The 61482-nt window shown below is 44.6% G+C and overlaps 1 protein-coding gene and 1 non-coding gene across 4 annotated transcripts; both read right to left on the bottom strand.

Moving 5' to 3' along the window:
* Positions 1 to 3378: 3378 nt before the first annotated feature.
* CDK1 (cyclin dependent kinase 1) lies at positions 3379 to 18856 on the bottom strand. Of its 3 annotated transcripts, XM_040975815.1 has the most exons (9): positions 18759 to 18833; positions 16949 to 17005; positions 12316 to 12472; positions 10723 to 10846; positions 9188 to 9358; positions 7372 to 7535; positions 7117 to 7258; positions 5244 to 5248; positions 3379 to 3591 (listed from the first exon to the last, which is right to left on the bottom strand). In XM_040975815.1, the coding sequence occupies exons 2-9, from the start codon at positions 16983 to 16985 to the stop codon at positions 3585 to 3587; spliced, it is 807 nt and encodes a 268-aa protein (XP_040831749.1). In that variant the 5' UTR covers positions 16986 to 17005; positions 18759 to 18833; the 3' UTR covers positions 3379 to 3584. The 3 variants fall into 3 exon arrangements, with proteins under 3 accessions (XP_040831749.1, XP_040831747.1, XP_040831748.1); XM_040975813.1 differs by lacking the exon at positions 3379 to 3591 and having other exon boundaries at positions 3735 to 5248; positions 18759 to 18856; XM_040975814.1 differs by lacking the exon at positions 3379 to 3591 and having other exon boundaries at positions 3735 to 5248; positions 18801 to 18812.
* Positions 18857 to 22140: 3284 nt separating this feature from the next.
* On the bottom strand, positions 22141 to 22304 carry LOC121153524. The gene has a single exon (XR_005883409.1). It is a non-coding gene; the product is annotated as a U1 spliceosomal RNA (small nuclear RNA).
* Between the last annotated feature and the right edge of the window lie 39178 nt (positions 22305 to 61482).

Below are 61482 nucleotides of genomic sequence, written 5' to 3'. Positions count from 1 at the left end.
GACCAAGCTCTTTGCTTTTGTCCTCCGCTGTGCAGTTAGGCATTTCTGTGTCGGCGGCCTTATGAATAGGTAATATTCACCGTGACAACGGATTTCTTATTATCCGACACATTCTTCTTAAATTGAAGTTAGATGTTAGTTTTGTTTGCAGGATGGCCATTTAAAAATATAGTGGCCCTCTGTAGAGAATACGTATTATTATCTATCATAGAATATTAATACCATATAATACATATTTTTACCACATAATTGCTTTATAGCTATTTTATTCTCAGCTTATTTACTGATAGTCTAGGAATGAAAACCTATTCTATGCAAATTTTTTTGATCCAATTTTTATTTTCTTCATATTGTTCGCTTGGCTCTTTAACTCCGTTATTGTCTCCAAATTCTTTCTTAGAGATCGTTGAAGACAGCTTTAGCCAGCTTTAAGAGAGGCAGAAGATTCAGGTGCTGCTTCTCATCCCCTTGCTCAAACAGGCAGTGTGTTCTTTGGGAAAATAAACATTGAAGTGAATGGTGTCCCACATGCCTGTTAACTTCTAAAATTTTAAGATTCCACTAAGAATTGAGATTTATTGCCTAACGTAGGTGAGTGACATATAGAAATCCAAAATTTGGGGAAAGGGTGATGAGGCGTTTGCGCTTTGGGGTGATTAACCTGCTATACCCTGCCATTAGCATGAGTAGTTAAAACCTTCCACATGCTGCATTTATTCTCTTTCATGGAGCTTTGGACAAAAAAGGCAACATTTTACGCTCAGAGAGAATTCTTTTTATGTTCCCAGGCATCTTCCATCAGAAGCCAAAGAACATTTCTAAAATTGCTTAGATTCTAGCAAGATTTAAATGGAGCACTGCTCTGCTTCCCACTTGGATCTTGGAACACACTGCCTTAAGAAGGCGTTCATACTCTCCCGCTTGGAGACACATTCGTCATGATGCTAGTGTCATCGAGACAAACGGGTACTTTTACTAAGGATATGTAGCTTTTCTGTCCTTATTGCAAAGTATGTTATGGCACAATATTGTTTGTGGTTTTATAATGAAGCATTTTATAGTATAGGAAACTTCTCTTTACTGAAAAAGCATATGCCACTTAATTATTATAAAGCTCTTTACAAATATAAAGAATTCCTAATGCCCATTAGCAAATAAACTGCTTGAATACTTTCAGCTTCTTGGAGTGCATTATTTTCTCAGCAGACAAAGCAGGATTTGGAAATCTTAGCTCAAGGGAAGGAACGACTGCCTAGAGTGTATTTTGCAGGTTTCTACTCCTACTGGTAGTGCAGGTGGCATATGTAAATATTCCTCAAAAGGATGCTGCTCCTCTGAAAGCCCAACAGGCACACATTTCCACAAGTAACCTTACATACAATCATACTACAGACGCATAGCTGTGAGCAATAAAAATCAAGAAGATATTTAATCATGAAAGGATTTATATTCTACAAGGATACTTAAACTAAAGGTATCTTTAAATTATTTAACTAAATCTTACCGCCTTATTGACCACTATATTGATGAGGACTATTGAGACTGAAATGACAGAAATACAACTCCAACTAGATTAAGAAAAGCAAAACCAAACTCTCATGCAATTAGGAGGCAAGCTGGGTGGCTCACAATTTTTGAGTATTGCAGGAACTCGGAACCAGGAACATCCCTGAGCAATCTTGTCTTGGCTCACTGCAGTCTTTCAGCTATGTGGGCAGAATATCACCCTTACCAGTTTTCTACAACCGAGAGCTCAAGGTCCTTTACCTGCTGCAAAATTATTATATGTTGTGACCAGTCCAATCTGGGTGGATCCTTATGAATGGTGATCTGAATTAATTATCCCATTAAGATCTCACATGGAAGTATCTTTCCCAAATAGAAGAGAATATGGCTAGGTGGAATAGGAAAACAAACTACACTTAAGATTCTGTTTGGTAACCTTACCCATGTCAACCTTGAGGCAGAGATTTATGCTAAGCTGGTGGGAGCCTCAGAGTAACTTAGTCTATGGTTCTGGTCTTCACAACCTTGAGTTTGGTGCTCCTTGGCTAGTCTGACGCATTAGCTTTACATGTTACCTATTTATTTGAATTCTTTCTGCATAAACCTTGGAAAAGAAGTATCGTAAGAAATCTGTCTTCAACATGACGCCGTGAAGAAAACAGTTGACGCAGAAAGACCCCTTCCCACATCATTGCTCTGCCACTTACTAGCCCTGTGACTTGCAGCAAGACACGTAAGCTCCATGCACTTTAACCCCATCATCTGCGCAGTGGAAGCATCCATGCCCACACAGCGTCCACAAAGCCCACTCATCAGATGCTCACCAACTGGCAGCTCCAGTGCTGCACATGGTTTCTCCCGGACCCTACCTTTTCATCTCATTTCACATTAATGAATGGAAAGTTGGATCAGATTAAGGAGAAAAAAAAAGGAAAACATTGCTCTTGTCATGTGATACATCCTAGGGGGCCTTTGAAGAGCCTGTATTACACACTGCTTGGACCTCCAGTCTCCTTTACACGATAGCCTGTCAGGTCCTTCATTACAGTGTCTAGAAGCTAACACAGTAACTATTACTGAAAATGACACGCCTCTACTTTGCACAATCTAAAGAATCAGGACAGTGCTTAATGTTCACAATACTAGAACAAGACAGTGAGGATTAAAAAAACAAGACATTATCCCTGCCACACTGGATTTAAAACAGGGGAAAAATGAAAAAACCAAACAAATGGTTAAAAAAAAAATGAGAAAAATGTATGACAGTCCAAAAGAAGTTGCCATGTGGCAAACATGATACAATGGCCTTGCGTTCAGAAACACTGAACGCAAGGCCATTTGAGGCATTAAGTGGAAGCACTCTCACTTCCTCTGCAAATATTTCAAGCAAATAAAACCCTCAATCTTTGTTCTTTAAAGCAGACAGAGTACTCCAGTCCTGTGTGCAAGTGTAACAAAGCGATATCGGTGACTATGTGTGAAGCATTCAGCCCTTTCCTGCCTCCAAAAAGGGCAGACAACATTGGAATAATTTATTTCATGATGCCATGATGTTTTGACACAACTAAAACTGTATGTTGGCCAAGCAGTCACAATCAAAACCAGTACCTGGCATCACTAGAATTAGCTTGGACAATATCTCAACCAACAGCTTTCCTGTGTGTGTGTGTGTGTGCATTCCCCAATTTTCAAATTCAGAATTGTTTTAATATAGTATGAGTTAGTTCCTAAGTATACCCAAGGCACAACAGATTTAACCAACTAGTAGCTTAGGAAAAAAAACTCTAAATTTTAGAATTCATCCAAAGCAGCATAGCTCAACTAAGCGAGACCAGGATCTGACTAGTACCTTTTCATCTGCTCACTAAAGTTGAAATAAACACTCCACAGAAAACCTCACAGATGTTCTAAGCAGAAACAAGCAGGTCACTCACTCCAGCAGTTGAGGTTAGTATGCAAACACTGATCTCATTTCCTTAATAGTTTTGACACATTAATTTTTGAAACAACCCAACTCCATGTGAAGCTGTCGCCTTTGACCTTGGCTATAAGGTCAACACATGGTCACTCGGGTTTCTCTAAACACTAAAACAAAAGCATCACGAACACCCAGAAAAATTAGTTTAAGAGGTAAGCTTATACTGATGTAAAAAATATTCACCAAATAAAACTTAATCATTCAAACATTCCAAATCAGCATACCATTAAAAAGTACATGAATTTCAAAGTCTTGCACCAAAATAACTTTAATTGCATTATTTCCTAACTACATAGGAAATGCTGAGTTTCTATCCCGCAATGGGATTGAGGTCCCAAGAAACTAAAGGGTTGTAATCTACCACTTGAAGGACAGTATCCATCTAGTTCAATGCCTCACTCTGAGGAAACACAAGCTATTGACATGCATTGCATTTTTCTTAAATCTTTTATACTACCTTTTATTCACCAAATCCCTACCATGAAATCTTAACCTTCTAAGATGTCCCCAAATAACTTCCATCCACTGAGTTACAGCAGATCATATTCACCAAAAGCCCTTGGTAAACAATACACTCCTTACCCTGCCAAAGGGGACCCCCACATGGCCTCTAAATGACAGAATTTCCAAGGTAACAGGGATTAGATAGGTTTTCTGACTACATATCCAATCACCAGGATTTAAAAACCTGTATTTAAAGTCACTTGCACAGGAATGACCATTCTAGCCATAGGTGAAAAAAAAAAAATTGAAACGGTCAGTCATACAGTAAATCCAAGCTACTATCAGATCCTTCTCACGATTATTCCAGGTAATTTAAATCAGGCTGTTTACAGAGTAAGAATCACAAACAGCAGCATTATCAATTAGACCATTTAATTACTAAACCTAGTGATTTCAGCCAAATACATGTTTCGTACATCAGAAACTTTGTTGAAGGCTGCTAATAAACACTGTCAAAATTTCGAAGTTAAGTCATGCTTGAAAGCCAAGATAAGCAACTCCTTCCAATGGTTATTACTTCTGACCAAGGCACAAAAATTCACTTTGACAGTAGCTTTCATAACACTCCTAAAAATAGGATAGCTCATAAATGTTCCAAACTGTTCTTCCGTGCTGTAGACAGCCCTTGTTGGCATACTCTAATGTGAGTTCCTGGAGACTCCTTGAAATCTAGCATCATGTCGCAATATACCGTTTAGTGTTCTCACCAATAAAAATACCAGCAGAAAAATATTTGCCTTCAGGCAGGCTATACGGGAAGTAACCGACACAAAGATTCAAAGCATATGTATGCTTCAGGAATTAATGAAATTTGAACTTAGCACACTTTCCCAAATTTTAATAGTTCTAACTACAGCAAACCTGCTCTAAGGATCGAAACGCTGCAAGCTTCCTCAAATTCTCCCCAATTCCTAAGAACATTGGATTTATAGCTTTATTATAGTAACAAATCGTTGTCACAGTGAGATCTACACACATTTACAGGTTTTATAAATTCATATAGAACAATATTTACATTTTTAAGTTACAGTTTTGAAATTAGAAGTAAAGAACAGCTTAAGTTTTACAACAAAGAAACATATATAAGACAAAAACAGAGTTAACAGTAAAAACACAACTATTCATTCTTGATAGAATATGTGGAAACTTGTCGTCGGGGAGCTAAATCTTCTTAATTTGATTTTCCACATCATGAAAATATGGATGATTTAGTGCCATTTTGCCAGAAATCCGTTTGGCAGGATCGTAGACTAACATTTTCTGGAGGAAAAAAAAAAAGAAAAAGACATTTCTTTACCATAAAGCATTAACTCTTCTAATGAGTACATGCTAAATGAATATTTCAACCAGTTTAATACTAAGCCAGTCATGTCTCATCTTTTCATGTTCCATTCACCTTGTAGCTCTAGAATAACTCATTGCTGAAATCATAAACATTGCCATAACTTTTTTTTTTTTTAATAATTTTCACAAGGCACAAGTATTCAAAAATAGCTTCAAGAGCAACACAAATTTAGGAAACACATCCAGCTAATTATATTTCCTTTGATAATTAAATGATCATCTGAGATATTTACAACATTTCTGAAATGGTGGCAATTAACTCCAGTGGTTTCTGATCTAGTTTTCTACAGAGAAAACCCATAGTATATTGTTCTATAAACATGGCTACAAATCAGTCATTACATAAACCACAAACAACCTGACATTAAATTTAATCAGAAAAGCTGAAGAAAAGTGAGGACTGATTTTAAATTTGATCTGAAAGAAATGAATCTTAAAGTGGAGTCAATAAGCAGACGACAGATACTGTCACCAACAAGTCATCATCGCCACAGTTAGGTAGCCAGGACTCTGTGAAGCTCTCGGAGCAGACCTACTTCCTCCAAGGAGGACACTGAGGCTCAAAGAAACGAATATCCCAAGTTCCCAAAGCCAAAGAACACTGAAGCCAGGTCTAGTTTATGATGTACGAAGACGGTTCTCAACTGGGAAGGCTTCGCTGCCGAGGGGACAACTGACAACATTCAGAGACAGATTTGGCTGTCCTAAAAGAGGAAGAGTGGATTATCTAGAGGGTAGAGGACGGCGATACTGCTAAACATGTATACAATACGGATGATTCTAGCAAAACTTTAGCGGGCCCAGGGGTCAATGTGACTAGACAGAGGAATAAAATATACAGTATTTGGGTTTTTGCTTCATTACAACTTAGAAATCACAGAAGTCAAAACAGCAGACTGGCCCAGAACTGCAGAAGACCCTTTAAGGGAAATCAACGATGCTGGCATCCTTGCACCAAGGGTCTTTGCAACTTGCCTGGAGGAAGCTGTTTTTTCGTTTTGTTTTGAATCCTAACAGGTTCTTTTAAAAATATTAACAGGTTCTACTTTGTTTCTTTGTCTTATTTGTAACTATTACTGACAACAGAAATTTAACACAGGAGGATAATTTTTAAGGAGTGCATCAATCCTAACCTTTATAATGGAGAAACTACATAAAAAGAGTTAATGCTGTAAACTACTTTAATAACTAAAAATAAGAAGCAGTAAGAGGCTGTACAACCCGGTGGCCTAGCAGCTAAAGTCCTCAGCTTGCATGCACCAGGATCATATACAGGCGCTAGTTCATGTCCCAGCCGCTTCCCATCCAGTTCTCTGCTTATGGCCTGGGAAAGCAGTCAAGGACGGAGCAAAGCCTTGGGACCCTGCACCCACATGGGAGACCTGGAAGAGGTTCTAGGCTCCTCGCTTTGGATCGGCGCAGCTCCCAGCTGTTGGGGCTGCTTGGGGAGTGAATTAACAGACCGAAGATGTTCCTTTCTGTATATCTGACTTTTAAATCAATCACTCAATCAATCAATCTTTAAAACAAAATGCAGCAATAAAATCCCTTGAAGGTAAATTAAAAAGGAGATTTAATAGTCAAAGTTGAGTTGCTTGCTTTTCCTTCAGTTATGCAACAGCAAAACAAACCCCAAAATTCTTTTCTCAAAACCACCAGAGTTTCCTGATGACTGAGACAGGACCAGTAACACAACAAAACTTTCCCCAGAGGAAGGCAAGGATTTAAGGAACACATTCCGAATCACCAGTAAGGGCCAAGGGAGTATAAGGGGTACTCCTTACTGAGAGCAAATCTAAGCCGTTTTCATCCAAATTCTTGACGTGGGATGCTAAGCTTCCTGGTTTCCACTTTGGAAATGTATTCTTGTAGTCCTGTAAAGATTCCACTTCCGGCCACACTTCATTATTGGGAGTGCCCAAAGCTCTAAAAGTCGGAGCAAAATAAAACATTAATTAAGGCATAAACAACACTTTCTACATACATATTGCCTTACTACTTCAAGCACAGCATGTTTGGGTCAGTATGTACATATATACCTGAAAATCCTGAAGAGTTGATCAATTTCTGAATCTCCATGGAAAAGTGGTTTCTTGGTTGCCAACTCTGCAAATATGGTGCCTATACTCCAAATGTCAACTGGAGTTGAATACCGAGCTGACCCCAACAGTACTTCTGGAGATCTATACCAGAGTGTTACTACCTATGAAGCAAATTTTTACACTGAATAAGCATGGTGCATAAAATTGCCCGTATTTAAACATTTGTACTGTATTAGGACGATTGTTCAGGAAGTTGTATGAATACAAGTGATAATACAAAGTTAATAAAACATTAAATTGAAGATACCATCACTTCAAACTTCCATATAGCAGCATAAAAACAAAAAGCATACTAAATCTTTTCTTAACATTAAGAGATCAAAACAGCCTTACCTTTTTAAAAGTAAAATGACAATGAAATGGGCTTACGGGTGATATCATACAAGGTGCTGGACTACTTACCGCCAGCATGCACTATGAACTAGCCAAAGAACAATTTACAGTAATCTAAAATTAAGCAACCAATTCAGTGCATGTAATTTATCCTAATGATCTAAAACAAAGCCTGTGAGGTCAGGTATGGGCGATGCAGTCCCAAGGCTGGCAGCCACGGGGGGCAGCTGGCAGCCCTTGGTTCGAGCACCCGCTACCCTGCACTTCCAATCCAGCTTCCTGTTCATGTGTCCGGAGGCAACAAGACTGCCAGAGCAGCTGGACTCCTACACCCACACTGAGCTCCTACTCCAGATTTCACCTGCTCTGGCCCTGAATACTGCACACATCTGAGTAGCAAACTGGCAGATGGAAGATCTTTCTAGTCACTCTTCGTTCCAAATAAACAAGCTGGTGAGATCAGTTGCATTTGTTTAAGTCGCATAGAATCATGGAAAGTAACAAGTCAAGATGTCTAACCAAATGAGCGCAGTTAAGTTCTGCTCTGGAGACAACCTTCCCCCCGGAGGACACCTAGTTCCAGAGCAAAGCATGTTCCCTTTCTCTCCACAACAGGAACTGAAATCCCAAGCCATCAAATGTAACAGGGACCAACCACTATCAAACGCACATTTTTTTTTAGTAGCTTGAAATAGTGCCTTCCTCCCCCAAAATGTAAAATCTGTTATCTGGCATACTAGATAGGGTCCAATTAGGTGACAGAAACCCCATGTTAATATTAAATGCGGCGTGGTGGCGCAAGTGGTTAAGGCCCTCGCCTTGCATGCCCGGGATCCCATATGGGCGCCGGTTCTAATCCTGGCAGCCCCGCTTCCCTTCCAGCTCCCTGCCTGTGGCCCGGGAAAGCAGTCGAGGATGGCCCAAAGCCTTGGGAACCTGCACCCGCATGGGAAACCCAGAAGAGGCTCCTGGCTTCGGATCAGCATAGCATTGGCCGTTGTGCTCACTTGGGGAGTGAATCATCGAACGGAAGATCTTCCTCTCTGTCTCTCCTCCTCTCTGTATATCCGCCTTTCCAATAAAAAAAAGTAATAATAAAAATAAATCTTTAAAATTAAAAAAAAAAAGTAAGTTTAACATGAAGAGTAAGACTGACGTGTAAGAAACTTCTGTGAAAGCTACAGGGTAGCAGAACTTGTTTCTCCCGCCATGCCTGTCTTGTATCCTCCACTGACTAATCTGAACACAGCAGCTGGCAGAGAAGACCATTCTACGGCTCCTGCTCCACTGTCACACAGCACACACCGCAATAACCAAGACACTGTTACAAAGTAGACGTTTTCATAGGTTTGTTTTTTTTTCATTTGACTTAAACACAACTACAAACATTCTAAGCAGCAAAACCCATTTTGCTACTTACCTCATGTGTATACACTCTAATAGGTATTCCAAAAGCCCTGGCAAGGCCAAAATCAGCCAGCTTAATAGTTCCCTTGTCATCAATCAACAGATTTTGAGGTTTTAAGTCTCTATGAAGAACTCTTCTAGAGTGACAAAACACAATCCCCTGTAGGATCTGGTACAAGTAACTCTGAAAACAGAAATCATGTTAGACAATTTAGATCATACAAGATTTTCTAAAACTAAGTTTTGCCAAAACAATAACGGTTACACAACATGAGTACTTAACAAGAGACATATGCAAAGATATTCCTTGCAGCTCTCATCCTATTTGTCCATCAACTTGGAAATGGTCTAAGCAATTATATCCAAAAGACTGGAAAAGATGCATTTTTATGTCAACCCTTTATAAAGTAGTAAAGTAGCATGCGTGTACAAGGATATCTCAAAAGTAAGAGAAAAAAATTAAATGAAAACTTAAAAGGTTAGGGGTGGATTTGAGGCTAAGCTGCTTAGGACACCCAACGTGGAATACCACTTTCAATTCCAGCTGCTTGGCTTCTGATCAGGTGCTCTGCCAGTGAGCCTGGCAAGCAGCACATGACGGCTCCAGGGCCTGAGACCTGCATGCAGTGAGCTCCAGGCTTCAGCCTCAGCCAGCCCACACTGTGCAGCCAACTGCGGGGGAGGAAAATCAGCAATGGCAGAACTTCCTCTGTCACTCTGCCCTTCAAACAAATAAACATTTTTTGGTACAAAAGATTATTCACTTTCCATAACAACTTCTTGTATTTATAAGATGCCATTCATCAAAGTACAAAATTATGAGTAAAACTCTCATCAGCTAACTCTAAGGAGTGGTTCAGTAGAGCTGGATATAATAAATGTCCACAATAAACTAGCTGAAATATTTCTGAAATACTGATCGAATCCCCCATCTTCACCCTACCCTTGGCTTTTGGTGCTTTGCCGTACACACATTTGACAAAGACCAGAAGTACCCTGTGCTTTTGATAGTCTGGGTACTACATGTCACCAAAAGGCCCATGTTTTAAGGTTTGGTTCATAAAACCTTGGATTAACAACATTAACAGCACAAAAACTTAATCTAATTATAGTCGCTGAAAATGGAGCACTTGGGAAAAGATGAGATTGTCAGTGCGAAACCTCCATGTTCAGATTGCAGGCCTGTGAGGCCCTGTGCCACCTGGAACTGCTAGCAAGAACATCATAAGCTCAACAGGAGTCCAGCTAAGGGCCCTCCCTCCAGAAGTGCCTTATCCTAGGCATGTTATCACCCAAAAGTTGACTAATACATTTAATTTCCAACAATATATACTTAGCAGTTTTATATTATCTTGGACACTGTTTAGTAGTAAGATGGCTGTTAATTTATTTAGTCTATATGGACAATTAGGGGAAGATAAATACTTTTTTCATTGTTCTACTTTCTGACACTTCCTCCAAGTAAATTCCCACAAAATTCACAGACTTGTAGAGTAGGCTCTTCACATTCACAGAGCATAAATATTAGAAGTCAGGTCAGACTCTTACCTTAACAAGTGAGGAATCCATAAACTGACCAGGAGGAATTGAGTCCAAGTATTTCTTAAGATCCATGGAAAGGAATTCAAAGATGAGATACAACCTGGAATCCTGCATGAGCACATCCTGGAGGCTGAGAAAGAAAATAACTGTATGAGCAAAAAAAGTCCAGCATGCATTTTTTTCACTTCACTCTTCCACAAAATAAAACTACTTCTGTAAGCCTCAGTGACTACCATAAAAAGTGAGGAAGAGACTGATGGCTTCCCTAATGGAGAAAAACTTAAACACAAACAGAGAATTTCAGGAAGAAATCCGAGGACAGCGACAGGCAGGGAACACTTCTGTTTAGGACACCTGCAATCCACATCAGAATTCCTGCTTTCAGTTTGTTCTGCCTGCTACTGAGCACTCTTTGGGAAGTAGTGGTGACAGCTCCAGGGCCTGGATGGAACACTCCCTGGGGAGTTAGTGGTGACAGCTCCAGGGACTGGACAGCCAGCCACCCACGTGGGAGACCTGGACTGAGTTCCTGATACGGGGGTTTTGACCCCTGCAGTCACTGCAGGTATTTGTGTGGAGCTCACCAACAGACACAATCATTTTCCACCTTTCAATGTTTTTTTTAAAGATTTTTATTTGAAAGGCAGAGTTATGTAGGGAGCGGAGAGGCCCAGAGAGACAGAAATCTCCCAACTGCTGGTTCACTACTCAGACTGGGTCAACTAGGAGAGCTGGGTTAACCAGAAAGTTCATCCAGGTCTCCCATGCTGGTGGTAGGGGACTGAGGACTTGAACCAGTGCCCACAAGGGATGCTGACATTGCAGGTGACAGCTGAAGCCACTACACCACAACACCAGCCACTCAAATAACCTTTGTCTTCCCACTGAAGAACACGAGAGTATAATCTCACCTAATTCCAGCCTCGCAAAATGCCAACTAGCCACTATCTTAGATTGTCCCTATAATATCCAATTGAAATACTTTAAAAAGTTATTTCTCATCTAATTAGGCTACCTGTCATAGGGCTCCCGTTAAGGCTTCTTTGGAGCCTAGAGCACCCAGGCTGGGAGAGTTAACAAAGCTTTATTTTCTATCATGGCTGCTTTACCTTGCTTTTCAGACCTTAGTACTAATTCACATCACCAGGCTACTACAATCACATTCCTTGCTTTGTTTTAAAGATTTTTAAAATTTATTTGTAAGGCCATGTTATAGAGGGAGAGACAGATCTTAGATCTACTACTGCTTCACTCCCCAGATGGCCCCAACAGCCAGTGCTGGGCCAGGCCAAAGCCAGGAACTTCATACAGGCCTCCCAAGTGGACGGCAAGGGCCAAAGCACTTGGGTCACCAATCCGCTGCTACGCATCAGCAGGACGCTGGATCGGAAGTGCAGCAGGAGCAGCCAGGACTCACACCAGCGCTCGTATGGCATGTCAGCATCGTCTAGCAGCCACTTCCACATATGCAGAGAATTCAATAAATCAATAGGTCTCCATCTTCTGTAGCAAGACTAGACCAGAAATTAAGCAATCAACACAAGGAAATTCACATTTGAAATTGTCTGCAGTAAAGGCTTAAATTCAGAAATACCATACCTGACTATATTTGGATGGCGAAGTTCTTTTAATAAAGAAATTTCCCGAATTGCAGTGCTAGGAACCCCTTCCTCTTCACTTTCTAGTCTGATTTTCTTCATAGCTACCACTTGACCTGTGGTTTTGTGTCTGCCCTTATAAACAACTCCATAGGTACCTGAAACAGACAAAGTGAATTTCTACCATTTGATACACCCCCAAACCTAACATCTTCAAATGATTACAACCCACAAGGTGTCATACAACAGAAATGATTGCTGTGGGCAGACGGAAAAATATCTATTATCCCTTCATCGCTCCCAAAAACAATCTGATAGCAACAACCTATCACGTATACAGTTAAGAAATAAAATTCATATAGTCCTAAGTTTCCCACACATTCAAACTACCATTTAATACTCCAGCACATTTAACACAAGCAGAGAACTTTCACAGATCTATCAAACATCACAACCAACATAAATGAGGTCCCAAACAGTGTAAAGATTTGGATTCAGAAATTCTTGACATTACCTTCATGCTTTTGAAGGTACTTTACAGATATATCACAAAAATAGTCACAAACTTCATCCAGAAAAGAATGGAAGTTTTAAACACTTTTGATTTGTATTTATATTTATGAGCGACAGGAAGCACAACTGGTAACAAGTAAATAAGCTCCAAATGATGCAATGATGTCAAGGGAAGAAACTAAGTTCAGAGTTGGATATAAGAGGCAAAAATAAAGGAGACTGACTAGTTAGCTAAAACAACTTTATATACATGCTACAAGTGCTTTTTAAACTGAGGTGTCAGTTTAAGGAGGTCTTAAAATCCTTAACTGCATAAGATTTTAATAGCTTTTACTTTGCATAATATCAATATAATTTAAAAAGGTCATTGGACTTCATCATTTCCCTAGGGAGGTGTATATTCTCCAGTTTTATCAGTTTTTCCAGAAGGTAGCAATAAAACCGGCTAAGAACCACTACAAATTACCAACTGCTTAGGTAAGACCATCAGGCAGTTTACACAGCTGCAAACTGATGTTACATAATTTATTCTAAAAATTTTAAAAGAAAATTCTGCCTAATAGTTTATCTTCCTAAATACCACTGACACTAAAGACAGAAGATAAAATTCAGGCATCAGTGTGATAGCTCAACTGGCTGATTTTCCACCTACAAGCATTATCCCAGATGGGCACCCTGACTCATGTCCTGTTGTTCCATTTCCATCCAACTCTTTGCTGTGGTCTGGGAAAACAGAGAAGGACGGCCCAAAGTCTTGGAACCCTGCACCTGCATGGGAGAGCTGGAAGAAGCTCCTGGATCCTGGTTTCGGATCAGCTCAGCTCTAGCCATTGTGGCCATTTGGGGAGTGAATTAATAAATGGGAGATCTCTCTGTAAATCTGTCTTTCCAATAAAAATAAATAAATGGTTTTTTTTAAAAAAAAAACTGGATAAAATCCATTCCAGGCCATTTATGACTGAATTTTGGGTTGTACCTTGGAATGAGAAAAGTTATTTCCATTATTAACCACATTTGCCCCTCAGTCATCCTACAGGTAAGGAGCTTGCTGTGCGATTCACCTTTTAGAGTAGATGTATCACACTTCCAGTGAACACTAAAGGTATGCAAGCCAGAGGCACGCTCAGCTGGCATGTCACCCTGGGAAGATCAACATTTGCATAATATAATCAAACAGCTCGTGCTAATTTCAGAATAATGTTCCTCCAATATTCTTCCCTTTCCCTTATGTATACAATCTCTTTTGGTCCTAATCCACACAATTTAGTCAGGATCAGCCAGGGGCCAACGCTCCACGTGTACTAAACTGTATTCCGGAGATTCAGTGCCCCATATCCGTGCGTTATCTATCAATGATCGCTCCTTCTGATGTAATGAAATAAGAGTTAAAGCAAAGTATACTATTGGCTTGTCATCAAAGAGGATTTAAAAAACTTACAATATATGCTCTAAAATGAAGTTTCCATTCTATATATAGAAAACTTTCCAAATAATTGACTTGCCATGAACAATTCTACCACCACAGATACAGCTACTGTCCCTTACCCAAAAACCTTTTTCTCAAGACCAGGAATCCAAAGACTGGCATGACAAAATGAAAGTCACTTCACAATGCATGAAACGAAAAGAGCATGAATGTATTTAGGAAGCAAATTTCACCCTTAAAACACCAAGGTCAGGGCCCGGTAGCGTGGCCTAGCGGCTAAAGTCCTCGCCTTGAATGCCCCGGGATCCCATATGGGCGCCGGTTCTAATCCCAGCAGCCCCACTTGCCACCCAGCTCCCTGCTTGTGGCCCAGCAAAGCAGTTGAGGACGGCCCAAAGCTTTGGGACCGTGCACTCCTGTGGGATACCCAGAAGAAGTTCCTGGATCCTGGCTTCAGAATGGCACAGCATCGTCCATCCGTTGCGCTCACTTGGGGAGTGAATCGTCAGACGGAAGATCTTCCTCTCTATCTCTCCTCCTCTCTGAATATTTGACTTTAAAATAAATCTTAAAAAACAAAAAGCCACCAAGGTCAGGAGGGAGAAAAAGCAAGAATGTTCAAAATGTATTAAATGCCAAATGAGACTCACAAACTTGGGTGGAGTTTTGTAACTGCATTTAAAATAATTTATTTACTTTTATTGCAAAGTCAGATTTAAAGAGAGAAGGAGGAAGAGAGAAAGATTTTGGATCCACTGGTTCACTCCCCAAGTGGTCATAATAGCCAGAGCTGAGTCGATCTGGAGCCAGGAGCCAGGAGCTTCCTCAGGATCTCTCATGTGGGCGCAGGGGCCCACGGCTTTGGGCTGTCCTCTACTGCTTTCCCAGACCACAAGCAGGGAGCTGGAAGGGAAGTGGAGCAGCCAGGACACAAACCAGTGCCCATATGGAGTCCCAGTGCATGTAAGGTGAGAACTTCAGCCAATAGGTTACTGCACCGGGCACATAAATGCATTTTGCACAACGTATTTGAAGTGGATCAAAAAGAAAATCGGCAGCTAACAAGACAGTGTGACAAAACACTAACATCCCGATAAAGGTATTACAGGTTCATTGGAGAAGTCTTTCGCCTTATCCACAGTTTTAGAAAGCTAACATAGCACAGGGGGTTAAGCTCCTCCTGGAGACACTGGTCATCTCACATGGGCGCTGGCTGGAGTTTCTGGCTGTTCCACTTGCCACTGGCTTCTTGCTAATGCACCTGGGAAAGCACCAGATTGCCAAGTGCCTGGGCCCCTGCACCAATGTGGGAAATTTGGACAGAAGTAAACCAGCAGACAGAATGATCTCTTTCCTCCTCCCTCTTTCTAACTCTTGCTTTCAAGTAAACAAATCATAAAAAAAAAATGTTTAAAATAAAAGTTGAGGTGGTGGGAAACACTCAGCTTTGACCAGGCACCTCGTAGAACTAAAGTAAAATTCCACACAGACAGTGTCATATTGGCCTCAAGCTATTTCCATGAAATTTTCAAAAACAATGTCCAGTATGTAATCCGCAACAGCTGGGCGCTGGAGTAGCCGAACTATACCAACCATGAAAGAGGGAAACAGAGTTTAAGCACAGACACAAAGAGAAACAGCTAACAGGGTTATCAAGTATTCCAATGTCTTCTGTGGACTGAACACTACTGCCAAGTTGTGGGCAAACAATTATGAACAAGACAAAAATCCCAGCTCTTATGGAGCTAAAATTTGGCATAAAAAAAAAAAAAACCCACAGAATACTTTTGGACTAGACAAAAAATTAACACAATGGAATGTTGTTGTTCCAGGGAGAAAGAACAGCCACTGCCAAAGGTTCACAGGCCAAGCAGCAGGGCCCACTGAGGGAACAGCCAGCCTTGTGGGTTTAACAGGATTAAGGTGCTGCCTGCGATGCTGGTTCAAGTCCCAGCTGCTCCATTTCTAATCCAGCTCCCTGCTACTGCACCTGGGAAGGCAGCAGCAGACAGCCTGCCTTTGCCTGGCCCAGTCCTAGCTGCTGCCACCATCTGAAAGTGAACCAGCAGAGATCTTTCTATCTCTGCCTTTCAAATAAATAAATCTTTTGAGCGGCATCAGATGAGGCTGCCAGTGGACTACCCTAACAAAAAGACAGGTACAGAGACGGTGATCCCAAGGGCAAATGGTTACAGTCTGACAGTTTTTCGAGATTGAAGCAGATGCTATCCACAGCTCACGTCACAGTACAGCCCATACATTATGTCACATTTTGTGGTGAGAACAGTTACCCTGTTTACGGGGGCAGAGAGCTGTGATGCATCACTACGCCACGCTGTTAGGACCACGAGAGGGGGCTCTGTGACTCCACTGAGTGTGTTCAACACTCCAAACTTAAAGGTACATTCTTAACTGCTGTTTCAGTAACAGAAATATGTTAGAATTATGGGAGGAAGGGAAAGGAAATCCATCCTAGAGTCAGAAGAATTTCAATTCTCTTGGTAATAGCTTTGTGTCGAAAAGTTATTTTATAAAGAACATATAGTACTGCACATCAGTATTAAACCATAACTTAATGGTCAATTTCAAAATGTATATTTGTTCACGTCATAGACTTAGCGGCATTTTTCTATAATTTTAAAAGAACTTGTATTATTAAAAACAAACAAAAAATCGTATTTTTAAGGTTACTCACCCTCTCCAATTTTCTCAATTTTGGTGTAGTCCTCCATTCTTGAAGGTACGGTAGATCCTAAAATGAGAGGAAAATATGACCTGATGACATGCCAATAACTCAAAGGTATATAAGCATTGATCAGATACTGTATGTTAAACATTGTCAACAGTGCTTCCTGCAGTGCACAGTTAAGTACCACAAATATTCTCACGTTACAATATTTACAAAGACAAGACTCTAAGACTTTCCCACCCTCTTAACATCTAAAACACTGGCAACGCCTCATTACGATATAGCATTAACTCCTTCCATTCCAATTAATCCTCAAATCATGTATCTATTGTTCTCGGACAAAATCAGGACTGTTTTTGCAGAACCAGAGTGTATTTCAAGGAATGCTAATTTACGATATTTCTACAAAGATCCTGCAAAACAAACTACTTCTAGTTATATGGAGAAAGCAAAACTGTATGAAGCTATTCACACTTGAAAATGAGTTTCAGCTTGTGTTTTTAGCAGTCAACCATGTAAGCTGGTTGTGTGTGTGTGTATTATTTTTGCAGGAATATTAACACTAAGGATGCTACAAGAGAATGAAAAATGGACTTCCGGAAAGTCTAAATTGCACCCTACATGGTGTCAAGTATCATCAAGAATGGCTTAAAAATAATCCAGGTAGCTCCACCTTCCAACTTTGCCAAACTTGAGCCCTCATCATTAACTCCTATGATTCTCTAACACCTTTTCGCTGAGGACAAAAAACATTTTAAAGCTGACCCTGCTTAACAGGTCCCTGAAGATTTCCATTTCTCAAACTCCCTGGCAAAAAAATCTATCTAAGTAGTGGCAATGAAAAATAATGTTGAACTACTGTTGTTCGGGGCTTATCAGCGCCCATCTTACTTAGGACATCCCTAAAGCAGAAAACTCAACTCACTTCAACCAATAGCAAAGGAATTAACCCAGATTTCAGAGCTTAGCTCAGTGGTCCTCCCATCACTCCCCAGCTCAATGATCCTCAGCAAAAACGGCTTTGCATGCCTTTCGCTATTTCTCCCAACAGCTGCAGGACGTAAAACACCAACTGGGTTAGTCACCCTCCTCCCCACCAAGCCCTCCAGGTCACGCAGTGCAAGCCAGCATGAGACTTTTTAAAAACGACCAAAGCTTACTAGAACACAAACGTCCTTTTTTTTTTCCATCCCCTGTCACTCTCGGCACCTTTTAGCTTTCTATAAACCCACCGGCTGGAAAACCTCAGCGACCTCAAATTCGTGTCCCAGGGTTCCCAAGTTCACGGGTCGCCTTCCCCATGCAAGTCTGGGTTTCGGGATTCCTGCAGGGCCCCTCACCCCTCAGCAGGTGCGGCCGGGCCTCCCACCCTCCAGGCCGGAAGGGTCTGCGCCGCCGTCCGGCCGGCGCTCGGAGTGCTCAGCGTGCATTTCTGCTTCAGCCCCAGCCCGGAGCCGCCTGCACCGGCTGGGGGGACCTCGGGCTGACCGCGGCGGCCACCACGGCGGCCTCACTCCGAGGCCACTGGCATCTCCGGCCCGCCCCAGGTAACGCCGCCAGCGGGACCCCCTCCTCGCCCACTGCGCCCACGTGCGCCCCTCTCCAGCCAGGCCCCGCCGAGGCTCACAGACCCGAGGCCCGGCCAGGCTGAACGTCCCTCCTGGCCCCACCGCCGCCCCTGCTCCGCAGCCCGGACCCGAGGACCACCCCCATCCTTCGGGACCGTCCTCCCGGCTCCCGAGGGACTCCAGGCCGGCCCGCGGTGCGCGGACCCCGGCCCCGACCCCGGCCCCTCCAGGGACTCTGCCCGGCTTACTCTCTCCGCCGTGGCCGCGACCCCAGGTAACAAGTTCCTAACCTCCCAGAGCCAGCCTTGAAACTTCAGTGCCAGCAGTTTCAAACTCACCGCGCTATAGGAACTCAGATCCACCAATCAGACAGCTCGTAGACTTTCAAAGAAGCCAATCAGGGGGCCAGCTGGGCTTGGGCGGGGCTTCCCGGCCAGGCAGAGCGCGAAAGCGGGAGGAAACGGCGGCTGGGGAAAAAGCAGGAGGGCGGGCGCCAACTGAATCGGAACGCACGCGCCGTCTTTCTTTCCTGGAGCGCGTCGTCCTCCTGTTTCTAGTCACTGGGAATCTCGTGTTCGTAAGCTTTTGATTCTCTCCCAGTCTTGGTTTCGGGTTCGTGGACACTGAGGCTTCTCTGAGCGAGTAAAGTACTGGCTAGGGTAAAGGAGTATCTTTTGGTAACCTTAACAAAGTAATGTGAAAATTCAGCTGTGCACCAAGATGTCAACAACAAATTCCGCTTTTTCATTCATATATGCATACATATGTAGCTGTGGTTTGTTTTGGACCCATTTTTAAACTTTGTGAACTTAACATTTTTAGTTCAATGTTTACTTATTGAAACAAGTTAATTTGGCTTTATTTGAGATGGAGAGGGAGAGAGATCCTCCATCTGCAAGCCGGGAAATCGATCCCACCTGGGTGGCAAGGGCCCCAGGACTTGAAACCTGCAGAATGCGCATTAGCCAGAAGGTCAACAGGGTGGGACCGAAACCTAGGCACGCCTGCACGGCATGCAGGCATTCTAACCTCTGGGTCAAATACTGCCCTATTTGTTGAAATTCTCACAAGAGTTTAGGTGCTTTAAGTTTTCAAGTACTTTCACATCAGAATTTTAAACATTCTTATTATTATTGCAAAGTCAGATCTATACAGAGAGGAGGAGAGACAGAGAGAAATATCTTCTGTCCAATGATTCACTTCCCAAGTGACCGTAACGGCCCGGTGCTGTGCCGATCTGAAGCCAGGAACCCAGATCCTCTTCTGGGTCTCCCACATGGTGCAGGGTCCCAAGGCTTTGGGCTGTCCTCAACTGCTTTCCCAGGCCACAAGTAGGGAGCTGGATAGGAAGCGGGGCTGCCGGGATTAGAACTGGCGCCCATATGGGATCTCGGCACATTCAAGGCGAGAACTTTGGCTGTTAGGCTACTGCGCTGGGATCCCAGTTTTGTTTTTTGTGCTCACCTGCAGGGACTGCATCCTGACAGACGAGTTCTATCACATCACCTCCCAGTCACAAATCTCACGCATGCCAATGGATCTTTAGCCCAGACTAAGTTGGCCCACCTCCTGTCCTGGCAGAAACAGTGACCTTGCCCAACTGGCCCATACCCATTCTGGTTGTTACTGTTGATTGCTACAGCCCAGGTACACCTGGCTCACTCTCAGACAGCTCTCACAAGGTTCAGCGGGTGCAGAGACCTAGCCCAGCCTGTCCTACACCCACCCTGGCTATTGTGAGCACCAGTGGATGCTGACGCCTAGCACAGTCTGGGACATCCCAGACCTAGTCCACACCCATCCAATGGACACTACACTCATGTCCAGCTCATTGCCCACATTCCAGCTCTCACCTTCATGGTAGGAACTGCAGCCCAACAGGGGCATTCCCTTAGCTCCCAGCCCAAGCTTGCCACCAGCTGTAGATCTTGTGCATACCAGTGGTTGCACCACACTACATCCCAACTCTCACTGGTGGGTGCTGCAGCCTAGCTCTGCCCAACCTGCCCCCATCCCCAGCTTTCATGCAAACTGGTAGCCTAGCTCAATATGGCCTGTACCCCATGCTGGCTCTCACACATGCCAGCGAGCTATGGTTGGCCTGGCCTTGCCTAGACCTATTTCCTGCCAGTGCTCCCTCCTCTCTCCTAACCCGTAAAGAGCCACCCCACACACCTGTCAGCAAGTGAAACAGCCCTGCCCAGCCTGACTGACACTTAGCCCTGACTTACGTGCTGGCCAGCAGGAGTGACAACCCACCAGGAAAGTTCCCCAAGTTCCCCCACCAGGCCAACTCCCAGACCTAGATCTCATGCTTGCCAACGGATACTAAGCCCTTACCCAGAAGTAAATTTTCCTCGTTGGGTGGTGGATAATATAGAGAGAGTATATAGAGCAGTAATTAATATATTAATTCCTGCCAGGACAATTGTAAAGTTGGATCAAGAGAATGATGATACAATCATGAGTAGTTCCTCAATCAAGTTAATTGAGGGTGGTAGAGCCAAGTTAGCTAGATTTGCTAATAGCCATCACGCAGCCACGAGGGAAAGAAGTTTGTAAGCCAGTGTTGGCCTTTGTGTGTGCTGTTGGAGGTTGTGGCTTAGCCTGCCCCATACCTATCAATGGTACAGCTTAGACCAGTCTGGCCTGTTCCCAACTCCAGTATCCATAAGTGATGTTAAGACCCATGGTCATGCCTAGTTCAGCCTGTCACCACCCCAGACCTCAAGGAGACCAGCTGGTGTGGCAGCCCCACAGGGGTAAGCCCATGATCCCCCACAGAATCTGCTCCCAGACCCAGACCCAACCTAACATGGTCCCCAACACTCTGGATCTTTGCCCCAACACTCACTGGCGGGTACTTTGGTCAAGCCCTGCCAGGCAGGCCCCCAGCCATGGCTTTTGTGTGCACTAGTAGATGGTGGCTGATACCAAGAGCCCAGGTCAGATCTCTCATATGGGTGGGCTTATTGGTTTGACCCCAAAAGATCCTCTGGTTTCCCTCCTCTAAACCATCCCATCTCAGCCCCTTCGTTTACCTGCAAGTGCAGTAACCAGGTTGTTGGAAGTCCCCAGAAGTCACTTCTCACCTGTCACGTTCTCCCTCAGAGTCTTCCCTCCCACACATCCCCACACCTGCTTCCCCCAGCAATCTACAGCCCTCCATGCCTGTAAGTACGCAGATGCTCCAAGCCCAGTGCTCTGGCAATGTGTCTTCCCAGCCTGGGGCCTTGCCACATTTGTTCATGGGTCCCCAGACCCTGTCTGCTGGCCTACTGGTAACTCCTGACACATTGGTATATAGTTAATATAAATTTGGCATTAACCAGGCCCAGGATGCCTGCCAGGTATTAGCTGTTTTCTCCCAGCAGTGTAACACCTGCTTAGGTACAATGCAGCCTCACTAGGTGCCTTCAGCTGGGAGAGTGATACCATTGTAAGAGCCTTCAGGGGAGGTTTAAATGTTAGAAGTTGTATCAAAATCCTAACAAGGTTTCTTTTTCAAATCCATGGAAAGAAACTCTGGAAAAACAGGGCCCTAATACATAATTTTCATTAGATTCTTGCTGCATCTAGTTCTAGCTCTCCACCTGCACTCCCCACACCACCCACCTCCCACAGCTGCCCCAGGGAAGCGTGCAATTACAGTCCCACACTACCACAAATTATGCAATAAAACTTTCCACATTTCAGGAAATCTCAGGGGTCAGCACATCCGGAGTGCAACAGATACACCTTGACCTTGGAAAACCACCTTCGTGACAACAGTGTCTCTCCTGCCAGGTAAGTGTGGTGCATCCAACTCTAACACTAGTGGACAATTTTATATGTATTTGGAGCTTGGATAAAAATAATGAGGACCAGTAATGCTATAAGGACTGTTAATGTCATTGAATTGTTGAGATTTCTTTATATATATGTATTTTTTAAATATGTTTGTGATAATGTTTAAATTTGACCATAATAGTGCTATGCCTGAGACAAGCCCCCAAGGCAGAACTAAGAAAATTAAATGCGGAGTAATTCTCAGAGTCTTATCTTTGTAAAGTGAGCTCAGCGAACAAAAGCAATGAATTATAATTAGATCTCTAACCATCAAGTTAAGGAATTAAGGAAAAAACTCATTTTCTAGTGGTGCTAACCCAATGAAGTTATAGTTTCATTCAATAAATTGTCATGGGGGATGATGCAGGCCTAGGATTTCACATTATGTAATACAGTGGCTCATTAGATGTGTTCATTATCATTTTCACGTTTTAAAGGATGAAGCTACAATCACATCCTCTTACTACTAAAATGAACTGGAACATAATTTACTCTTGCCTCAACTATGAGCCAGGCCCTTCCGGGTCCTGTAGAGCCGGAGGGTCTGTTCATGAACAAGTGTTGTCAGCTTCTGCAGCGTGCGCCCCTTATACCACAGGCTTGCTGCTGGACAAGTGCGTGCAACACCGCAGGGGATCCCAAAAAGATATGAAATTCAGCTGTGTTTGTCCCACTCCTCACATATTAGGGGTCCTGTGTTTCCTAGGCTTGATTTGAGAACCAGTGAAAATACAAAACTGAATAGCCATCTATCCTCACTGAACTTGAAACAGGGTTCTGGCACACACAAAATACCAGCAAGTGATTATACTTTTTTTAATGCTAAGTATCTTCCATTACCTGGTTTATTTCAACTCAATGCCATGGAGAAACAAAGGAAAGAAATGTCACATCCAGGTAGGACACAAAATACCTGCTATTTCAATGTTTGATAACATGGCTGAGTCATTCATGTGTCTGAGTCCCAGTTGGGACATGGGATACAAACAAGGATAAGATACAAGGATGTTTTCCAAATCTCACAGCCTAGATGGGCAGATATAGTAAAATAATAATAAGAAGAAGAAGAAGAAAGCTTTTTGTTATACCAGAGAAAACAAAAACAAAACCTTCTTCTTCCCCCCAGGCACAAACCACAGTCCCTAAAAGCGTTGGCTATGCAGTACCAAGAGCTCTTGCAGAGGGCTCTTGTAATAAAATGTTTGGGTCTAAGCTCTCTCTCTAACTATTCCTTTCAAGTAAATCCATAGATTTTTAGAAGCCTGTGTCTAGACACTGCATAAGCTCCATTCCCCTTGAATCCTGGCTTCTGGCCCTTCCTCTTTACTTATCCCTCACCGATTATTTCTCTTTGCCTCTCGTGCTCAAAGGATGGTAGTAGTACGAAGCTGTGTGCCTTTGATCTTAAAAAATGAGGTAATCCCTGTAACATCTAATTAGATTGGTGCCTACCCCAAAGTAAACAGCTCAGATTTCTGTTTCCTTTAGCACAGTAATAATTATCTGTCTCATGAAATCGTTCTAGTGGGGTGGGGTGGGGCGGGGACTTGCATAAGTAGCTATGGAGAGGAAGAATTCTAGGGGATGAAGTTAAGATTGTATTAACGATGTGATCCTGGTGGCAGGCTTGAGAGACCATGTGATCAGTTCAGAAGGGAACTAAAGAGGAGGAGTCCTGGGCTGAACATCCAGGTAAAGAGAACAGCATATACTAGGGCACCTGGTTTGCCTGGAATGAAGGGAAAGAGCTGATTAGAGCATAACAAACGATGCGCTTGAAATAGGAGCATACTTCTGGCAAGCAAAGTGGAAGAAAGCATTTAGTGGGATGGAGATGACCAGGTGGGTGACATCGACAGACACAGAAAAAGACAAAGTGAATTTCAGGGGACATTTCTGCTGTGGGCTCTGGCTCCATGGAGGGTGGGGCAGGGGGGCAAAAGACTAGAAGAGGGGGCAGGAGAGCTGCGTGCATCCTGTGAGGGGTGCTGGAAGTCACCACAGATGCCAGCTGCACCGTGGACAGCAGTCCATAGCACACAGCAGGTGCATCTTTGACATTTCGCCTTCATGCAGATTAATCTCACAGTACCCTCCGAGAAAAAAATAATTAGCACGGGGAGAAAGAAGGGCAAGAATTCCAGTGAAAAGGCAGTTCTTTCCAGGAATTTGTACTATATAAAGCTGGGACCACCTTGGTAAAAGTGAAATACACAAATCCGTGTGTGCGCGCGCGCGCGTGTGTGTGTGTGTGTGTGTGTGCGCACGTACACGCGCGCCTGTGGCATGCAGAGTTGTAAGGACATAGAACTATGATTCCACTAGGGGGCGGTAGAGACAAATTGGTAGCAGAAATGAAGCAGCTCATTTTCCCTACCTGCAAGTAACGGAGTGTTTTTCTTTTTATCTATATATTGTAATTACTGCAATTTTAATGTAGTTTTTTTCTGAGACTAGGGAAAATGTGGCAGTTCATCACATTTGAAGTATCCATTTTTAGATGACAATAAAACGGAAGCACTAGACGTTATTTAGCCTTTGTACAATAACCAGTATCTCATTATGACCTGGAATTAACTACTTTAAAAAAGAATGAACGCTAAATATGACATCTAAATATCTTGTAGAGTATGGGGAAAGAAGGGTGTGAGAAAAATTCCTAGCAGTTCTGGTGTAAACAATTGGTTACATAACTTAAATTGAAAAATATTCCTTGGTGTGCTCAGACATATATCTTAAATGTATCTTAAAATATATATTGATATATTTTAGTGCACACACATATTCACCCTTGTAGAAAACAATATAGTAACAGCAAACTATTACGCCCATTCTGTCTTGTAACTTAATATTTCTTCTATTATCAAAAAGAAATAATTACATGAATAATAGGTACATACTTCATAAAGTTTACTGCACTTTTTTTTTTTTGCTAAAGATTTATTTTGTGATTATTGGAAAGTCAGATATACAGAGAGGACAAGAGACAGAGAGGAAGATGTTCCATCCTCTGGTTCACTCCCCAAGCGGCCACAATGAGCAGAGCTGAACTGATCCAAAGTCAGGAGCCCAGAGCTTCCTCTGGGTCTCCCATGTGGGTGCAGGGTCCCAAGGCATTGGGCTGTCCCTGACTGCTTTCCCAGGCCACAAGCTGGGAGCTAGATGGGAAACGGGGCCACTCGGATTAGAACCGGCACCCATATGTGATCTTGGCGCATATAAGGTTAGGACCCTAGCTGCTAGGCTACCGCACCGGGCCCAAAAATGACTAAATAGTTACACCTCCTATCACAATTAAAGAGCAATTCTGGGGAGCAGTCCTTTGGGTGAGGGACTGCAACACAGCTGGGACCCTCATGCAGCATATTGGGGTTCTGTCTTGAGTTCTGTCTCTACTTTGGATTCCAGCTTCCTACTCATGTGTGCCCTGGGAGGTAGCAGATGATGGCACAATTTCTTGGGTCTCTGCCACCCCCTTGGGAGACTCAGATTGAATTCTATGCTTCTGGCTTCAGCTTGGCCCAGCCTGTCTCTCCTCCTCTCTGTATGTCTGATTTTCCAACAAAAATAAATAAATCTTTTAAAAAACATTTTTCAATGAGTTTTGTTATTTCACAATGTCCATGCACAAAAGGGAAATCTATGTGCATTATCAGTAATATTTATAATGTCAAGGTCTCATCGTTTAACACTTGTAAAGCCTTCACTGTATAAAGATGACTATGTTAAACTTTTAATCAGGTTAACACTTTTCAGTTACTTTGAAATGAAGGAAGGAAGGAAGGAAGGAAGGAGGATTAAATTAGTGTCTGAGAATTCATGTGCTATCATGTTGACAACTAAAATATTTCTGGAACAAGCTGTGGTATTTTAAAAGATTTATAAATGCCTTCCTCAATAGCTTAGAAAAAAAAGTGCAAAGAGCCAGCAGTACAAACAGAAATCTAAAATAGAATTTGTCCATATTCCAGCAGCACTGTGCCTTACAAATATCAAACAGCCATGGTATTGAGTAGGAAGTACAAGATTTGTAGAATCATTCATGAAAAACATCTAAGTCAAGTATTCTACCTCTAAAAAAAAATACCAAAGCCCCAAATTCAAAATAAATGCATCTCAAATGATTCCTGGGCGTTTGCAAAGTCAATTATCATAGAATAATATAATAACATATTAGAGCCAGTGCAGGTTCAGAGATTATCTGTTATGAAAAGTGAAGTGTTAAGATTATGTGCTTGCAACTCCCTAATTTTCAGAGCTGTGTGCATTTATTTTGTTTTGCTATTTAAGTGCCTGATAATAAATAGTGTAGTTGTGCTACAAAAGAAGTGTGTGTGTGTGTGTGTGTGTGTGTGTGTAAAGGCATTTTCAATGCTCCAAAATGGTAATAATCACTACTTTTAGGCCAACCAGAATTGTGCCATATTCTATACTAAATACTTTAAAGTAGACTCTTTAAGAAAGCGATAATCCTGCTGATGCAGAGGCAGCTTCAGGTGAGGGGAGTAATAACGTAGAGGCTCAGTTCTTTCCCCATGTTTGACATACAGTGAGAAGCTGAATGCACTCTTCTTTTCTAAAAAAAAATATTTTTATTGCAAAGTCAGCTATACAAAGAGGAGGAGAGACAGAGATAAAAATCTTCCATCCTCTGGTTCACTCCCCAAGTGGCCCCAGAGGCTGGAACTGAGCTGACCCAAAGCCAGGAGCCAGGAGCTTCTTTTGGTCTCCCACATGGGTGCAGGGTCCCAAGGCTTTGGGCCATCCTCCACTGCTTTCCCAGGATACAAGCAGGGGGCTGGATAGGAAGTGAAGCATCCAATACAGAAACCAGCATCCATATGGGATCCTGGCACACACAAGGTGAGGACTTTGGCCACTAAGCTACCTCACGGGGCCGTGAATGCACTAAAGATTTTTCTGTCTTCCCTGGTCAGCTTCTCTACCTTCATAGAATGCCCCATTTATAGCAGCAGGGGTGTCTGGCACAATGGCTCAGATGGCTGATTTTCTACTTGCAAGCACCAGCATCCCATATGGGTGCTGGTTCATGTCCTAGTTGCTCCACTTCCCATCCAGCTCCGTTTATGAACCGGGGAAAGCAAAGTGTATGGCCCAAAGCCTTGGGAACCTGCAACCACTTGGGAGACCCAGAAGAAGCTCCTGACTGCCTGACTGCTGGCTTCGGCATAGCTTAGATCGTCTTAACTCCAGCTGTCTTGACCATGTGAGTTGTGAATCAGCAGACAGAAGATCTTTCTCTGTCTCTCCTCCTCTCTGTACAACTGCCTTTCCAATAAAAATAAATAAATCTTTAAAAAAAAGAATACCCCACTTATGACCAATAAAATAATTACACCCTATTAATAAGATAAACTATTTTAAGTCTGATGAATACTAGTTTTGATAATAGGTATTATGTATTTAACTTTCTTCTATGCGCTGTAGTGATAATTCATTTTCACTAGCATCTCCCTAAGGAACAGTAGAATTCTATCATTTTTTTAAAAAAATAAGAATGTAATTAAAGAAGGTTGAATCATTGGTTAATAATAGAGTATTTAAAGTAGCTGTTCATTATTCTTGAAACACCATAATTATTAGCTTCAGACAGAATGGATTCAAAATTCAGAGTTTATTCTTAAATAGCTATAGATCTAGCTGTCTTCCATTTTTGGAATTTCCCACTTGATACATGGTTGCTTATTTTCAATGTTTCTGTGGGACTTGGGAATTGGTGTTCAAGAACACGAAAGTGGATTAATATAATCTTGATTCATGGCCTTATCATGGATGCATTAACGGGCACCTTTTAAATATAATTAATAGTTTATGATAAGAACATAATAAACACCCATGAAATTGTAACCTTAGACCACTGCCACCTACCTGAACCATCACTCCTGAGCTTACGGTTTTTAATTTACTTTTGTCTCATCTGTATAGTTTTTAAAAATGTAAAGTCTTTAACTTCTGGAACTTTGCTTAAAAATTTGAAACTTACCAAAAAAACCAGAACAATAGTAACACTAAAATCCACATACCTGTCACCTTGATTCACCTGTTATTTTACCAGGCTTGACTTTCCCCCTTCTCTTTCTTGGTCATCCTTCTCATTCTCATTGTGCATCTCCCTTCTGTCTCTTTTCATTGTGCTGCCTTCCCTTCTGTACCATTTCATGGCAAGTTACAGACATCCTTGGCAAGGCCTGTGTCCTTGGGTGTGCTTGTGTGGTGGGTGCTGGGTCCATGAGCCCCGAGGGTGGGTGGTCCAGCAGGGCCTGGGTTGCTTTACCACAACACAGGTACCCTCCTTTTTAAAAATTACTCTTATTAAAAGCTGTTAAACTTCATTTTTGATTTGATATTTTACATATCCCCTCAGAATTGCTCATGAAAGGATTTTTCCCTAACATCTTATTTTAGGAACTTTCATATCTTTTTTTTTTAAGGTGTTTCATCTTCTTTAATTCAAGGATGTCATCTTTATTGTTTCTTTAAATATGTACTCCATATTTCTATTTTTCTTTATTTTGAAGACCTTTTAAAATTATACAAGTTGCAGAGAGAGAGAGAGAGAAAGAGAGAGATTTTGTATCCACTGCTTTATTCTTCAAGTGGCTGCAGTGGCCAGGACTGAGCCAGACTGAAGCCAGGAACCAGGGGCATCATCCATGTCTCCCACGTGGCTGCATTGGCATCAATACTAGAGCCACCTGTATGTGATACCCCATACATGTTATTGGGAAGCTGGATCGGAAATGGAGCAGCTGGGACTCTGATGCCCATGTGGGGCCTTTACCTGCTATAGCACATGACAGCCACTTTTTAGTTTTTTTTAAAATATACTTCCAGTATAATGTTTTTTCTTCTTCTAGTTCAGAATGTATCAGACTTACTTCAATGCTTTGTTCTGACATAGCTATCAAGATTTCGTGATCACTTGTGCTTTGTAATTGTGCCTCTGTGTCAGGGCCTCTGAGAATCTATTTTGCTGGTTTGCCTGGTGGGAAAAGACAGCGTCCACCTCTGATGGGGAATATGATGAACTCTAGGAAAGATAGTGGCAAATATCAGCAAAGCACAATTAATTATTTCTCCCTCTGTTGTGGCAGGATGAATGCTCAGGGGAAGTCCCTCTTAGGCTGTGTCATTGAGGCCAGGCACACCAGAGGGGGAGCTGCTGCTTTAAAGGAGTTCATGCCCAGGGTTTGCCCGGCAGTCTGCCTGCAGTCTACCTGACAGCGGTTTAGTGTTCCCTTCTGTCCAGCACTTCTTCCCAGTTTCCTCCTGACTGCTGGTTGTTTAATCCAAGTCGACAAGAATGCAAACTCTGTGGCCCTGGAGACAGAAGTAGTTTATCTCTGTATCCACAGGAACCAGGATAGGGGCTGGCATATAGTAAGCTTCCCATCAACCACTTTGTACTGAAGTGAGCTGGGAGCATGACACATTTGACTGGGACAGCACAAGGGTAGTATTGACTTACTATCAATGAACATATACTGTTTGTTTAATGAAGATTAAGGGGGATTTAAAGGACGTTTAGGGAAACATTTAGGTGCATCAGATTTTCCAAAGAAAGAAAAGTTGTTTGATTGATACATACAGAAAAGAAGTACTGAAGAGGCTGGAGTTGTGGCATAGTGGCTAAACCTCTGGGGTACTGACATCCCGTATGAGCATTGATTCACGTCGTAGTTCCACTTCTGGTCCAGCTTCCTCAGTCTAACCAAAGCCAGGAGCCCAGAGCTCCATCAAGATCTCTCACATGGGTGGCAGGAACCCAAGCCCTTAGATCATCTTCCACTGTCCTCCTAGGTACATTAACAGGGAGTTGAATTGTAAGTGGGACAGGCAGTACTCAAACAAGCACCCACTTTGGATGCAGCATCTCAAGAGACAACCCTTTGCATAAAAATTCCAGTCCCAACTTATTAACCATTTTTTAGCTATGAAGGAATCTCAGTGTTGCTCTTCACTCCCCAGCTAGTGCCTAATTCTACATGTTCATTCCACTTTTTTCCTTTCTTTCTAATCTCTTAGTTTTGCGATCACTGAGTCTCAAGCCTACCATGTTCATAACTGCCCATCTGTCCTTTCTCTAGTAACTCTTCAATTAGCTCACTCCATGGTCAACCCATTATTGTTTTGAGAATTACTCTGTAGCTCTCCACTGCCATGGTAGTCAAGCCTAAATTGGCACATGCACGATCCATCACGTCTCCTGATCTACTACGTCCAGACATCTTACCCTTCAAACACATGAGGTTGAATTCTTTCTGTCTGGAAGGCCTAATTGCTCTGTCTACCTTTTCTTGGGTGAAGAGAATCAGTACTGCTCTGGCTAAGAGGAAAAAAACACTCCTGTTCAGCTGGCTAAAAGTGAAAGCAACAAATTCAGTCATTTCAAAAACCCGAAGGCCAAAGAGAGCATGAGAATAGCTGTGTGGGTGAAAGGTAAAACAAGGAAACAGAGATGTTAGTTAAAATTTCATTGTCCTCTGTCTAGTTTTTCTTAATCTGGTAATGAGATTGTTATCTTAAAATGATTTGTGTTGGGCCTGCTGCAGGGGAGGGAGCGCCTGGGGCAGCGGTGGGGGTCTGGGGGATGGCGCTGGCAGGGCAAGCAGGCGAGCAGGGACCTGGGGGCTCAAATCCAGGCAAGCGGAGCTAGCATGGGGATTTCCCCAAGTGCTGTTTTTTCCTGGACAGAATTGGGAGAGGGCAGGGGAGAGTTCTGAGTTAGCATGCTGGTCTGGTGTGCTGGGGAACTGAGCTAGGGGAACTGTGAATGGGCCTGATCTTGGGTGTGCCAGGAGTTCGGGATCCTAATGGGTGGGGAGAACTCCAGGCTAGGACACCACCCCACTGGAAGACTGGGCTTCAGAAGGCTGGGCTGGGAACCCATGCTCTCCTGGACACGGGGACTGTGAGTGATCAAGGAAAGGGACAATGGGATGTATGGGAGGGAGGATTGCTGCCTGGAGAATATATTGCAGATGACAAATGACTTCTGAGGGACTTCCACCGACAAGGCCAAGATAAGCAAGGGGTCTGAGATCAAGTGGTTTGAAGGGGGAAACTTGAGGATCTCTGTGGATCAGACCAATACACAGCCCATGTGGGAGACCAGAGCTGGGCTTGTTAGCATGGATCACTGCTGAATGCCACTCATGGGTACACACTAAAGTTAGGACTGGAGGCCTACCTGGCAGAGCTACAACATAGTACCACCAGTGAGAGTCAAAACAGGGGACAGATAATGTTAGGCTGAGCCACGACATTAACCAGCACGCGAGAAAACTATGTCTAGGGCAGATTCTGGGGGGAGGGGGGGTTATATGGTCTTACCCCTGAGGAACTACAATTTTCGCTGGTTTGTTTTAGAGCTAGGGAGAGTGACTGGCTGAGCTAGGTATGATTATTGAACCCTCCAACAGTCATGGGAGTTGGGAACAGGCCAGGCTTGTCCCGGCTGCCATACCTGCAGGCACACCCAATCATAGGGTGTTAGGTGATCTGGGACACAACATCTACCAACTCATACAAAGGCCAGGACAGAGGTGGCAAACTATGATGCGTAAAGGGCCTAGTACCAATACATGTGGGATCTGGGTCTGGGCGTGAGCTTGGTTGGGGAGCCTGGGAAACTTTCTTGGTGGGACATAGCTCCCACTGGTGAGCGTGTGATTCAGACCTGGGTGTTGATCAGACTGGGCAAGGTAGTTCCAACTGTTGGCAAGTGTGTGGGTTGGTTTTGGAAGGGCGCAGACCAGGCAGGGCCTGACCAACCTTTAGACTTCTGGACTTTGCAGAAACCAGACTGGAGTGTAGGTCATGCCAGGCTAGGCTATCACACCTACCAGTTTGCATGAGTTAGGGATGGGAGCAGACTGGGCAGGGCAAGATGTAGCACCCATCAGAAAGAGTTTAGACTGGGGATGGACCAGGCCAGGCCAGGCTGCAGCATCTGATGCCCAAGACCAAGACAGGGGATGGGCTATGCCAGGCTAAGTCAGAGCAACCACTGATACATGCAAGAGCTATGGCTGGGAACAAGCCTGGCTTAGGAGCTAAGGGGACACTCTGGCTGGGTTGTGGTTCCCATTGGTGAACACAAGAGCCAGAATGGGGATGGTGATCTGGTCTGGACATGGCTACAGTGTCTCTTGGCACAGGTGTGGACTGAGTCTGGAGTGTGCCAGACTAAACTAGACTCCAGCACTCATTGGTGCTCCAGAGAGTTAGGGTGGGTTTAGGACAGGCTGGACTAGCTCTCAGTACCCACTGAACCATATGAGAACTAGGTCTGGGCATGGACCAGGTGTGGCTAGGCTGTAGCAGTCAATAGTAAGAGCCAGAATGGGTATGGGCCATTTGGGCGAGGTTACTTTTTCTGCCAGGACAGGAAGTAGACTAAGTCAATCTGGGCCAAGGACCCACCAGTGTGTGAGAGAGCTGCCACTGGGAGGAGACCAGATACTGGAGCTTGTGAAATCCTTTCTCAAGATGCAGTCACTGCAGGTGAGTGCAAGAATCAAGGCTGGGAACAGCCCAGACCAGATAAGGTTACAATATCAGTCAGCACATGCAGGGGGCAGATACCGGGGGCAGACCAGCCTGTGCCAGTTCATAGCACCCACTGGCAGAGTTAAGAACCAGGACAGGCTGGGTTGGGTCAGGTTGCATGGCAACACCAGCCAGTTCACATTAGGGCTGAGACTAGGGTCTGGCTAGATAGGTGGTGGTCCCTACCAGCATGAATGTGAGCTAAATAGTGGGGTTGGTTGGGTTGATCTAGGCTTCAGTGCTCATGTACAAGAGCTGAAGAGGATGTGGGACAGACTGGACCAGTCTGCTGTACATACCGCCAAGTGCAGTAACCAGCGTTGGGAGCGGACCTGGTGAGGGTTGTTAGGGCTCTCTCCAAGTAGGCTGCAACTCCTGCTAATGTACGTGAGGGCTGAGTGTGTGGTGGGCTGGGTGGGCTGGGTGGGCTGGGCCGCAGCATCCATGGGTTTACATAAGAGATGGGGCAAGAGACAGAACCAATCCAGCAATTGCAACTAACGGTGTATGTGTAGGCCGATGTCAGTGATGGGCTGAGCCAGACCCCATACTGGCAAGCACATACGAAAGTCAGGCCTGGGATCACATAAGATTTCTTTGAAGATTCCTCCAACTGAACCACTGGATTCAGAACTCTATCCATGGAGAGAATTGCAGAATCTGTGGTCTGACAGTGGAGTGCATGTGTCAGAGCTGAGCCTCCTCAACAACTTATATGGAGCAGTGGACAGCATGCCCAGATGCACATGGATTTGGCAATCCATTAGGAACTGTAGAAGACATCTGGTATCATAGCAGAGGAAGGCAGGCAGAACAAATTGGACAAATAGCCTAGCCAAGTATTGACAGCAAACATCTGCGTGAATGAAAACTCTAAGGTTGACTGTGTCAGCCAATGGACCTTGAAAGGATTCACTCATCATTGGAGTGGTGAGATCAACAGCATGTCAGAACTATTGAAAGCACTTGAACAGAACCCTTGGAGCATGCTCCACATTAGGGACCATGGGATGACATTGGGTAGTCATTCCTCATTCCTGGGTAGTGAGGCAGTTGGGAGACTGGGTGCAGTTTCTTCCTTTATCTCCTTCGTTCCCCCAGATACAGGAAGAAGAGGAAAAAAATTGGAAACAATGGTCTAGCCCACTTTTTTCTGGTTCTCAACGCTTCCCACTCTAATCAACTATGTAAACATCATCAAAAATAAAATTTAAACAAAATAAGAAATATTTTTTTAAAAAATTGTGCCACACTGAGCATACCTACATGTAATCAGGAATCTTGTGGGAAGAAAGAAAGTTGAGGGAGGAGGGTGCTGTTCTGAAAACAAAGAATGAAGTCACAGAGTAATGGGTTGTGTACACACAGGATTAACTTGATCCTGTGCTTGGGAGAACTTTCTGGAACTACACACCTGTGTTTTCCCCAATCTGTTTGGTCAGACTCTGTCAACTAATGGAGCACATGGTTAGGAGGGGTCCTCACTGTCTGTGTGTGGCTTTTTGGGTGAAGGACAGCCCAGAAATCAAGAAGCCAGCCTTAAGAAAGACACTGTTACCATGGATTACCTGCTTCTCCCGTCCTTACCATTAGTGCGTTAAAGAGGACAGGGTCATATCTATGCAAGCCTGTTGCAGAGATTCAGATTGGGAGCCAACACCTGTAAGAAATACGTTAGATAAAGTGTATGTCCTCACCGTGCAATCCTATGCTACTCTTAGAAGATTCGAGGGAGGAAGGAGGAAAAGGGAGGGTTTGTTTTTAAAGCACATGAAACAGTATAATCTATATTTTGGAACATGAATATATAAAATTATGAATATTCCATGCTAGTTTTCATATAAGAAATTGGAAAATAAGAATATTTGTATAACATTTGCCAATCTTTGAAGAAGAACGTTAAAATTTACATAAGAAGCTAATGAAAACAGTTTTCTATGATGAGAAGAGCTGGAGATGGGCTCTTGGCGTGATGGCTTAACTATGATGTCTAGTGTGTTGATGTTAAGTGTATTGAATTTGAAATATGCAACTATTTTTATTGAAAAAAGTAAATTTAACTTTTGCTATGTATCTTTTACTTTCTAGAAACATATCAGAAAGTAATTATTACGGTTGAGAGACTTTGTAGTTTTGTTTCTAGTAAAACAAGAAAAATAGTGCTTTGGGGTGTGTATGCTGGCATAGCAGGCTAGGGCTTCACCTGTGGAACCCAATCCCATATGGACACAGGCGTCCCAGCTGCTTCATTTCTGGTCCAGCTCCCTGCCATTGGCCTGAGACACAGCTAACAATGACCCAAGTCCATGGGCCCAAGCACTCACATAGGAGACTGAGGAGAAGCTCCTGGCTCCCAACTGCAGATCAGCCCAGCTCCAGCTGTAATGGCTATTTGGGGAGTGAATCAGTGGATGAAAGCCCTCTCTCCATGTCTCCCCTTCTTGCTCAGTAAATCTGTCTTTCAAATAAAATAAAATAAATAAATTTTAAAAAAATGTAAGTAGGGGGAAATCTTCCCCCGCGCAGGTCAGGTGACACTCTCTGGGGACTTGGGGGTGTGGATTTGCAGGAGGCTAGGGGTCGCATAGGAGGTAGTGAGCAATGACCTGTGGATTCATGCCCAGCCGAGGGACATCCAGGGATCAGACCACTATCTGTGTAGGTGAGGAATGACTGCTGAGGGGACTCCCAATGACAAGGGCACAGTACTTGCAGGTAAGCAAGGGGACTGAGACCTGTTGGTTGAAGGAGACAGACCAGAAGACCTCTATGGGTCAGATTGCTGTTCCAGCCCACGTGGGAGTCCTGAGCTGAGCTTGTTAGCACAGAGCATTGCTGACCACCCCACGCCAGCCCACATGAAAGCTAGTGCTGGGAGCCTGTTTGGCAGGGTTAGATCCCAGTACCGTGACAATGAATGTCTGAACAGGGGACAGGTCACATTAGGCTGGGCCATGACACTAATCAGCATGCAAGAGAACAAGGTCGGATGTAGATCTGTAGGGGATGTGTGGGCCTAACCCTTTGGAAATACAAGTCCTGCCGGTTAGCTCAAGAATCAGGGGTGGTGATGGGCTGAGTTAGGCATGACCATGGAATCCCCCAACACTCAGGTACTGGGCTTGGGAACAAGCAGGGCAGTCCAAGGCTGCAGCATGTGCATGCATATCCTAAAACAGGGTGTGGGGCAGGCCAGGCTGCAACATCCATCAGCTCATACAAAGGCCAGGATGGAGGGGATAGGCTATGCCAAGTAAGGGCCTAACACCCCCTGGCATGTGTGAGATATGGGTCTGTGTGTGGGATGAGTGGAAGAACTTGGGAAACTCCTTTTATGGGTCATAGCTCCTGCTGGTGAACACGTGGTCCAGCCCTGGGGGGCGGACAAGCCAAGCAAGGTAGCTCCAACTGTTGGCTAATGTGTGGGTTAGTTTTGGAAGGGAGAAGATGGGGCACGACCAAGCAAACCCTTGCCACTGGCAAGTGCAGAAACCAGGCAGGAGCACAGATCATGCCAGGCTAGGCTGTCATACATACCAGTTTGCATGAGCCAGAGATGGGAGCAGATTAAGCAGGACCAGGTTCCAGAACCTGCCAGTGAGAGTTGGGACTGGGGCTGGCCGGTTCAGGCTAGGCTGCAGCATCTAAGGCAAAGGCCAAGACAGGCCAAGCTGGGTCAGAGCAACTACTGGCACATGCGAGATCTGTGGCTTGGAACAGGCATGGTTGGGGAGCTAAGGGGACTCGCTGGCTGGGTTGTGGTTCCCACTAGTGAGTTCAAGGACCAGAGCAGGGGCTGCTATCTGATCTGGGCATGGCTGCAGTGTCCCCCAGCACGGATGTGGGCTGGGTCTGGGATGTGCCAGACTGGGCTAGACTCTAGCACACACCTGTGTTTGTGAGAACCAGGGAGGGTGTAGGTCAGGGTGGGCCATGCATGAGCTGTGTCTGAGTGTGGACTAGGCTTGGATGAGCTGTAGCACCCAGCAGAAAGAACCAGAATGGGGGACCTGGTGCGGTAGCCTAGAGACTAAGACCTCTCTTGCACACACTGGGATCGCATATATGGGTGCTGGTTCGTATCCCAGCGGCTCCATTTCCCTTCCAGCTCCCTGCTTGTGGCCTGGGAAAGCAGTTGAGGACGGCCCAAAGTCTTGGGACCCTGCACCCACGTGGGAGACCCAGAAGAAGCTTCTGGCTTCTGGCTTCAGATCAGCTTAGCGCCAGCTGCTGCAGCCACTTGGGGAGTGAATCATCGGAGGGAGGATCTTCCTCTCTGTCTCTCCTCCTCTCTGTATATCTGACTTTTCCAATATAAATAAATAAATAAATAAATCTTTAAAAAAAATAGTATTGTAAGCTGAGAAGTCCCCAACATTTGGAAAACGAGTTGGGAGTGAGCCCAACCAGTGGGTACTTCGTCTTGGGCTGTAACTATGACTGGCGAGCATGAGAACCAATACTAGGGGTGGGCATGGCTAGACAGGTCGTAGCACCTACCAGCATGAGTGAGGGCTGGATATAGCGCAGTCAGTTGTTTTGAACTAGGCTTCAGTGCCCACTGACATGTATGAGAACATGGGATATGGGACGGACTGGACCAGTCTGCTGTACATACTGGCAAGTATAGTAACCAGGGCAGGAGGCGGGCCTGGTGGGGGTTTTTGCGGGTCACTTAGACTAGGCTGCAGCTCCCGCTAGTGTATATGAGGACTGAGTGTGTCATGGGCAGGGTGGACTGGGCTGCAACACCCATTGGTTTGTGTAAAACATGGGGCTTGAAGCAGAACTGACCCAGCAATTGCAACCAGCAGTATGTATGTAGGTTGATTTTGGTGACAGACTGTGCTAGACCCTGTATTGGCAAACACACACAAGAATCAGGTTTGGGATCATCTCAGATGAATTTTCTTTGGAGATTTCCCCAACTGAACCACTGTACTTACAACTCCTACCATGAAGATAATTGTAGGTTCCATGGTCTGACTGTGGAGTGCATGTGTCAGAGCTGGACCTCCTTAGTGGCTTAGATATCCAGGTGCACATGGAGAATATGGCAGTACATTGGAGCCTGCAGAGGACACCTGGTACCATAGCAGAGGATAGAGGACAGAACAAATTGATCACCTACCTCAGCCAAGTGTTGGCAGTGAATATCTGGACAGAGACTCTAAGGTAGGCTGTGTCAGCCAGTAGATTATGAAGAGATTTCATCATGCTTGGAGTGGCGAGATGGGCAGCAATTCATAACTGTTCAACTATGAAAACCACTTGAGCAGGACCCTTGGAACATGCTCCACATTGGGGACCCTGGGATGGTTGGGATGCTGGGTGTGGCTTCTCCACTTATCTCCTCCCTTCCTCCAGATACAGGAAGGAAAAAAGAGAATGCAGAAAAAAATATATAACCCTGTTAGGCAATTGACCAAACACAATAATGTGCAATTGTGTACAAGGAGTTATCAAGTTATGGTGACTTAGCATTGTGACTTAGCAACATTATCAGAAGTCTGGTATCAGGAGCAGGGCCAAGTCTCAAACTCAGACATCCCAACATGGCATGTGGGTCCTGTAAGCTGCAATTTAACCACTATGCCAGATACCCACCCATATTGGTTAATAGTTCATGTAACAGTAAGTAGATAAAAATTTTAATAACTCATATTTCACTGTCCTTTAAATAAGACATCTTGACATATAATAATATATGCAATAGGAAGCATTGATACTTATTGCTTGGTATTTATTGGTACTTATTGGTATTTCTTGTCTAGGGCATTGTTATAAGTGGTTTACCAGATTTAACTAATTTAAGCATTAGAACAGCCTGATGAGGTCTGAGTTACTTTTTTTCTTTTTTTTTTTTTAAGATTTATTTTTATTATTTTTTATTGGAAAGGTGGATATACAGAGAGGAGAGACAGAGAGGAAGATCTTCCGTCCGATGATTCACTCCCCAAGTGAGCGCAACGGCCGATGCTATGCCCATCTGAAGCCAGGAGACTCTTCTGGGTCTCCCACGCGGGTGCAGGGTCCCAAAGCTTTGGGCCGTCCTCGACTGCTTTCCCAGGCCACAAGCAGGGAGCTGGAAGGGAAGAGGGGCCGCCGGGATAGAACCAGCGCCCATATGGGATCCTGGATGTGCAAGGCGAGGACCTTAACCACTTGCGCCACCGCGCCGGGCCCAAGTTACTTTTTTTCTACTCTCCAGCCAAAGATCCTAGCTGGTCCAGGCCACACTGATTAAATCAGTGGTGTGGGTCATGAGTCTTGATGGTCTGACTGGAATGCGTGACCTCTCCCACTGTTATCACTGTCCACATGCACCTGTATTGGGTTGTTATTGGAATCGCAGCATGCAGTCATGGGACATCTGCAGTTCTTGGGAGTCTTTAGCAATCTGCAGACTTGTTGAAGCATCTGACTTTAACGCACATTGTCATGTTGGATGAATGACTGTGTGCTTTGCTGGGGAATCTGTTCAGTTTTAGCAGCTCTCTGGCTATTATCAAGCATGGCAGTTCTTAGCAGTATCAGTTGGCTCTCCTCTATGTTTTCCATCGGGAATCTCTGTTCAGATACATTACTATACTGTGAGTGCCATGTTTTTGACAGGCATATGTTCCTGTATTGTGTAGCTGAGAGGAGATTTTTCATTCTGATACTAAGTCTGCCAAGGAAAACCTGCAGCAAATGTATTGGGTGCTCAGGGTATGGCACACCGTGTCCTGGACACCAGCTGTCCAATCATGAAAATCCATCTCCTGAGGAACTCAAGGTCTTGAGCAAGAGGCAGAGGTGGTGTGTACCTAGTCATTGTGCTTTTACAAAGGAAACAGGCAAGAACAGCTCCCTCCACCTAGAGTAGAATGCCCTGGAAGTCTTCTCAGAGGAGATGGGTGAGTAAGAATGAGATTGACAGAAGGATGGTGTTGCAAATAGTACTTGGATACTTCAAAACGTTTTTAGAACATGGAATTAAAAAATAAGCTTATTTGGGTGCAGAATGATCCTTAACTATGTATAAATCATAATAACCATTTTGAATTTTTTTCTGAGACTTCTCATTCTTTTAAAGGAGCCGAAATTTAATTTATCTATTAAATTTTTTTTTGTAAAAAGTGTCTCTTCTGTTAAGAACTCTCCCCCATTTTTTATATGGATGCATCAATTAAAAGAGCCAGGAGGACAGGATTTAGGAAATGTGTGCAAAGAAAAGTGTGCTGTGCACCAAACAAAACTGCCTAAGTGTGCAAGATGAAAGAAAAAAGGAAGAGCTATATTTAGAGAAGTAAATCTTATTACAGCTCACAGTTTTATTTTCTGACATTCTTAACAGTAATTGCAGTAATTGTGACTAGGCCAGTTCCCATTGGCATATACACACAAATTCCTGTCTCTAACTTTGGTGGCCTTGAGTGGTCAGAGCAGTTTTCTCATTTTGACTTATTAACCAATGACCAGGGGAAAAAATTCAACATGCCTTAAGGTATGCCAGAGAGTTTTTGGCCTTTGTGGTTGTTTCTCACTAAGTAAATATATGCCTGAATATTTAATGGCTTCTTTACTCTTGCTATTCTTAAAACTTCTTTAAGAAAAGAAGGGAAGTGGGGCTCACGTCATGAACAGTAGCCTAAGCCTCCACCTGTGGTGCCAGCATCCCATATGGACGTCAGTTTGAGTCCTCACTGTTCGACTTCTGATCCAACTCCCTGCTAACATCCTGTGGAGGATGGTCCAAGTTCTTGGGGCCCCTGCATGCACATGGGAGATCTGGAAGAAGCTTCTGGCTCCCAGTTTCAGATCAGCCAAGCTTTGAGCATTGTGCCATCTGGAAAGTGAACCAGTGGATGGAAGATCTCTGTCTCTTCAGTTCCAGCCTTTGCATGTGCTAGCAGGTGCTGGAACCCGGCCTCCTCCAAGCCCAGGTCCTGTGTCAGGTGGGTTCCTGTCAGGTCAGTTCTATGGTCCAGCCTGGCTCAGCCTGTCAGTTCTCTGCGTGACCTGGAGGGTGCTGTAGTTCCACAGAGATGAGCCCACAAGTGTCCTACAGAATGTTCTTCCAGATCCAGTTCTCTCATCTTCTACTGTGTGCTAAGGCCCAGTCTCACATGGCCCATCCCCCGCTCTGACACTTGGAGGGGAGTACTGTGACCTAGCCCAACTAGGCGGGCCTCCCAGCTTTGCATATGCCAGTGGGCAATGGGTGATGTTATTTAACCCAGACCAGGTCTCCCACGTGGGTGGGTACCTTTATCTCCTATTTGCCTCCTCTAAACCATTCTGTCTCAGCTCCTTTGTCTACATGCAAGTGCAGTGGCCTTGCCTGTGGAAGTGCGCAGAAGTCATGCCTTACTGTCAAGTATGCCCTCAGCTGCTTCCACTCTAATACATCCCCGGACACCAATCTTCAGACCCCCAGGCTGGGGGCAGGGGTGGCATATCCCAGCCTGGAGTTCCCTGCCTTCCCTCCTTACCTTTAACAAAAAAAGAGAAAGCAAACAATAAGAATGAGCAACTATCCTAGCATACAGAGTTGGCATTAACCAGACCCAGATTGTCTGTGAGCTACTGGCTGCGTTTCTTCCAGAACGTACACTTGCCTAGGTACAAAGCAGGCTAGATGGTTGCCTGCAGCTGGGGAATCATCTCATGTTTTAAACAAAAACCAACAACTGTGGTAATTTCATTTGCCTATGGAAAACGATACCCCAAATTTCTTATCTCGACCACTTTGCTTGTGGAAGTGGAGGAATTAATTAGAAGTTAATTAAATTCTAGACAATTTTTAATTAAAGGGTTAAAAAGCAATTAAGACAAACTTAGAAATGTTACCCAACTCTAATTAGAAGACCAATAAAATTCAACAGATTAATTCAGTAAACTTAATTTTTACCTACAAAGGAAGTCTTACATCATCATTTCCTAACTGAGTGGACAAATTTTTCAAAGGCATGTAAGAGAAGTATATTTAAGTATAAACAAAGTAGCATAGATAGCCATGTGTGAGACTTTTTATTTCTTCTATATATTTAATAAATTGTTTTCATAATCTATTAATTGAACAGCTGGCATCCCTCAGCAGTTCTAGACAGGAAGTAGACAGATCTTTATGTTTACTTTGACATGGAAAGCATTCTTGGCACACATTCCATGCAAAATACTAGCTTCTTGGCTCACTCATCATACAAGGTCAGGGAGAAGTTCATTACAGGGCTTCCTTTTTAATGAACAGGTTTTAACTTTTGCTAGTGGAGTGATGAAATGCTACAGGTGATTCAGGATGGGTGTGAGTCATGTTTGGTGCTCAGGGTGATTGGTTAAATAGTACATTTACCATCCCAAAGCTACACACATCCTCTGCTACCACTGTAGCCACTGCCCACAACTGGGAAGGAACTGGGCTAAGATGCCCAAGTATTAGGACACTCACATCTCCCAGATGGAGAAGATTGGGACTTGCAGGTCTGGCCTGTTCACTTGCTTTTCTCTTTGAGTCCTGCCATCAGTCTTTACCCTGGTCTCTGTCATGCCCAGAATTCTCAAAAGAAGCTCTTCTCCTCAATCACTGTCTCAGTCGGAAAGCTCAAAAGGACAATTTTTCTGCCTGCAAAACTTTGATGTTTAATATATGGCTGAGATGGGTGCTGTCTGAACACTTTACCCTGGCCCAGGGTTTTCCAAACTCAGCACTCTTTTTTTTTTTTTTTAGGATTTGTTGATGTATTTGAAAGAGAGAGAAGAAGGGAAGGAGGGATGGGTTAGAGAAGGAGGAAGAGATTGTAGCCTGAGAGGGACTGTAGCACACTCAACAGCAGCCCTGGATTCCACTCCTTGCATGGCAGCAGCAAGCCTAACAGGTTGTGATCATCCAAAATGTGTCCAGACACAGATGAATGTGTCCCAGTGGACAGAGGTCTCCCGGATGAGCACCACTGTCCAGACCCGTAGCCCATCAGCCATGCGGAGGAGTGCCAGCGGCCTTGGGGGAAGAGACCCATGTCTTCTTTTTCCTTCCCCTTTTTGATTAATATACAGTTGCAAATTTTATTTTGAGATATAAAGTGAACTATATAAATCAAAGAGAAGTTTAATTATTCTTTCTTGACTCCCCCTTTTTTTTTTTGCCTCCAGGAGGAATAGATTAGTTGATTCCAGGAAATCCATGACTCCGTGACTTACCACCCCCACAGTTCAATTTGTACTCTATTTATTACATTTTCTTCCTCATTACATTTTACACATTTTCAGTATTTATTTCTTTGCTTGTTTGCATTTTATTTGTGAGGCAGAGACACATAAGAAAAAAAAAAAGAGCGAGAGAAAAAGATTGACTTAATCCACTGGTTCATTCTCCAGATGCCCACAGCTGCTACTGCTGGGCCAGGCCAGAGATGTTGCCTGCTGCCTCCCACAGTGTGCATTACCAGGAAGCTGGAATGAGAAGTCAAGTCGCTGGGACTCAGACCAAGTAGAGTCAGGATTGCAGCCCCAGGACTCTGATAGAGAAAGTGGATGACCCAAGAGGAAACCTAACCATCGAGCCAAATACCTATCCCTGCTTCCTCACTTTTGTACTGGAATCCCAATTCAATTGGGATGCCTCTCTCTGAAGTATCCACAAGGGGAAGAGGTGGATACACAGAGGGTTATTCTTTTTTTTTTTTTTAATTTAATTTTATTTTTAAAAAGATTTATTTGCTTTTTATTACAAAGTCAGATATACAGAGAGGAGGAGGGACAGAGAGAAAGATCTTCCATCTGATGATTCACTCCTAAAGAGGTTGCAATGGCCAGAGATGTGCTGATCTGAAGCCAGGAGCCAGGAACTTCCTCTAAGACTCCCACATGGGTGCAGGGTCCCAAGGCTTTGGGCCATCGTCCACTGCTTTCCCAGGTCACAAGCAGCGAGCTGGATGGGAAGTGAGGCTGCCAGAATTAAAACCGGTACCCATATGGGATCCTGGCGCATTCAAGACGAGGACTTTAGCCACTAGGCTACCACGACAGGCCTAATTTTATTTTATTTTTGGTGATGTTTACATAGTTGAGAAGGATGTATGCCCAAGTGGCCCACTGATTAAGGTGGGAAAGGTCAAGGAATGGGGTAAAGTGAATGAGACAATTGCTTCTAACATTTTTTTTTCTTCCTGTATTTGAGGAAAAGGGAAGAGAGAAAGGGAGAGGGCTGCTACCAGCAATCATATCAGTACCCAGAGATAGCCACCCACTGTCATCCCAGGGTCATCCGTGTAGAGTGTTTTCTGAGGGTGCTTCATAAGTGTTTTTGATAGTTCTGATACGCTGTTGATTGTGTTGTTCTTAAAGTTGAGGAAATCCTTCCAAGGTCCTTTGGCTGACACAGTCCACCTGAGAGTCTCCACTTGCCCGGGTATTTGCTGTCAAATCTTGGCCAGGAGAGTTGTATAATTTGTTCTGTCCTCTATCCTCTGCCATGGTGCTAGACATCCTCTGTAGGCCTCAATGATCTGTCACGTTCTCCATGTGCATCTGTGTGTGCTGTCTACTGCACAGGTTTCAGTGCCCGAGGAAGCCCATTTCTGACACATGTACTCCACAGTCAGACCACAGATCCTGTTGAAGTTTTGAGTCTAGCGGCCTAGTTGGGGCAGTCCCCAAAGAAACCTTGCCTGAGGTGACCCCAGACGTGACTCCTGTGTGTGCCAGCTAATGTGGGGTCCAGTTCAGTCTGTCACCCCCATCAGCTCACACACACACACACACACACTGCTGCTTGCAGTCACATAGTTAATTCTGTCCCTAGTCCTGTCTCATATGCAAACCAATGTATGCTGCAGCCCAGCCTAACCCTGCCTGCCACACAATCAACCCTCACGCGCACTAGCAGGAATTGCAGCCTAGTCAGAGCAACCCCCAGCCACCCCCATGAGGCCTGCCCCCAAATCTGGTTCCTGTACTTGTCAATATGTGTAGTAGACTGGTCCAGTCTGTCCCATATCCCGTTCAGCTCTTGTATACACAAATGGGTGCTGCAGCTTAGTTCAGTATCAACTGACCCCAGTATGCAGCCCATAAGTATGCCAGCAGGTACCTGCCCCCAGTCCTGGCTGTCATGCTCACTGGTGGGAGCTGCAGTATTTCAGAGAGATGCCCACAGTTTCCCTACCAGGCCTACTCCCAGCCCCAGATCTTACACTTTCCAGGTGATAATAGGGTCTAGCTTGACAAGACTTGCTACTTGTCCCAGCACTTCTTAGCTGATGTTGCAGCAAATCCGATCAGCCTTCATTTACTCTGGCTTCTGCATACACCAGTGGAGATAGTCGCTTAGCCCAGCCTGCCTCTCCTGCAGGGGGTTATTCTTAAGATTCACTGGCATTGGCCCAGCATGGTAGCCTAGTGGCTAAAGTCCTTGCTTTGCAGGCTCAGAGATCCCATATGGACACCGGTTCATATTCTGGTTGCTCTGCTTCCCATCCTGCTCTCTAGTGTGTCCTGGGAAAGCAGCTGAGGACAGCCCAAAGCCTTGAGATCTTATATCAGCTTGGGGGACCCAGAAGAAGCGCCTGGCTCCTGGCTCCTGGGTTCAGATCAGTTCTACTCTGGCCATTATGACTACTTGGGGAGTGAACCAGCAGGTGGAAGATCTTTCTCTCTGTATCTCCTTCTCTGAATATCTGACTGTTCAATAAAAATAAGTAAATCTTTAAAAAAAAAAAAAAAGATTCACTGGCATTAGCTCCATCCTTTGTCCACAACTGGCACCTGCCCCAAGCCATTTTGTTATGAAAATTGAAGATACAGCCCTGGTCAGTAGGGACTGATGGTTTCATTCGCATACAAAACAAAAGACAAACAAGCAAACAACAAAAATTCTGTGTAAATCCCAAGCCTCAATACTATCACTGCTGTACCTTAAATATATTTATTTTCTGAGAGGGAAGAGAGATGGCTTCAGTCCAGTGGTTTACCCCGCAAATGCCAAAACCAGAAACTGGGAGTCAATCCAGGCTTCCTGCCTTGGTAGCAGGGATTGAAACACTTGAGTCAGCACTATTGTCTATCAGGACTGACTTAGCAGGAAGTTAAAACCCACCGAGGTTCTATGGCTTGAACTCTATTACTGGATGCAGACATCCCAGATGGTGGCTTGTCCATTGCCTCAAATACCAGCTGTCTTTATTCTCTTATCACCATACTTCATACCTTGATTTGAGATGAGAAGGAAAAACTTCTCTCACTACATTACATGCCCATTGTGGCTCAGCTCCATCCTGGACAGCCTCTTGCAGAAGGTTCCTACATTGTTTTTCACTGCTCTAATAGTTCTTACTGCTATCACATTGCCTGTTTCTCCATGTGGTTTTGCTGTTGAAAATTGGTCTTTCTGTCCCAGCATTTTTTTCAAATATAGGTCTTCCCCACCCCTCCGCCCCGTCTCCCTCCATCCAAGACTCTGGATTACTGGGAGCAAAGCTCTTTCTACACATTGCACTTCTCTGTGTCATTCTAGTTGAACATTCTCTGAATTCTCTTCTGATTCACTGAAACGGAATCTCCCTAAATAAGAAGGATTTAATTTCTTCAGCTACACATTAGTCATTTAGTAGCATGTTATTTAACTTCATGGTGTTATTAATTTCTTTTTTCCCCCTGATGTTGATTTTATTTTGTGGCTTTTCATTTAAGGGGATGTACATTAGCTGTGTAATGGAGACTGTCATATCTAGTAACATGTCATTTAACTTCATGGCATTGTAAATTCCTATTTTTCTTTCTATTGTTGATTTTGTATTATGACTTTTCATTTGAGGAGATGCACAGCAGCTGTGAAATGGAGACTAACATCCAGATGTGAGGATACAATGTAGTATGCATTTCTACTTCCAGACAAAGATGGACTTACAATGAAACTGTTCACTATATCTTGACAATAGGATTTTGGACTCTCTGCCTTTGTCAATGCCCGCAATGATGGACATATGACTGAGTATGAAGAACTATATTTTAGTAATGATATAGAGGAACTAAGGGGGGGGAGGAGCTGGGGAGGGGATAAGGGAAATGCCAGGAGCCTATGGAATTGTATCATAAAATGATAATAATAATAATAAAATGTAAAAAAAAAAAAAGAAGAAGAAACTTCCAACAGTTTTGTGGAAATCTAGGACTAAAACAGAAGTTTATTTAGTGCCAACCATTTTACAATCCAGGCATGGTTTTTTCATAGCACTCTCTATCTGTTTCTTGTTTTGCAGAACCCTTATATGTTTTTCATTATTAGCCACACTCTTTTGGTCTTTCACTGGTGAACTCACGGTGAGTTGCTCTGTCAGTTACATTCTAAGTTCTCCATTTAAATACACCTAAGAGGCAAACGCATTCGTAAACATCATCATGGTCATTCTCCATGAGGTGGGCAAACTCTGTTCTCTTTTGTTTCACTAATCCTCTTCACCCAGAGAAGCCTGGCATTATCTTAAGGAAGTGTTCTGCATATTTTAGTTTACATCAGAATCCCCTGGAGGCCCTATGAAAATACAGGTTTCTGGGTTAAGCCTCCAGAATTCTGATCTGGCTTAGTAAGACCCAATAATTTGCATTTTAAATAATTTTTTGCTGCTCTGGAAACTGTACCATGCAAGCCACTGGCATGTGATGTAACAGCAGAGGAAAAGCCCTCCAGGGGAATATGATTGAGTTGGGGGTCCCACCTTCTGCAGAATCACATATTTGTATGTTTGTTCCTCCTTTTCCCCAAAAGATCAATATTGCTTGACAAGTTATAGTCTGCCAGCAAATATTAGAAAGGGCTATGAGTAAGCTCCTAGCCCCAGGAGAACAAAAATTCACAGTAGTGAAACTCATGTACACTTCAGTTGTTCTAGCATAAGACAGGTGTTTCCAGCGGCACTTATTTTCAGAGGAAAGTTTGGAAAACCACTCGCCTTCCGTAAGTGTTAACTCTTGTTGAAAAACTTATAGGCATCTATTAAGTGCCTATTACATTCATAGTTCCCCTAAGGACAAGCAGGGTGAGCATGAAACTTGAGTATGAACACCTGGACCCACGGCTGGAGGAGTAGCCTGGGCAAGTCCTCTCATGGTGCTACGTAAAACTTGTCTTCTCATGTAGGAGATAAGGGATTTAGATTTATTTTCAGAGTCTTCCTGGAATGCTAAGGTTCTCCAAACACTTTTTTAGGCAGGAACAGTGATAGGATCTTGGCTCTGAGGTTGAAATTTGGCTAGTTTGATGTATCAAGGAATCTAGCTGGTCTTCTTAAGTATATCTTTGGATATCACACCTTAAAATTAGGCATCTCACGCCATTTTAAAACTAAGTACAGTAGATTGAATATTGATTTCTAAAGATATACAGGACCTAATTTCTAAAATCTGTAGCTGCTACTTGATAAGGAAAATTTGGAAATATGATCAAAGGATTTTGAGATAGAGGGATGATCCAGATGGGCCAAAAATATACTTACAGACATCCTCAGATCAGTGGAGGGAGGTAGAGGAGGGAGGCAAGGCAAGGACTAGGCTACGTGTCCACAGCAGCTGGAATGGGCTGATGTAAAGTTGGCTGCCAAGACCTCAATCCAAGTCCCTAGGTGGGTGGGTGGCAGGGAAGCAACCACCAGAGCTGTAATATGCTGCTTCCTTGGCTGTGTAACAGCAGGATGTTGGAATTAGAAGCTGGAGCTTCATTCTGGACCCAAGCCATCTGATGTAAAGTGTCTTATCTGCTAGGCCAAACACATACCTGTTCTTGCTCCCTTAAAAAAAAACCTGATTTTTTTTTCTTTGAAAGGCAGAGTTATATAGAGAGAAGGCTAAAGAGATAGAGATAGAGAGAGACAGCAAAGAGAGAGAGAGAGAATCTTCTATCTTCTGGTTCAATCCTCAAATGGCTGCAACAGCCAGAACTCAGCTGATCTGAAACCAGGAGCCAGGAATGTCTTCCTGTCTAGGTCTCCCATGTGGTTGCAGAGCCCAAGCACTTGGGCCACCCTCTGCTGCCTTCCCAGACCACCAGCAGGGAGCTGGATTGGAGGTGGAGCTGCAGGGACTCAAATCAGTGCCCAAAGACAATACTGGTGCTGCAGGCTGAAGATTAGCCTGCAATGCCATGGCATTGGCAGCTGTTGCTTCCTTTCAACAGGCTCAGACTTCAGAATCCTTTTACCTCTAAATCAATCACTTCAACAGTTCTTTTTTCATTTTTTTTTCTTGGGAGGTTAGAGTAATTATTATTAAATAGCCTATGTATTCAACATCATAAGAATGTGAAGAAGCATGATTTCTACCCTTAAGGAATTTATAATCCCACTTTAGAAGCAGAAACATGTGATTTCATTCATGGCAAAGCATCATTCTGGGGAAATTCTGTTGATTTTGCCTGAATTCAATGTGAAATAAAAGTTGTTTTCCTTCTAAGCCAGAATGTTATTTATTTAATTATTTATTTTTCATTTGTAAATGAGACCTTTGAAGAATGGCCTTCTAAGAGCTAAATCATTTCAGCGAGGTTGCTTATCTAAACAATGGAATTTGAGCCACAATAGAATGATGCTGTTGCTTTCTGGGGTATTTTTCTTTAACTAGAATATATTCACTATCCTCTCTGCTCACAGAACTAACCAATCCAACACAATTGGCGCACTTTTTTCTTTTTGTCTGTTATGTCCTTGGGGTTGTAAGTGAAGGAATGTGGATGGACCACTACAAACCAAATCCTTCCACAAATAAATGCTAGGCTGTGTCTCACGGGACACTGGCTCAGCTAGCACTGGGAGGTGGGAGAGTATGATGAAAAGCACAGGAGTTTTATTAATAAACATTCAGTCAGAGTATTTATAAATATTTCTTGAGCCCTCTGTGTGTGCCAAGCCCTACTGAATACTCTGAGTGAATATAGTGGTAATTGAAACAAGAAAGATCCCCTCCTTCCAAAGCATTTGCATGCCGTTGGGACAGGAGACAGGCAATAAACAACAGACTAGAAAAGTCATTGGTGTGATGGCTCAATTAACTAATCCTCTGTATGCAAGTGCCAAGATCCCATATGAGCACCGGTTCGTATTCTGGCTGCTCCACTTCTCATCCAGCTCCCTGCTTATGGCCTGGGAAGGCAGTGGAGGATGGCCCAAAGCCTTGGGACCCTGCACCTTTGTGGGAGACTCAGAAGAGACTCCTTGCTTTGGATCAGCTCAGCTCCATTGCAGCCACTTGGCGAGTGAACCAGTGGATGCAAGAGCTCTCTATCTCTCCTCTGTATAAATGTGATGTGTATGTATATATAAGTTTATATGGAGAATTGATAACACTGGGCTGAAGATTGTGTAGATTGTTCCTTTAATTATCAATTCTTACTAAGTCAGTGACCCCTAATTATGGGCTTATCTATGTTCAAAGTTTAGCTGTAAGGTTTTCCACAAGGCTTTCCAAAATACTAATGTGAAACTTAAGTAAACTGCACTTGGGTGAGGGGACAAAAGGAACAGTGTGGTGAAACCAACTGCCCAGCTGTAGCCATCCATTTTTTGGAGTCGCTGTGGATAGAGCTGGTCCGCGTAGTCTTCGGGATTTGTGCTGGTGGGATTCCATTTTCACTAAATCTGCTTTCTTCATTTACATTCTTTCAGATTTGGAGTTCGTGGTTTTATATCACAGAAGTGGCATACAATCAGAATTTATAGGTGACCAAGTTTCACATAAGGCCATCAGAAAGAGTTTTGTACAATGCAAAGGCTGAAACAGACCATGGTATTGGAAACAGGAGCAGGGAGCATGTATCAGTCAAGACATTTTACTTTGCCCCCCCATGTTCAGAACAGAGGGAAGCATGTGAGTTAAGGGAGCCTGATTGTTGTTTAACAGAGAAAGAATGGAGGAGAGTAAAGGGTGAAGCAAGAAAGGAAGGAAAAGTTTAAATTGAAAGTTTGATTCTTTTGGTTCCCCCAAGCTTTATTCTCAAGATATCACTTTCATTCTTCTCCCTTCCCTCCCCTGGCTCCTAGAAGCCTGTAAATGAACAAAAGTTTCTCTTTTCTTTCTTTCCTAAGCACCCTCCACTAGCACCAACGCAGTTCTCTGGGAATACGGGCAAAGGCAGAAAGGCAGCCTTGGTTTCCCTTAGTGATAAATGATGGAAAGTTACCAGTTCATTTCCCTTTTGACCATTGTTCATATCGCTTCTACTTTATTCATTTTTCCAAATCTCAAGCCCAGCTGATAAGAGGAAGTGATAAAAATGTAAACAGAAGGCAGAATTAACCATTCTGTTTTCTTGTTATTCTATTGTGAAGTTTATTATCCTGTTTCATAAACTACTTTGTGGTCGGGTTTTTTAAATCAACAGTTGTTATCTTAAACATGTTGAGTCAGACAATGTTTATCATTCCATGGGAGCTATCAGAATAGCCTCCATTTCCTTTCGAATGTTGAAGAAACCAAAGGATCTGAGGAATGGAAACAACCACTAGAATAAGTTATTTAACCATAATCTTCATGGGATTGCAAAAGCAACTCAATAAATAAACACTAGAGTCTCGTTTCACTTGACCTTGATACAAATGTTGCTAAGCTATGCTCTCTATTGTGCAGTGAGAGGTCCGAGTTTCTACCCGTTTCTACCCGGTGGGCCATTCTTCAAGAGAAAGGCCAAGAGCTACAAGAGAGAAAATAGTTAGGCTCCACTTTGTGCTGGGTGGGCTGTTTTTCTCTCATGAAATATTTTTTTTTTCTACTTTTACTGGAATGGCAGATATACAGAGAGAAGGAGACACAGAGAGAAAGATCTTCCGTCTGCTGGTTCACTCCCCAAGTGGCCACAACAGCTGGAGCCAATCTGAAGCCAGGAGCCAGGAGCTTCTTCCAGGTCTCCTGTGCTGATCTAGGGTCCTAAGGCTTTGGACCATCCTCAGTTGCTTTCCCAGGCCACGAGCAGGGAGCTGGATGGGAAGTAGAGCAGCCAGGATTAGAACAGGTACCCGTATGGGATCCCGGCACATGCAAGGCAAGGACTTTAGCCACTAGGCCACCATGCCGGGCCCTCTTTCATGAAGTTTACAAATTCGAGGAAGCCAGGGTGGATGCTCCTGCTATTTAAACATAATCTTCGGTCTGACAGTCTAATTATAGTAGAAACTCTCCTGGAGAGAATAGAGCGTGTAATTGTAGTTGTGGAGAAATACCTTAAATGTAGAAGCTGAGTGAGGAAAGAGGAAAAATTGTGTCGTTTCCTTTCTGCTAGTTCTTGACACAGCTTTAGGGCAGCCAAAGGATAGGCCTTAAATAATGCTGAATCCTGTAATATGTCATAACCTCTTCAGTTCTTTTTCACTCCTCCTGTCCATATCAAGGAGAAAGTTTGTCTCCAGTGCCCATTTTTATGCCCTGTTAAAACTTACAATATTTGCTTTATAACAAAGAGGATCTCAGGGGCCCGGTGTGGTAGCCTAGTAGTTAGAGTCCTCGCCTTGCATCTGTCAGGATCTCATATGGGCACCAGTTCATGTGCCAGCAGCTCAACTTCCCATCTAGCCTCCTAACTGTGTCCCGGGAGGACAGTGAAGGGTGGCCCAGGGCCTTGGGACTCTGCACCTTTGTGGAAGACCTGGGGAGGCTTCTGGCTCTGGGTTTAGGATTGGCTCAGCTCCAGCCATTGCAGCTATCTGGGGAGTGAACCAGCAGATGGAAGATCTTTCTCTCTGTTTCTCCTTCTCTCTGAACAATCTGCCTTTCCAATAAATATAAATAAATTTTTACAGTAAGAGGATGTCAGGCAAAATATAGAACAAAATGGGAAATTGCTAAAAAATAATTTGTTGTGAGGGCCAGCACAATGGCTCACTTGGCAAACACCAGCATCCCACATGGGCACCAGTTCGTATCCTGGTTGCTCCACTTCCCATCCAGCTCCCTGCTTGTAGCCTGGGAAAGTAATGTAGGATGACGCAAAGCGTCGGGATCCTGCACCCACAATGGAGACCTGGAAGAAACTCCTGTCTTCTGATTGGCTCAGCTCCAGTGGTCACACCTTTTTGGGGAGTGAGCCAGTAGATGGAAGATTGTTTCTCTGTAAGTCTGCCTTTCCGATAAAAATAAATCGTTGAAAGATATTTTGTTTTTACTCTATGAATTTAGTGCAAGTCTAAGTGATGTTCCATTACAATATTAAGATAGGGGCTGGCATTGTGGTATATGTAGGTTAAACCTCCCCCAGTAGTGCCAGTATCCCATATGGGCACCAGTTGGATCCTGGCTGCTCCACTTCCCATCCACTTCTCTGCTTATGTTCCTGGCAAAGCAACAGTGGCTTGCACGGGAGGATTAGCCAGTTGAGTCACTGTGCTGGCCCCCATCTTTCCTTTTTATTTTCCCTTTCCACCTCCTTTCTCCTTTCTGCCCTCTATCATTGTTGAAAGATATTTTACTTGAAAGTCAGAGTTACAGAGAGAGAGGGTAAGATGGATCTTCCACCTGCAGGTTCACTCACATAAGGTTGTCATCCTCTTCTGCTTTCCAGAGCATTAGCAGGGAGCTGGAGTGGAAGTAAAGTAGCCAGGACATTAACCATCCCTCATATAGGATGCTGGTGCCACAAGCAGAGGATTAGCCTGATATGCCACTGTGCCACCGTGGTGGTAGTAAGGCATCATTTTAAAAAAAGATTTTCTGGAGAACCAGAGTAACAGAGGGAGTTACAAAGAGAGAAAGAGAGTCTTACGTCTGCTACTCCATATGTCACATGACTGCAGTGGCTGGAGCTGGATCAGGCTGAAGCCGGATGCCTAGGACTCCTTCTGGGTCTCCTAGCATTGCAAGCAGTCAGCTTAAGCTGGTGCGCTACAACACAGACCCCCTCTACCCTCCAACACATCACAAAATGAATTCCTAGCATATAATTAGCATATAATGTGGCTAGCATTGTAGTTGGCACTGCCAGCCAGTGATTCGAAGACATCCTCATTTTTCTTCTCAGCCTGCTCAGCCTTACTGGGGAGATGGGTAGGCAAACAGTTAAACAACAAGCGATTTTATGTGCACGCAAGGTTTAGTATGGCTCGGAGGAGGGAAGCAAGGGGAGGTGTCAGGTTTCAACCTTGAGAATTAGTCCTGTGAAATACAGTTCAAATTCAAAAATAAATCCTTAATGTGTTGAGCAAACCTCTATTGAACTATATACTCCACTAGTTACTGTTAATTTGGACTTGAAAAATATGCAGTGAGAGCTGTAAGATACTTAGAAGAGGACCAACAAGCATGGCAATGGTTGGATAGGTCTCTCTCCCTTCTCTGAAGCCTGTGAAGGCAGATGGATTTACAAGTCTACATTTTTAGGACAGTAATTCAGGGTGCAATCTGTATATCACATAACCCCTGCAAAAGGGTCTGGAGCAATTATATATAAAGGGTCTGGAGCTTTATCATTAAAACACATGAAGAGTCACACTAAGGGCCCGGCGCGGTGACCTCGCGGCTAAAGTCCTCGCCTTGAACACACAGGGATCCCATATGGGTGCCAGTTCTAACTCTGGCAGCCACGCTTCCCATTCAGCTCCCTGCTTGTGGCCTTGGAGAGCAGTCAAGGATGGTGTCAGACCCTGTACCCACGTGGGAAACCTGGAGGAAGTTCCTGGCTCCTGGCTTCTGATCGGTGCAGCACCGGCTGTTGCGGTCACTTGGAGAGTGAATCATTAGACAGATCTTCCTCTCTGTCTTTCCTCCTTTCTGTATATCTGACTTTGCAATAAAAGTAAAATAATAATCTAAAAAAAAAAAGAGTCACACTAAATGTAGTAAGGACTATAAATAACCTCAGATGAATACATGTCAGGTTTTTGTAAGTTTTCAGATTTCCAAATTGCAGAAAAGTGTCTACAGATGTAGTCTTCAAAAACAATTAGAAACATGGGGCTGGTGCCCTGGCTCAACAGACTGATGCTCCACTCCATGGTGACAGCATCCTTTTTGGGTGTTGGTTCTTGTCCTGGCTGCTCCACTTTTGATCCAGTTCTTAGCTTATGGCCCAGGAAAGCAGGGGAGAATGGCTCAAGTTCTTGGGTCCCTTCATGCATGTAGGAGACCCAGAAGAGGCTCCTGACTCGTAGCTTTGCATCTGCTCAACTCTGGCTGTGTTGGCCATTTGGGTAGTGAACCAATAGATGGTAGATCTTTTTTTCCTCTCTGTAAATATGCCTTCCCAATAAAATGAATAAATCTAGAAAAAAAAATAGAAACATGATACAGGATGTTTTTGGAAGACCAAAGAAAGGACAACAAACCATACTTTAATAGGAAAAAAGGCAGGAAGCTTTGCTTGAAGATCTGCTTTCTGAGCAGTCTTGAAGGGCGAGTAGGAGTCAACCAGGCAGAGGAGTAGGGGACGCAGAGGCCTGCAGGATATGAAAAGGAATGTCCTGCAAAAAGACAATAGCCGTGGTGTTTGGGGAAGCTGCCTGTTACTCGGAATGGCTGATGGCGGAGTGAGACGGCTGGAGAAGGGGTTGGAGATGCTGCCGGAGAGCAATTGAGGAAGTGCTCAGGACTCATGTTGAGTTTATTCTTTATTCTGAAGGTTAGAATGAACTACCAGCTTACACTATATCAGTGTGTAATCGTTTGATAATTTGAAACTTTTAGGAAAGTCATGACACTGGAGGACAGAACCGATGCACCATCGCACAACAGTGACTGCTGTGGCTGTCTGGGTGAGAGGAGAGAAAATGCACTGTGGTGTGGCCGTGCATGTGGTGGACCTTCAATCACACGGGTAGCAGGGTTAAAGCCAGGGTAGCTGGGGAAGTAGTGGGGCTGGAAAGAACGGGATATTTAAAATTCTTATTTGGGACCCAGCGTCTGATTGGATTGGGAAGGAGTCGAGTCTCCTCCCCTGCCTTGGAAGCCATGCTGCTTGGTGTCGCCGCTTGGTAGAATCTGTTGTCAGTGGAGATGGAGGTGGACAAGTGATGTGTTCCATCTTGGGTGAGATGGACTGTAAGCTTACAGCCGAGGAAACTGCCTTATCTGGATTTGGGAGTGATTAAGTGGTAGCTGAACCTGAATGTTCCTGGGACTACAGAGTGCACGAATGAGGAATAAGGAACACAGGTTCAAAGTTAGACAGTCCATTCCTAAGAGGAATGTGGTGGTCAGTTATATCAGTGAATGGACACTTGGCACATCAATAATGTTTGATGGTTGCAGCATGTGAGGGCCTCTAAGAGCATTGCAGAGACTGAGCTGTAAGTCAGGGAGTGTGCAAATGAGAAAGCAGGGACACATCGATGGTTACTCTCTCTAGATTCTTGGCTGTGAAGAGGGAGAAGTCAGAATTAGAGATATCAGGGAAAGGTTTTGGATTCAGTGTTAGCTTTGGTTGGTTTTTAAGGCTGCTGCTAGGCTCCTGGTGCCCTCTGGTACCCAGCATTGTCCTCTGGGTAGCTGCCTGCCCCTGGAGGACAGAGGCAAGCATCTTTGATGCTCCAAAACTCAGGTGCTTTTTTTCTTTCTCTCTCACTCTTTTTTTCCGCTCAGTAACAGACTGGCCTGGAATGTCTCTGCAAGACTGCATCTCTTTCTGGGCTCATCTGCCAGGTGCTGCCTCTCGAGTTGGCTTCCTGCCGCGCCCTGGCATCATCCTCCCTGCACTGTCCACCTGGCTGGGAATTTGCCTCTGTTTTCAGAAGTCTCCTGTGGGTGTGAAATAACCATGTGTGTGCAGGATGTACCGAAGTGATGCTCTTCCCAAGACACTCACCTGGTTCCTGCAGCCACCCACCCGTGGCTGCTTCGGGATAACTAGAGTCAGCATAACTGGTTGTGATAACCCAGTTATGGGTTAACTGGGTTATCACAACCAATTGCCCCGAATACCTGAGCAAAGAAGCGGCAGGCTGGGCACAGTGGGAGACCTGTGAAGACACAGCCCTTGTTCTCAGGGACTGTCACCTCTAAGGGAGTAACAGACTCCAACAGCCTTAGATGACGACAGTTGTTCTTCAACGTTTGGGAATGACTTACAGATCCCTTTGTAAAGTTGGCAAAACCATGTACCTTTGCTCTATGACACAACATACAGAACTGAACATAAAAATTCAGGGAGGCATTGTATCAATTCTGAAGTGAGTTATGCAACTCAAGATTGCCCCAGCTTGAGTCACTAAGGCTCCATTAGTTTAGCACTGGGGCTCATGTTTCAGACTCTATCTCCAGATTGTCTTGCAAGGATTTTGGAAAGCCTAAATGTGAAGAAGGCTCTTAGCACAGGGTGGGGCAGGGAGCTGGTGCTCAAGAAATGCTTTGTCAGCCTCCTATGTCTTGGAGGAAAGGAGCTAGGTGTTCCATTGGAACCACGTGGTATTCTTTTCCTTGTCACAGGCAACATACTTTGGGTTTCCCCTTCCCTACCTTTAGATTTTTTTTTATTCCAGTCCTATCTGAGCCATTTCTCTTCTTTGATATTTTTAACTTGCCTATAGTGGCTTTAAAAAAGAACCTCTGGTTCTCTACTATAAATAGAGAGTAGCAGTAACAATAAGCATTGAAACTAAACAATGAGAATGAAACAATGCTATAAATTTTAGTTTCCACACTCTGCTGGCCTGGGCTTTGAGGCTGGGGCCTGCTCTCTGTGCTAACTGGAGAGTTCAGCTGTCCTTGGAGAAAGACAACACTTTCTCCTAGTCATCCCGAGAACTGGAAGAGAATGGGAAAGGGGCTACTACAATTCTCAGCTGTGATGCTCATTGACCACGCTGCCCATGGACTACATGCATCTCCCTGATTCCAGGAAGCGAGGGGACACACCTTGCTCCCTTCCTCACCCATCCATCAGAGCAGCAGATTCTGATCAGCCAGCCGTGGGCCCGCATGGATCTGGACAGGAGACTGGGAACCTGTGTCATATGAGCTCCTGGAGACAAGGGCACTCAGGGGTCCTGGCCTGGCCTACCACACACCTGGGACCGCTTTGGAACCCTGACACACAGCTGACAGGATCTGAGGCTGCAGAGTGGAAGGTAGGCTAGGGGAGTTGATTTCCAAGCGGTCTACAAGACAAGTGTGGTTTCTGCAGTGATGCTAAGCTATCAGTTAATATTAAAAAAAGAGAGACAAACGCAAAATTGCAGAACGATGATTTTATTAGCCTCTAGATAAGCATCGATTAATCAGAAAAAGTTACTATCTTGTTGCGATGCGGATGGCAAATGGAATTCCACTCGACAGCTCAGAGCAAACACCTCTCGGCCTCGGCCTCCGTCTCTTCCTGCTGCTCCCTCGGTTCTTCCAAGTCCGGGTAAGGCCACCCACCTCTCCTTCTCGCTTTACGTTTGCCGCCGCAGCCGGACCCTCGGGCGCTGGGTCGCCTGGGCGCGCTCCCGGGGGCTTGTTGGGGGCGGGCGGGAGCTCAGGGCTCGGCCGCCTGCTGGCGGGGGGGGCGCCGCGTCCGCTCCACCTGAGCCGGGCCCGCCCCCCGCGCACCGGGCCACGCGGGCACCTGGCGGGCACCTGGCGGGCACCTGGCGGCGGGCGCGGCGGCCTCAGCCCGGGGGAGGAGACGCGGCGCGGGCGTGGCGGCACGGCGCTCGGCGCTCCCGAGCCGCAGCCCAACTTTTTTTTTTCCCCGAGAATTCGCACGTTTTGGGGGCCGGAGGAGCGGGACGAGGCGTGGGGGGGCGGAGATCGGAGTTCCTGGAAGCAGCCTTAGCAGCAGCTGTCCCACAACATGGCCTCCTCCACCTCCTCCTCTTTCGCGGGCGCCGAGAGCATTCCTCCTGCGCAGGTGAGCGCCGCGCCGTCCACCCCTACCTGTGGCTTGTTTTCCCGCAGAGGCGCGCGGGGATCCGGCCTCGGGGAGGCCCGGATCAGTAGTCCCGGGGGGGGGGGTGTGCTTTTTTGGGGGCACAGGGTCGCTGTCCCGGAGTCCTGCCTCTCTGAGGGTGTCGGGGGCGCCGGAGTCGGAAAGCGGAGGGGCGGACACGGATTCCTGCAAGCCATGGGGGTCCGGTTGCTCCTCTGAGCGCGGGGCTCGCCGGGGACGGCTGGGCGAGCTCGTGCTTTGCCTCAGCTGGGCGCATCCGGGAGGGAAGCAGGCAGGGCCCAGGGGCTTGGAGCTTTGGCTTCGAAACTTGTGTGGAGAAAACGAAAAGCGGAGCCTAGGGCTCGGACGCTCTCCCTCTGCCTCCCGGCCTCGGGCTTCCCGGTCCCCGGCTCGCCCGGGCGACTCGGAGCCGGGGGCTGAACCCCTTCCTGGGGACGCAGTCGGAGCCGTCTGCACCTTGAGCGGGGAGCAAACTGACCTGATTCTCAAAGTGACTTACAGAGTTGGCATTTTGTGTGGGGGTGGGGAGGGGAGGGAGAGAAGATGAGTCGGGACGCTGTATTTTAACCCAGTGAAAATACAAGGTACTCTTTTAAAGTCGGGGACACAAAAGTGGAGGGCGGCGCAGGTGTTGTGGCCGTGCCGGGCCGGCTTGGCTGGACTCTCTCCTGCAGAGCCCTCTGAAGGCATGCAGGGAAGACGCTCCAGGGAGCAAGCCCGGCGCCCTGCTTCCGCCCCGCAGCCTCCCGCAGATGGCCAGTTTTAATAGCAAGTTGGGAGCAGCTGGACGCGCGTGTGAGACGGGATAGTCCGTTTACACGGCTCCCTTGTATCTGCTCGGGGAGAGAATGCCTGAGGCAGGCCGAGTGTCCCGGGAACGACCGTCCCGGAGGGGGTGGGGCTGGCACAGGGGCTGGCACAGGGGCTGGCACGGGAGGAGGGACTCCCACCTTCGGGGACCTTCTTCAATGCCTACTTAAAAAAAATTCTTTTGAAAGGTCCCTTAAAAGAAAAAACTTTGCAAAAACAATGGTTTCCGTAGTTTTATATTTATGTAGGATTGACCTTGATAAACAAATCCCTTAGACCATGTCACCTGTTTTCTTGTTTCTAAAGTTCCTTCAGGAACCTAAGGCTGTCTTGACAAAATTCTTTTTTTTTTTTTCTTTTTTAAGTTGGGACTTAAATTTTGAGTTTAGATTTTGCTTGTTTGAGAATGAGCGTGGCGTGTCTAGTTTTGAAAGAGGCCACTTCCTCCTGAAGTGACCGTCCTAGGGTGATGCCAGATCTTAGTCCACAGGTAGGCCCACAGGAAGGCCCTAGTGGGGAGCCGAGAGGGAGGGAGGTCAGGGTGCATGCCACTGCTGCTTGGGCAGTTTAAGCCTCCTTCGAATGTGCAGAGCTGCGCCCCAAACCGTGCATCCTCAAGGAGGCGCGTTTTTCTATACTGAGAGTGGATGTCAAGTGTCAGCAGTGAGCTGTAACAAGGCAGCCCTTTAAAGAGCTGCAGTCCCGAGCCCCGTTTCTTTCTCCAAGGACTCCAGTCAGTGAATAAGTGAGCTGTGAATTTTGCCCTCTGCCTGGCCTGTTATTTATGATGCTTCTCGTGTTCTAACTGTGAGGGCATAGGTAAATAACCGTTTTGTAATCTGCACAGCGGTGTGTTGGATTGCGGGACGGAGAACGTGGCTCAGCGGGCCTCACTGTATAGACCAGGGGTGTGTTTTGGAATCCAAGGAGACACTGTTGATTCGGAATCTGTTAGTGTTTGTGTCGTGGTGGTTGCACGAGTACCCTGATTTTCTTTTGTCACATACTATTTTTTTTTTCCTTTCCTTTTATGGCCTCCAAGGGTTCCTAGAGCAAGTGCTTAATTCTACAATCGTACTTTGATAACTGAAAAGAATATAATTGTTCTGAATTCTCCGTGGTTTTTCCCCAGCTGGATCTTTAATAAGTTGCTTTATTTAAGTGTCCTTTTTTTCCCCTCTGAGCACAAAATGTTTGTATTTTTGTAGAATGTTATTGTAAATACAGGAAATCTGTATCATCACAAGTTGAGGATAGTGTGAAATTTTAACCTTCTTAGTAAATATCTGAAATTGATAGACTTGACTAACACTTTTCCACAGCGATGATTCTGAGTCAGAATGCTTACTGCATTGTAATCTAAGTGCTGAGGCTTGCTACAACTTCCCCAAACTTACATTATTGAAGTTTGCCCTTTGGAAACGATCAGGGTTGCTAACAAACCAATCAAATCTAAAGTAACCTTTCCTTTTCCGTATTGGCCAGGCTGTGGGTCACCTCGCTCTGCCCTTGCGTCCTGAAGATGTGGCTGCCAGTGAAATGTTGGAACAATAGGACCATTTCATCACTGCTTTTTCATCTTAATCAGTGTCTACATGTGAACACAAATTAGCATTTTAAATTGTCTTCTGTTCATGGTATAGCTTTTTTTTTTAAAGATTTATTTATATATTTAGTTATATATTTAGTTATTTGAAAGGCAGTTGGAGACGGTGATTGATTTTGTATCTGCTAGTTCAACCTAGAAATGGCTACAGTTCAACCTACAAATGATTACAAAAGTCAGGGCTGGGGAAGGGACTCATCTGGGTCTCCCATGTGGGTGTTAGGGATGCAAGTAATTGGGCCATCTTCTTGTCCCCTCTCAGCCACATAAACAGGGAACTGGATCAGCAGTTGGAACTCAAACTGATGCTCCCGTGGGATGCTCTGGCATCGCAGGCAGT

The sequence above is a fragment of the Ochotona curzoniae genome, unplaced genomic scaffold (assembly GCF_017591425.1).
Source record: "Ochotona curzoniae isolate NIBS_2020 unplaced genomic scaffold, NIBS_Ocur_1.0 contig_2692, whole genome shotgun sequence".
NCBI classification, from domain to species: Eukaryota; Metazoa; Chordata; class Mammalia; order Lagomorpha; family Ochotonidae; genus Ochotona; species Ochotona curzoniae.
The sequence above is the reverse complement of the archived record's forward strand: the minus strand, read 5'-3'. Positions and strand labels throughout refer to the sequence as shown.

Excerpts from the sequence above, each read along its gene's own strand:
- CDK1 (XM_040975813.1), bottom strand. The coding sequence starts at position 16,985 with ATGGAGGACTACACCAAAATTGAGAAAATTGGAGAGG. Across the intron at positions 10,847-12,315 it reads CGCCATCCAAATATAGTCAG|CCTCCAGGATGTGCTCATGC; the intron begins GTATGGTATTTC and ends TTTCTTTCTCAG. Across the intron at positions 7,259-7,371 it reads CAACTCTTCAGGATTTTCAG|AGCTTTGGGCACTCCCAATA; the intron begins GTATATATGTAC and ends TCCGACTTTTAG.